The 72,089-nt window shown below is 34.0% G+C and overlaps 3 protein-coding genes across 23 annotated transcripts; 1 reads left to right on the top strand and 2 right to left on the bottom strand.

The window, feature by feature from the left end:
* Nucleotides 1-4,423: 4,423 nt before the first annotated feature.
* On the bottom strand, nucleotides 4,424-15,863 carry LOC132610832 (TMV resistance protein N-like). Of its 10 annotated transcripts, none has more exons than XR_009571323.1 (7): nucleotides 9,344-9,640; nucleotides 8,150-9,205; nucleotides 7,494-7,773; nucleotides 6,998-7,231; nucleotides 5,731-6,217; nucleotides 5,407-5,568; nucleotides 4,424-5,046 (listed from the first exon to the last, which is right to left on the bottom strand). XR_009571323.1 is itself a non-coding variant. In XM_060325241.1 (6 exons), exons 1-4 carry the CDS (start codon nucleotides 9,400-9,402, stop codon nucleotides 6,053-6,055), a joined length of 738 nt encoding a protein of 245 aa, XP_060181224.1. In that variant the 5' UTR covers nucleotides 9,403-9,640; the 3' UTR covers nucleotides 4,424-5,046; nucleotides 5,407-5,568; nucleotides 5,731-6,052. The 10 variants fall into 10 exon arrangements, 5 of the variants coding, with proteins under 5 accessions (XP_060181224.1, XP_060181223.1, XP_060181221.1 ...); XR_009571324.1 differs by having other exon boundaries at nucleotides 8,706-9,205; XR_009571325.1 differs by having other exon boundaries at nucleotides 8,150-9,195.
* Nucleotides 15,864-28,986: 13,123 nt separating this feature from the next.
* On the bottom strand, nucleotides 28,987-47,361 carry LOC132608895 (uncharacterized). 2 transcript variants are annotated; one of them, XM_060322676.1, is made up of 31 exons: nucleotides 47,145-47,360; nucleotides 45,631-45,753; nucleotides 44,689-44,846; nucleotides 43,974-44,018; nucleotides 43,312-43,390; nucleotides 43,147-43,220; nucleotides 42,869-42,975; nucleotides 42,456-42,638; nucleotides 41,713-41,916; nucleotides 41,418-41,634; nucleotides 41,262-41,336; nucleotides 40,783-41,114; nucleotides 40,272-40,470; nucleotides 39,935-40,184; nucleotides 39,516-39,855; nucleotides 39,149-39,329; nucleotides 38,905-39,045; nucleotides 38,507-38,768; nucleotides 37,941-38,366; nucleotides 36,908-37,371; nucleotides 35,624-35,760; nucleotides 35,344-35,525; nucleotides 34,904-35,260; nucleotides 34,549-34,674; nucleotides 34,214-34,279; nucleotides 32,318-34,125; nucleotides 31,949-32,228; nucleotides 31,426-31,659; nucleotides 30,126-30,629; nucleotides 29,827-29,989; nucleotides 28,987-29,608 (listed from the first exon to the last, which is right to left on the bottom strand). In XM_060322676.1, the coding sequence occupies exons 1-31, from the start codon at nucleotides 47,211-47,213 to the stop codon at nucleotides 29,355-29,357; spliced, it is 8,040 nt and encodes a 2,679-aa protein (XP_060178659.1). In that variant the 5' UTR covers nucleotides 47,214-47,360; the 3' UTR covers nucleotides 28,987-29,354. The 2 variants fall into 2 exon arrangements, with proteins under 2 accessions (XP_060178659.1, XP_060178660.1); XM_060322677.1 differs by lacking the exon at nucleotides 31,426-31,659 and having other exon boundaries at nucleotides 47,145-47,361.
* A 13,919-nt stretch (nucleotides 47,362-61,280) lies between these two features.
* On the top strand, nucleotides 61,281-69,331 carry LOC132610190 (uncharacterized). 11 transcript variants are annotated; one of them, XR_009571055.1, is made up of 7 exons: nucleotides 61,281-61,987; nucleotides 64,046-64,480; nucleotides 64,792-65,302; nucleotides 66,001-67,578; nucleotides 67,953-68,022; nucleotides 68,304-68,408; nucleotides 68,999-69,331. XR_009571055.1 is itself a non-coding variant. In XM_060324474.1 (4 exons), the coding sequence occupies exons 1-4, from the start codon at nucleotides 61,420-61,422 to the stop codon at nucleotides 67,208-67,210; spliced, it is 2,724 nt and encodes a 907-aa protein (XP_060180457.1). In that variant the 5' UTR covers nucleotides 61,281-61,419; the 3' UTR covers nucleotides 67,211-67,820. The 11 variants fall into 11 exon arrangements, 1 of the variants encoding a protein (XP_060180457.1); XR_009571053.1 differs by having other exon boundaries at nucleotides 68,278-68,408; XR_009571054.1 differs by having other exon boundaries at nucleotides 68,274-68,408.
* The last annotated feature ends 2,758 nt before the right edge of the window (nucleotides 69,332-72,089 follow it).

Below are 72,089 nucleotides of genomic sequence, written 5' to 3'. Positions count from 1 at the left end.
CATTTGAGTAAATTGAGTACTATAAAGGCAGTACTATAATTATATTATTTTATGAAAGAGATTGATGAGAACGGAAAATAAAGGAATATTGGATGATTTGTAGAAAACTTGTTATTGGAAAATAAGAGCTGGTTGGAAACCTTTTTTTTTTTTTTTTTTTTTTTTTTGGTGTCAAGTCATTCATAGTCCCTGGAAAAGGGTTAACCGAAATAAAAAGGAAGTTTCCTAAGACATCTTAGGCAATTTCTCTTTTCCATAAACCTAGTATTCCGAAATAAGATAAAGAAGTTCAAAATTTTTAGGCCACTACAAATTCATAAATTTAATTTATCGAATAAGATTAAATAAGAGCTTCCTGAAGCAATAGTATAAAGGCAGTACATTTCATGATAGTGATCAGTGTTTTAAAAGGAAAGTGTGTAAGGCGGGACATTTTACATATGGCTAGACGAGGTGTAAGTCCCGAGGCATGGGGTATAAGCCTCATGGGTATTTAATTTTTAGTTTTTCACAAAATAATATAATTATAATAAATATTTTAAAATAGGTAAAATTACATAAAAATAAAAATAAAAGAAAACTATAAATAAATGAAATATATATATATGGGTGTGTGTGCGCGCACGATCCTCACAAAAAAACTAATCAAAGCAATTCATTATACGCTATACAACTTGTAATTGTATATAACATAATTTTACAAGTATAAACAATACTGAAATAAAATATATTATAAAATGCAAATCAACTCTAACATCTTAACTTTCAAACAATGAAAAAATCACAATTTCTTAAAACAATATACTATCATACTATTCATTGTATCTCTCTATAAGCAAATAATCAATAAACTTTATCAGTATTATAATTAAAACGTAACTCCTTCACGAATAAAAATAAAATTACTTTCAAATAGCGAATAAAATATGACAATTTTGATACATAGGATAAAAAACCAGTTGACAAGTGAGTGCACAATTCCACTATGTATTTTTAAAAGAAATATTAAGTGATATTCAATCTCACGATGTTCTAAAATTGTAAAAATGCAATACTACAACTTGTTATTTGAGTCACCCCAATCTTCTTGTTTCTATAGATGATAAACTATAAAGTATCATTTATTTGTTAAAGAATTATGACGGTTAACGATTTTAATTAAGGAATTTAACATATAATTTGTGTAAGAACTGTAAGATGAGCCCCGAGCATTGGGCATTGAGCATGTTAGGGCTTACAGTAGGGCGCTTAGGACATAAGCCTCACAAAAACTAAGCCCCGCAAGAGAGCCCTGTCGCATTGTACCAATGCCCCGTCTCGAGATGAGTCCTAAAACTTCCTTTTTAAAACACTGATAGTGATTCCTTCTAGGAAATTACTTATAGGTTTCTTGTTAGGTCAGTTTGTCATTCAATCGTATTGTAGGGGAAAGTTGATATATAGTATAAAATTATTTTTATTTTATTACATAGTTTGTTTAGTGAAAGGCATTGAATATACAAGTAGCTTTGTCACTGCTCATCTATGACTTGGAATGAAACATACATTAGACAGAAAGCAACAAAATTGGTTGAAGAGTTTACTGGTTGAAGTCTTGTTGGACCGATTGATATATCAATAATCTAAGTTTTCAGTCAACTGGTGGAATACGTTGCATCAACCTAAGAGCATAAGCTGATCTGTTACATCATTACATGTTCCTATGCTCATTTCAATCTTGTCTAACTTTGCTAACTCCCCCTTCTCAACCCATATCTTGTTCGTTCATCATCATCATCGTCGTTGTCATCATCATTTAATAGAAATGTCAACTTGTTGAATTTTCCATGCATAATTATCGCATAAGGAGTTAGATACTAGCCAAGATTTGTGTAGTCCCTTAGTGGACGTATAACATTTTAATGTGGTTAGTAATTGAGATTTGAGAAGAGTTAGTGTTGAGGAGAAATGTTGGTGAATACAAGATATTTAACAATTATAAATTTAAAATATTATTTTAAAGAAAAAAAATACATGTGAGATTTTTTTTTACTAGTTTTCGGACACGTGTGTTGCACGTGTATCTCTTATTATTATTTTTACTCCCCATTTTGGAGGTATTAGTTATTAATGAGATTCGAAAACTATGTATTTTATAAACATATTCCGTAAGAAAAGTCTCCAGTATGAGATGCTAGAAAGCGTTTCAATGTTTTGACATAATCGTGAGAGTAAGTTTCCAAGCGATATATATTTAAGGTAAAGCAATTCGGCTTATACTACTTCCGGAGAAAAGGTGCAACATATTTTAACCCAAGCACATAAGACTCCCAAAGTGAAAAGAAGTACGCTATATTCCAAATTCTAAGAAATGTACTTCATAAAATAAAATAGTACCAGTTGTTTATGCTAAATCAAATGATTTAATTATAATAGCTAAAATTAAAGTGAGAATATATGTCACCTTAACCGATGAAATGTGTCTAAAAAATAAGCATATCAAATATTCATGGTTTGATATAATCACTCTATTGCAAGTAAATAATTCATCAATCTGAGACTATTGATAACATTTTGATCTAACAGTGATGCTAATTTTCCAAGAGACATATTCAAGCTGATATAACTTATATTATGTTTAATTTTCTTTTATAACTTTTCAACAAGATTGTTGAAACTTTTTACAGATGAATAATACTCAATTCATCAAAGCATTTTGTTGACAAGCATGGCTTGCAAAATCTGTATCGTTTAAATAGACCTTTCGCAATTGAAAGTCAAATAAAACAAAAACAGCACACATAAAGGAAGTTCAAAAAATTAAAAGGCAAATTACATCAAATATATAAGTGGAAGAAGAAGAATGACAAATTTGGTAACGTATTTACTGTTCCAAAAGCCAACAATAATGGCTGAAATTTCACAACCACACTGAGTTGATCAAAATTGCAAATGAATGAAATTACAAAGCATAAAATAAAATCTTGTGTAATGGAGAAAGAAAGCAAGCACGCGTCAGCATATTAGCGTAAGACTGACTACTATATACATTGTTCTTCTGCACCTGTACTCAATTTACTCATGTTCCTTTTCTTGCTTCGCTGTTTTTTCTTCTTTAGCAGCTTCGAAGAGTTCTTTGTTATCCCTTATTTGCAGCTTTTAACTTTCTTTCTTCTCATGTTGAATTGCAATTTCTTTCATTTTCCAGTGAGTAGTATCCATAGTTGTAAATTTGTCTTAAATAGCAGTAAAGAATGACAGCTCAAATTCAAATTTTAATTCTGAAACTGTTTCTTACATAATACTCACTCCATTTAATAATAAAAAAAAAACTTATTCTACGAAGCAGTCCCAACCCAACAATCACAACCTTTCGGATAGCCCACATAAGGTGTTCACACTACATTCTGGTGTACTGTGAGACTAGAAAAAAAAAAACACGTCTGAATTGAAACCAACAGTCACAACAATTCACTTACCCAAATGCCAATAATCACATAAGTACATTATTCAGCGGACAGACATTGACAAACTCCTCAATACCCTTTTTATTAATTTTAATTTAAATATCTTATTTAATTGAAAAAGATAACCCTACAAAGAGATGACAACGCTTGAGACCAGTTATGAAGAAAACTATTTCTAACTTGCTAGGTAAAAAGTTGTTCTCGATCGGTAGTCGGCAATGAGTTGCACCATTTCATTGTCTAGATTTGCAGACACACACACACACACACCCAACCAAACAACGGTCTGATGGATTTACTTTTGTAAGAATGTGTTTTCACTATATGTTCAAATTTGAATATAGTCTTTGATAGTCCGTATATCCTCCATCGTCCTATCCCAATTAATTTTTAGGAGTTGTAATAGATATTGTGAGAGGGTTACCTTCGATTAGTAAAATAATATTCATGTACCCAATGTCATGACATGGTTTTACAGTTATCTTCTTTTTTCACCTTTCTTGTCAATTAAAACAATAATTTTCCCCCCTAATTTTCTCCCTTTTTCTACATGATCATTAGAATTTCGGTGTTATTACAATTTGGTCCAACTAATTTTTCGACTAAATTCTCAGCGATATTTCTGTGTTATTTTGAGAGGAGCAGATCTGGATTAGTCTCCCCTGGTTTTGTAATTCTCACAGGTAATTAATAAAATCTTTTAATTGCCAAAAAACAAAAAATTAAATGTTTTCAGATTTTATTGTTTTGGAATAGTGGGTCTTTTGCTACTGATGTAATAATTGTTTCTGAATTTGCTAGTCTGTTGTCATGTAACCTTTGCCAAATACCATTTCATGACAGTTCTAACACTAAAAAGATAAGATCTTTAATTCCAATTGCATTATTTCCATTCAGTGAGTGTGAAATAAACCAAGTAAACCCACATGTTTAACCTTTGTTTCTTCCTTTGCATTACAAAAATAGGAAGAACACTCTTCTCCAAGACTATTCCCAATTACCTAAATTCCTTGAATTACACTGTTCAATCACTTACAATGTTCTCTTGCATTGTAGGTTAATGAAAGGGCCACTATATAGTGAATACTAGTTGTAGCTTAGTGCAACTAGTAGCACTATACAAAGAAAAAGTTGATCAAACAAATTAAACAAAATTTTCTATAGAAGCCTACTTAGGGGAGGCCTGCCTCGGGCTGCAGAGGGTTCTGGGCGAAATCAGCCCCAAAAACAACTTTGTGATCTGATGACAAGGCGTGAGATTGACACCAACTCTCACTCCCGGATGGAATCCGCCCTTCTTCGTGTTGAAGATGCTCAATTTTTCACACCTAGCACAGTATAACTAACTACATCCATCTTCCCATCTTCATTGCCATCATTTTCCTTTTCTTGTATGCTTTCTGCTTTTCTGTAGTCCTCAGCTTCCTCTTGGCATTTCTCATTGGATTAATCACAGCAATGACCTTCTCTTCTTGTTTCCTCTTATCCCTCTTGGATTTGAGATTCTTCCTTATATGACTATAGAATTGGACAAAACTCTGCACTCCCATTACTTTGCTTATGCTCCTGCGCACTTCTTCAGCCATTTGTTTCACGTCATCTGCAGATACGATGCAAATGTAATCATTATATATACGTTTAATTACTCGGAAACCAAGAAGCAGGTGAAGAGCATTTTGTAAATGGTGGGAAAATTGGCTTGACGGAAACTTAGACTGCTCGAAGTTCCTGACAGAGCATGGACCCGTCACCTTTTCTTCAAAACAAGTGTATCCCTTTGTCCACATTTTTTTTTTCACTAGAAGTGCTTTCAAGCCAACAAATCTTGGATTATGATTGAACGAAATGACTAAAAGGTAACATCATAAACTTGTGTAACAACCACTTTGCATCAAAGATAGTATGGACCTCAAAACAATAAGCTTGCAACAGATTGAATGAATCGACATGAGAGACATACCTGATATAACTTTTCCGGCAAATCCTTCACAAAATTTGTACAGCGGCAACAGCATATGATATGCAAAGCTTTGGCAATCAACCTCACCGTCAGGGGAAACAATCTATTCTGATCTATCAGCTTTGGTGAAATTGATTTAAAACAATTGAAGATAATTTTCATCTGCAAAGGAAGACACACATTCCACAGCATGAGACGGTCACTCCTCGCACGACATATGGGAGAGTAAGGCCAAAAATTTATATTTTGAAAAATCGAGAAAGTGAATTCCATAGCAATGACTAGGCTAAGAAATTTTTAGAGTGAGCAAACAGAGCCATCCACCTGCATATCCTCCACATAAAGGGAAATCTTCCCCGTTGTCTTAAGCAAATAGGAGATGACCAAGTAGCGCTGGCTTTCATCTTCTTGACCGCTAAGGTCAGAGACCAAAGATAAATAGATGTTTTTCCCTTTCCTTGAATCAAGCTGTTGAAAAGCCTTAAGTAGAAGACCCTAATCATGGTGCTCAAAGGTGGACCAGAACTTGTCTCGATCTTTACATTCATTTTTTCCTAAGAATGAATGCAGGGAGCAAATTGAAAAGACAAGATTTCGAGTAATGAGATCACTGGCAGCACCTTCAGCTGAGAACAAAGAGAAGTAGCTATGAAGAAAAGTATAATAGGCCCATCAAATAGTAAGTTCCTTTAAGGTTTTCTTTACAAGCCTCGGTCACAGTGGCAAAGTAGCAAGCCACAAGACGGTTTAATAAGTTGCGCAACCACGGATCCGGATGCAAAAGCAACTTGCAGATTGCTTCCCACAGATCCTATGAAGTGCAAGTGAAATATTAGTCACAAACCAAATATGAGACAAAATAAGTTTATCTACAAAACAGGACAAGTTATCGGCAATCTGGAGATGAGAGTATGGTAGCTGCGGGAACGTACTTTCCCCAGTATATTTTGCTTTAATTGATAGACTTTCCCCAGTATATACTTACAAACTTTAAGCACTTAATTCTCAAATGCTTCTTAACCTTACACCTAGTTTGTAGTTGCAAACTATCTTTTGGCATGCTGCCTAAGTTTAAGGCCCAAAGCAATTTCACCAATGTGCTTTTAGCCACACGCAATGGAAGTACTAATTACTTAAATCTGTCACAAACCAAAATGAGGCCCAGTGGTTTACACATAAGTCCTCGTACATACACTAAGTCGGACATATTTTATGTCCGACTTGGGATTACACTGGGTATGTTGTTGTTCTTGTTGTTGTGGCTAAAATAATGAAATACAGCAGCACTAATGCAATCTGATATCCATCTACTACAGCAGCACTAATGAAATAAAGGATAGAAACAGAAAATACAGTTATTATTTGTCATTCTACAGAGACAAACGTTCAATGTGTTCTATGAAGTATCAAAAGAATGTCTCAAAAAGCACTCAAACAGTTGGTACCAATAGAGTAAGTCCGGATGGAAGCCGAAAAATGCTCATATTTACTGAAGTAATCAGTTGGTACCTAGAAGCATAGTAACTTTAATTTCTAACAGCTTCTAGTAACTTTAATTTCTAACAAAAGATTAAAATAAAGGGATAAATACCTCGAGATCCTTTCTGAAGCACAACTTAGGAAGTTGATTTAATATCTTCTCAAACAGAACCAGTGAATAATATGCTTCTTTCCAAGATGAAATTGTTGCATCATTGGGTATATCCACTTGCTTATTTGTAATAACATTAACAGCAGATTGCAAGATGTTTCTCAAAACAGCCAAGAGGCTATCAATATACTTTTGGAAACCATCTTTAAGTACTTCAATGAGTAACCCCAAAACCTGTAAAAGAAATTACGAAGCCTTGAAAGAATGTTTTCTATTGTTGATAAGGAAGAAGTTGTATTTATGAAAAAAGGTTGAGGTCAACTTGTCCATCTTCCTGTTACTTAATTCAAAAAAAAAAAAAAAGGTGAATAAGATATGGAACTTATAATCCTTCTTCATTTTCCAAACTTGCTCCTCTATCCACACCCCGATCAAGCTAATTGCACATAATGTGATTGGGAAAAAAAAAAGCAGTATGGAATTTTCATTCCTTTACCTGTGCTGCAACACTACATAAATGTGGTTTATCTCCCAGATACCAGGACCGACTAAACTCAAGAATTAATTGGAGCGAACGTGGGCTGACTCGTCCAATAAGTAACTTTATGACTGTGCCAGTCATTGAACGGACTTTGTTGTCACGATCATCCGCCAGACAAACCACCAAATGCAGAAAAAACGTCTGAGATTGTTCATCTATGATGCTAACTGGAAATTTCATTATAATATCGTGAAGCATTTCAAGGATGGCCTCTCTCCCCGTTGAATGCTCATATCTGCAAAAAATAAAAACCATTGTTACAGAGGTGTCGCCATCTATAAAATTTACCAAATGAAAGAATTGATTGTGCCCTTATGTCCTTGCCTTAAGTTTGAAAGTAAGAATAATCAAGATGCTGTTTCAGACGTTTATCAGATATATGGTAGTCCAGTAAAAAACTGCAGCAAAATTTGGCTGCTTTTCTTACGAATTGATTCAACTTGACTAGTGAGAGAGCCACAAAAGAGGGATTTCTTTCAAGATCAACAAAAAGAGGAAACCGGATTAATATATGCAGTTGATCCGTAGAAAGTGTGATCTTAGTGCTACGCAAAAGCACTGTTAGCAACTTAACGAAGACTCCAATAATGGATTACTGGAAGTTACTGAACCTTGAGCAATATTCAGTAATGAATTCTTTATCTTCTCAGCCTGACATTCAAGTGATGCCAAAGGGAGCCTCACCAGAGGATATAAGCACCTAAGTGTGGCAGACATGAAATTCTCATATTTTGAGTTCAAGCATTCACCCAATAATCTTACAAATGGATCTAGCATTGATAAGAACTGCTCATCTTTCTTATCAAATTTCATGTTCTTCATGTAATTCTGAAGCTCTCCAAGGTTTTAAGGAAATTTAGTTGGCATATGCTGCTCGGAAGTTCCGTAAGCCTTTTGCACCCAGACGAATATAGAACAATTAGTCTGACCAAATTTCCTATTGATGGATCGATCTCTGCCAGACTTGAGCAACCTTGAAGCCACAAAGTCTCAAGAGTTCGTGCACCATTGAACTTTGGAGTTTTCTGAGGTGCTCGCAATCAGAGAGATTCAGCTCCTTCAACCTTGGGCAACAGTAAATGTAAACCAAATACAACTTCAAGTAAGATTTTCTTTCACTTGGTTGCAACAAAAGTACACATGATATTGTAGAATTGAGTAACAAACCGACAAATTCAAATCAACTTTGCTCTTTTATGCCCTGCTGAACATTCTCCTGGAAACGGAGAATAAGAATGATCCACCTCTCCCGGCAAAGATGTAACATTACCATGTTGGTCTAAGTATAACAGATGTATTCCTATCTTCTTTATATCTGTGTCGCCCCCCTGGTGGACTGCTATCTTTTCCCCGCCTTTGATCATCTGGCCATCAAAAGGTCTATTTAAGTGAGATATGTAATGTACACATGATAGTTCTCCATGGTCGTGGGGTATTAAAATATTGTAAGACAACGGCATAGATTCTCTCTCTCTATGGGATATAGAAACAACAAAGCTTCCAGTTTCGTATGAATCCCAAAAGTCGCAAACAAACCAGAGAACCATTCCTAAGAACTTATACTCCTTATCATGTCTGGGGACAGTCAAACAGATAGATGGAGCTGTAACTTGATTGCTGAACCAACCTGGAATCTCATTGCATTGGAGATAAATTGCTAACATCCGCTTCATCAGACAAATACACAAGACCATTAATAATATGATTGGATATATATATATATATATATATATAGGAAGAGGGAGAGGGAGAGGGAGAGGGAGAGAGAGAGAGGGAGAGGGGGAGAGAGAGAGAGAGAGACTAACCTTATGTGGATGTTTTCTAGATGGAATTGATAGAGCGGGTCCACTAAAGAAGCCTTCATTGACAGGATTCGGCAGAGAACTACAACCGATCATGTCAATCCGCTTTATAGAAGGGAGGTTGTCCAACCCTCTAATGTCGACCAACTTCATGCAATTCCTAAGTTGGAGACCTTTAAGATTCTCTAAATTTGATAATGACGGGAGTGATTGAAGATTCTGACAGTCATTCAAACGCAGGTCCTTCAAGAATCGTAACTTAGAAAAATCAAAGGGTAGATGATGAAAACCGTTGCCACTCATATCTAAAGATATCAAGGAGGATAACTCCCAGTATCCACATGAATATCAGCCTCGGACAAACCATAATTTATGGCTCTTCTTTGAGGAAAAATCCTTCCGCCATTCAAAAATCCCACTGCCAAAGTTTCAAGATTTTTTAGCTTTTCAACAGATTCAGGTAATTGTTTTATACCCGTATAATATGCACGAAGAGATCTTAGACTTTGCACATCTCCAAGGTCAACTGGCAGTGTTTGTATCTCATAGCAACAATTAATGTCCAAGACTTGAAGGGATTTCAGCTGGCATATTGATTGATCGATCTCCGTCAGACTTATGCAAGCTTGAAGCAGCAAAGTCTCAAGACTTTGTGCACCATTGAACTTTGGAGTTTTTCTGAGGTGCTGGCATGAAGAGAGATTCAGCTCCTTCAACATTGGGCAACACTGAATGTAAACCAAATACAGTTTCAATTAAGATTTTCTTTCACTCGGTAATTGCAACAAGAGTACACATGAAATTATAGAATTGGGTAACAAACCTGCAAATTCAGATCAAACTCTCTGATAGCACTGAGCTGCATATCTAGAAATACAAGATTTGCAGCTGGAAAATTTGATGGTATACGTTCTAAAGGACAATCTTGCCAAGACAACCATTTGAGCTGCTTGGGGAACAGCCCAAAATCTCCACTCACACATAAACCATTGATTCTAAGAACCCTAAGATTTTTCATTTTCTGAAATGCCTCAGTGCTCAAGGGCACACCCTCTAAGGCCCTAACTCGATAAGTATGACACATCAGTACTTCTACCTTCTTGGTACCCTGTAGTTCAGTAAAAATAAAAGTATCTGAATGTCAGGTTAAGTCCCAGAATTAAGAGAGAGAAAATGGTTTACTCACCGATTTATGTAATATTTTTTATTTTTTTAGAGTTAAATTAATTAAACTTTGAAGCTAAATTCTATTAGATTAATTTAATCTTAGATTAAAATTTATATATTTGAAATACATGAAAAGTAGTACTATAAGATACAACTTTTCTTATGTCATGATGAAAAAATATATTTTAAAATGATAGTCAAAGTTATCTAGAGAAGTGAAAACATCACTTAAATTGAGACAAAAAAAGTATATATACAAATTGGTGGATAAACAAAGAGAATACACGAATGAAATTACACATCATAGGACATAGGATGTTAGAAGCGAATGTAAAATTACTCAAAAATCTAAGGTGAGAGTCTTCCAAAAACTACCTGATAATAAGTTCACATGATAATATCAAAGGAAAGAAAAAAGATGAATAAAGAGAACAAATTGCATCTACCAACCTGATAATGGCACCAATTAAAGATAGAATATATATCAGATTATATTTATAAGAATATTTTGTATATATAGATCTAGAAATAATAACGGAAGTGTTCCACATATGTACCTATTTATAACACATTTCAAAAGTTCACATGCCTGACTTCTTCGAGCAAACGTAATTTCCACAATTAGATAAGCATAGAAAGTCAGAAAGAATATAATTTTACAATAAAGTATACAAAACATAAAATAATGAATTGAAAAAAAAAAAGTCAAACATCTTTAAATATTATGGTCTATGCCATAAGTATGTTGTTTCTACTCCCTCCGTCTCAAATTGTCTTAAATTATTTATTGCTTTAAAAGTTTAAGGTAAAATTAATTGTTTTTTTGCCATTTATCTTAGTAGTAATTATTCTTTAAAACTACAAAATAGAGATAGACACATAAATGAAGTAAGTATTCAATGAAGACAGATTATATTTTAAGAAAAAATAACAGTAAACTAGTCATAAATCCTTCCTAATTAATGCTTCTTAATGGCTGTATAAAAGAGAATTACGACAAATAATTTGAGACGGAAAGATTAAAATTTAATTTGATAAGAAATATGCATCAGCAGACCAATTTGGATATATGATTGTGACGCAAAAGAGTCAAATATACCCATGTCCTATCAAAAAGGTTTAAATATGCCCCTCATTATACTCTGGGTTCGAACAACTCTTGTCGTTATACTTTAGCTCCAAATATACTCCTCTCATTATAGTTTGACACAAATTTGCCCTGAATTTTAACGGAGGAATGCGTGTCAAGCTCAAAATCAAATGACCACTCATAATTTTAAATGTCTGATACCTTCATAAACTCACCCATATAACCCGACCCAACCCATTTTCATATCTCTTTTCAGAACTGCAATTATCACAATCTTTTAGGAGGATATACTGGGCTTAATCCACTTTACATTCACATCTGGGTGATCAAAGGCCATAGCACCTTAAAACAATCTAATTAGCTTCCTCTTTCTTTACAATCTATTACTCATATCTGTTTTGCAAGTTCTGTCCGATTGACAAGTGTCAAAAATAGCCAAAAGACTATTAACCTATAATTGGACGTATATCTATTCAATTCTGAAGCAATTTGATCAGATTTGCAAAGGCACTTGACGATTAAACCCTGTAAAATAGAATTCAAGAGAACTGTTTTACTGGATGAAACATTTGTTAAAATTAAACATTTGAAAGTCATAAAATCATGCACCAAGCAGTACAAGGTGTAGATGCAACCATTAAACTACGACTCTAATCTTAAAGATGATGAAAATGGGTCGGGTCGGGTTAAACGGGTGAGTTTCTAAAGGAATCGGACATTTAAAATTAGGGATGGTCATTTGATTCTGAGCTTGACACGTGTCCCTCCGTTAAAATTAATGACAACTTTGTGTCAAACTATAATGGAAGGGGTATATTTGGATAGAAAGTATAACGGCACGGGCATTGGACTGAAAGTATAACGAGGATATATTTAAATCTTTTTTGATAGTACAGGGGTATATTTGACCCTCTTCCGTTGTTAAAGAGGTGAATATTTTTTGGCCTTTGGTGTGAGTGTTGACATTTCTAGTTTACAATGTTGACATTTGCCAAACAACTAGAAAACACTTATTAGCCAGAGACCAAGCGCAAATGGATTTAATTAGTATGATGACAATAGAAGTTAAAAGCAATAAGCAGACAAATTGAAAAGAAAAGTACAACCAAGATAAAGAAAAGGGATTTACTGACTTTATTTCCTCGTAGAACATCACAAACTTCTTTAGGGTTGAGCAATCTACTCCGTTTTCCAGGCTCTGGAAGTGATTCTTTGCGAACGATTTCTCTTCCCATATCTCGCACTAGGAGCCCGTTTGGATTGGCTTACAGCTTAAAGCTGTTTGCAGCTTATAAGCTGAAAAAAATAAGTTGGGGTAGTCCAACTTATTTTTTTTGGCTTATAAGCTGTTTTCAGCTTATAAGCTGCTTTAGATAAACTAAGTCAAATGGGTCCAATTATTTTTTTGAGCTTATTTTAAGCATAAAATGACTTTAAGCTGGCCAGCCAAACACTCAAAAAAGCTGAAAACAGCTTATAAGCCAACTTATAAGCCAATCCAAACGGGCTCTAGATGATGCATCACCAAATTAAGCTGGTTCTTCCCAAAGTAAAATCCTATCTCTTCCCTTTGGAGCAAGTGTTTTTGGACTAAAGTTGCAATTTCACTTTGAGTATGAAAATCACACGCATCTAGTATTTTGGTAACTTCATCCTCATCAACCCAAGGGAAGGCACATATATCAAGGAAAACACGCTGAGTATCACCATCAAGTCCATCAAAGCTAACCTTGAGAATATCTTGAATATTTCTATGAGGAATTGCTCTTAGTTTCTTGAATTCAAATTTCCATTCTTCTATTGATCTTCCATGCAAATGTGACCCCAATGTCACAAGAGCTAATGGTAGCCCACCTGCATATTTGATTATGTCTTGTGCCAAATTCACATAATCTTGTGGCAGAGAAGGATTGTTAAAAGCATGCTCACAAAAAAGTAACCTAGCTTCATCATCATTTAATAGTTTGGCCTTATATCTCTCTTTTTCTCCAAGCTCATGTAGCACTCGCTCGTTTCAGGTTGTAATGATTATTAAACTACCCGAACCAAACCAATTTCTTTTTGTTAAGGATTTCAATTGTTTTTCAGTGTCCACGTCATCAAGAACAATTAGAACTTTCTTTGACCTAAGTCTTCTTTCCATAAGATTGATGCCTTCATCAACAAAATTAACACTATCCTCGCTTTTTAGCAGTATATTGAGAAGTTTCTGTTGTAGCCTGTGTAGACCAATGTTTTCATCTTGTGATCTAACATCTGAAAGAAAGCAACTACCATCGAAGTGTCCATGTTGAAGTGATTGATTGTACAATTGTTTTGCCAGAGTTGTTTTTCCGATTCCACCAACTCCATGTATACCAACCATGCTAACTTCATGTTCACGTCCATTTTGCAATAACGACTCTATTATATCTTTGGCACGAGAATCTACTCCAACTGGGCAAGAAGCCATATGTAGAGGTATAGGGTTGACCTCTTTTTTGACATCTTGTATAATAATTTCAATAAATTCCGATTCATCCCTACCGATTTTTAGCAACACCAAAAGTTAAAAGAGAAAACAAGTAGATAAAAGTTTGATATTTGAAATATATGATGGACAAATCAAATTCAATAGCTAAGGTATAACACAATGGGATGAAGCTAAGCTGCATCACGATTGAAACCCGATAGGTACATGATGGGAAAATCCAATTCGGATGAGTAAAATAGATAACTTACCTCTTCGTGTAGGAAATTTTAAGAAATAACTTAAGTTGTATATACCAATAGTATGACAATTCGAAGGAGTAAAATAGATAACTTACCTCTTCATATAGGAATTTTTAAGAAATAATTTAAGTTGCATATACTGATAGTATAAAGATCTTTTTATACCGTTCAGTGAATGCACATTAATTACCAATTTTACCTGATTATTAATTACGACTAATTAATACCGATAGGTACATGCATGCACTTTTTTTATATTTTTTTGTCTTTTAACATATTTTTTTCAAACTCGGACCTAGAATTTGGATTGTCAATAAGTTTATAGCCATAGATTAGTAACTCAAAAGGAAAGTGCGTCACATGAATATAATTGAGACAGAGGGAGCAGTAATTAGATAATAATAAGTGATCCTGCTTGTGTAAACAATAAGGACAAATGACAAATAAACTTAAATACTCCTTCCGTTCAATTTTACTTGTCACTTATCGTTTCTTAAGAGTCAATTTAACTAATTTTTGAAGTTAAATTGAATAAGATTAATTCAACATTTTTAAAATTAAAATTTAGATGTTAAAAACTATATGAAAATTATTATTAAATTTTAATTTTTCACATATTAATATAATGACATCTTAAAATGTTTGGTCAAAAGCCTATACAGTTTAACTCTCCGGAGGGAGAAACATGATAAGTAAAAGTGAAGTAATTGAATAAAGAAACAGTACCTGTTAGCAAGTTCTCGCAATTCGCTTCCAGATAAATTTGCTACTTCAGTAAGTGCAGCTTTCCACTCTTCCATTCTTTGAGCCCCACATTTTTTCTTGAGTTTAGCAAATTCTGTACCGAATTTCCCAGTTTGCTTTCGCACTTCAGTAGGAAGAACATCATAGAAGATAGGCATAACTCTCTGGTTTAACTTCTCTTTGCATTCAAGAATTTTAACTAATTCATCAAGACACCAACGAGACGAAGCATAATTTGTTGACAAAACAACAATGGAAATCCTTGACTTTTCAATTCCTTCCTCTAGTGCGGGTGAAATCACATCACCCTTTCTTAAACTCTTATCATCTTTGAAGATTTGAAATCCATATTGACGCAATCTGTGATCGAGATGGCTTACGAATGTTTTTCGGGTGTCTTCACCACTAAAACTCAGGAATACTTCATAAAAGAACTTGGAGGACGTAGATGATTCTCCTTGAGTAATTCGAGTATTGGAGGATATAGACGATTCTGCTTGAGCAAAATTATTATCCATGGATGAATTAGACTCTTTAATTCCTTTCTCTAGTCCATCTTGACGTAATCTGTCATAGTGATGGTCTCTGAAACACAGTAATAAATCACAAAAGAATTTGAAGAATGTATATGATTCTCCTCGAGTATTGGAGGGTGTAGATGATTCTCCTTGAGTAGAATGAGTATCCATGGATGAACTAACGTTTGATAAGATGCAAGAATGAAGGGAGGATTTTTTAGTAAAGAGAAACAGATCTCTGTATATACCCACAGCTCTAATGGTTTCTTCCAGGAGACTTAATTCTTGGGTCAACTTTATTAAAAGGATGCAGTGTAGTTCACTTTCTAGGAAATTACTTTTGGGTATTTTCGAACAACTTGCGTTGATAGAAATTAGGGAAAATGATCAAAAATATCCTTTTACTTTGAAAAAAGAGCTAAAAATATTCTCCGAACTTATTTTAGATCAAAAATACCCCTCTCATCTTTAAAGTTTTCAAATGTACCCTGTCTTGACGGAATTATCCCCCAAAATAACCCAATTTTTTTTTAAATCCGTTTCATCATTTAAACCCGACACAACTAAATAATAACTCATAAGATTCTCTTATTCCCCCAATTCCCTCAAACTTCAAACCTACATATTGGGGGTATTTTTGATCCAAAATAAGTTCAGAGGATATTTTTAGCTCTTTTTCCAAAGTAGAGGGATATTTTTGACCCAAAATAAGTTCGAAAGATATTTTTAACCCTTTTTTCAAAGTAAAGATGTATTTTTGACCCTTTTCCCTAGAAATTACTATAAAAAAATTGCACGGTTTTGCCCTTCAAATGGGCTGGTCTTTAATTTTTGCCCTTCAAAAAATTGTATAAGTTGTTTAAGGAATCTGGTGCCTTGTTAAAGAACTTATCCCTTAGAAGGCTCCATTTGAGTTGAGGAATAAAAATTAACACCAGTACAAAAATAGGGCCAAAACTGCAAATGAAACATAAAACTAGTTGTTTGTGGGTTCTATTCTTTTGCATCTTAATTTTTTTTTTCTTTGAATCTCTTTCACATTTTCACCAAATGTGAGTAAAAAGAATTGGTCAAGATTCACTAAATCCATCGTTCTCTTCATTTGATTATATTTTTGCAGTTGGGTATTATTTTATAAATTAATATAACGTAGGTCATACATAAACTTATAAGAAATTGACGAAATATCATTTTGACAAATACCTAATGTTTGAATTTTGAAAAAAGACAAAATAATGAAATATGGAAAAATTGTGCCACTACTAAACATCCTTAAATTTTATCGGCTTAATACCTAGATAGACCCTTAAACTTGGCATGTTTTGTAAGATAGGCATATAAACTTACAAGGTGACCAGATAGACACTTAAACTTGCTCAAAGTGTATTTTTTAAACACATTTCTCCATCTGGAAACTAGCGTGGATTCAATTTTATCCTAAGCGCGTGAAGGTTTTTAAAATTGTTGAGTCAGAATACCAGGCAATAAAAAAAATAATTTTATATAACTTATACCCATCTTCTTCTTGCTAACCACACCATTAAAGCCAAAAAAATTCAGAGATCATCCCATGTGCTTTCTTCAACCTCTCTCTCACATTAGTGTAAAAAACTCTAATTTAACTCTCTTTCTTGATATCCAAATAAGTTGACGATGAGACTAGGTAATATGATATTTTCTGTAATTGTGGAAAAAAGTAGTATCACAAGCTTCTTGGTCTCCAAATAACCCTGGTCGAATATTTTATGGCCGCGAATATGGACAAGTAAGTATTGTTTTATGGATCTTTGTTTTCCTTAATTTAATTTCAGATTTTCTTTTTGCTCTTATTCTGGGCACTAATCTTCTATGGCTTTGTGACTAGGCTGGATGCAAGTTTTTTTACGTGGTATGATAATCTTCTATGGCTTTTTGCTCCCACTCCCTCTCCCTCTCCCTCTCCCTTTCTCTCTCCCTCCAGATGCACCTGATTTGGATTGACTTTTTTGAACTCTAGATGTATCTTCACAAATAGAAGATGGATTACTGGCCATAGGAACAATAGGAGTAGTTGCACTTGCTTGTGTACCATTATGTTGTGCAGAACTAGTGGAAGAGTGTCCCATATCTCTTGAAACACCACTCTGATTCTTTTACTGCTATTTATCAATGAAAGGATGAAATCAACCGAAATCTCTAAAAATATTCATCAAAATCCTTGATTATGAATGCTGCAATGAACCCTTCAATCCCCGATCAAAAGATGAAATTTCCACCTTTTCATGATTTTTGTAGAAGTTTAGATGAGTTTTGACTTTAGAATTAGAGGGATGTTGTTTCAAGCTCAAGGAATTTGATAAGGATTGGGAGAGGAATGCAGTAGTTCTCAAGTTGTACCAAAAAAAAAGTGTGGTTGAACAAATGAGGGGTAGTATATCTTCAGACGCTTATTTGCTTACATGGAAATAAAATTACACGTGATTGGACTATATTTTCTTACATGAAAAATTATTTATTTATTTGCTACATAATTGGCGTTTGGACCTCACGCACAGGTCTTCACTACAAATGTGTTTGACAAATACACTTTGAGCAAGTTTAAGTGTCTATCTAGTCACCTTGTAAGTTTATATGCCTATGTTACAAAACATGTCAAGTTTAAGGATCTATCTAGATATTAAGCCAATTTAATCAAATGAAGATGACGAGAGCTTACCAGGAAATTACTTGTGAGTTGTTGTTGATAAGACAACCTGCTATTCATTGCACTGAAGGGGCACTTATGGGGAAATTCGATAGAAGTTAGATTCTTCTTTAAAAAATCATACTCCTATTATTAGAAAAAGGTGCATATATAGTCCTTAACTTTACAAATTAAAGCAAATATATATTTATATTATTACAAAATAATATAAATATACCCTTATTATTATATAAATTGTGCAAATTCTATCAGCAGAAAGGATACATTTATATTATTTATACAACAGTAAAAATATATTTATATCATTTTGTAATAGCTGAGATATATATACTTAGAGGTAAGGAGGAAGTAGAGTCAAAAGAGGACTAGACCTTACCTCCTAAATCCTGATAAAGATTGAACTAAGAAGGAAGTAGAGTCACTACTAACCATACGAGATACAACTACGATAAGAGGGGACCTCTCATTTACATTTGATCGTATCAAAATACGCAAGGGAGTAGGGAGACTCTCCCTTTATAAAAATATATACGTATTGCTGAAGGTACATATATTGAAAAGAGAAATTTTCTAAGTAAGCTGCACAAAATACATGATTGATGTTTTTCAACAAAAATTTAAGGAATAATTTCCGAGGCCTCCTTTCATGTTTGATTTTATCACACTCACCGCCCTTGTGGTTTACAATATTACACCTACCTTTCTTATTTTGATTTCTTTGTAACAATTCTTTTAACCTACTAATTTTTTATGTAAAAAGATTATGATTTGACTAATATGCCCTTTCTAATATACTCTATTCGTTTATTTAATTTTGAATTTTGTGAGCATAAAATCTGAATTTAACAAACGATGGCACATACAAAATTTATTAGCCAAATCACTTTGCAAAGATTAACTCAAAAGGTTCAACGCAATATATATTCCAAAAACCAGGAAACTATTAGGTATATCCATTGAGAACCCATCGATAAATATATGGTGAAATTTCAATAATGTATGTTGACACCCAATTTTGTCCCGTCTCTCTTTCAAAATACCTATTTATGTTTCTAACATTTTATGGAAAATTAAAATATATATATATATATATATATATATATATATATATATATATATATATATATTATATTTTACTATAATTATTAGCCTTTTATCAAAGCTGGTGTTTCATTATTATATTACAGTTGCTAATTATTATTATTATTATTATTATTATTATTATTATTATTATTATTATTATTATTATTATCATTACAGTTTACAATTTTTATCATTTCAGTATTTTACCAGCTTACGCACACGCATCGCATTTATCTTTGCATAATTAAATAATAGTATTTATCTTACTGCGGATTTTCGAAATATTATTGCACGGCTATTACAACGCCATTTTTTACCCGAGCATTGATGATTGCATATTTTGTATTGAGCAATATTTAACACAAGTTATTTAAACAGGTCTTTTATTTAAATTTAGAAGTCAAACTATTTCTTGCACTCAGTCCGTATTTTGATTTATCGGATCCCAAATCAAAGCCCCAATCAACTCATAAATATTTCCTGACTAACCCATATTTTGATCTCAATTTTTTGGAATAGTCCGTGTTTTAATTCGCTAGCTCATTCTTTTAATACCGGGTCCAGCCCATTTTCGTTCAGGATAAGGGAAACCCTTCCTTATCATTTTCGCCCCTCCGCCGTCTCTCTCTTCCTCTCCCTCACTCTCTCTTCCGCCGCTCCTCACTCTCCTCTCCTCACTCTCTCCATCATCACTCCGACACCGCGCACCCATACCCTCACGCCCTCTGTTCCACCACATCTTGTCCCCTCTCTTCCATCGACATTCCACTCACCTCCGACACCTCTGTCACACCCATCACTCCACCCACCCGACACCGCGCACCCATACCCCCACATGTGTCTGACACCCGCACCACACCTTCACACCTGTTCCCCACGCGTCTTTTATTTTTCATTATTCAGCACCATAAAGGGAGGGTGTTCGGGAGTGGTGGAGAGGGTCGAAAATATTAAGTTGGCAGCCGCATAAAAATCCTTTTTTTCTAAAATCAGACCAAAAAAAGAGAAGGGGAAGAAAAGGAGAGGATCGGAAAGGAACAGAACCTTTTTTTGGATTCGAAAAACCCCCTAAAAATCAAAGCTTTCAGTCGAAAACCCCAAAATACGAGTTCTTCTCGCCAATCTTTAATCTTGTTTATTATCAAGAAAGAATATCAAATTATTTTTTTTCATCTGCCTTGGTATCGTCGCAAATCCCAAGCATCGCAAATTCGGATCCGACAGTATTCGAGGTAGATACCGAGACTTCGCGCCTCATTTCGCTGCACCCCCAAAAGGTCAGTGATCCTCATTCTCCCTTTGCTTCGGTTCTGTTGTATGTAAACCTGTGTAGTCTGATTAGTTTAGTTTCGTATTGATTTCCGATTTAGCATGAGGATTAGTTATTTTGCTAAGTATGTTTACTGATTCAGTTTGCCCTAGATATAAGAATCATATCATGTGTAGTTTAATTTGCCTTAATAAAGTTATATGTGTTAGCTTATTTGATTATTGAGCATAATCAGATAAATAATGCTCTCTACCTTATCTAATAGTTAAACCTGTACGGTATTCCTGGATTAGCTTAAGATCAGTAGGTCCTATATGATCATTCCACTCCGCTAAGCATGATTATGCATTAGTTATCCTAGTCTTCTTTGTTTGGAATGCTTAGGTATGGGTCTGCTTAGTATGATTATCTGATAGCTTGGATTAATTATGTTCCAGCCAACATGTTCATGTTGGTTTAGTTTATTTTACACAGTCGAGATGATGTGACTTGAGAGACATCAATTTCCAGACCCTATTGCTAGCATATATTTAACTAAATTTCGTGTCTTGATTATCTGAAGTATATTCTACAAGATCTGGGTATGTTGTTAATTCATTCCTGTGGCAAATATTGGTCCTTATCATGTGTCAGAAGTATAATGAGGTTGTATGTATGAAGTCGAATTGGGGTTTAGATATGCATATAGGAGTTTGAATCAAAATTCTTACTTGGCCTTCCAACATGTTTAGCTCATTGTTTGACTCCATCATCAGATTAGTATTGCGTTACTTTCCAATTTCACTTCAGCCTTGCTCTACAAACTTGCTGTTTTGTGTCTATATAATTTCCCATTTTGGCATGGCTTGGTTCAATTTAAAACTTGTCCATGACTGCCTATGTTGCTTGTTTATAAGTTCGTATTTAGCTTGTTTGAATATGGCTGAATATTCATTATGGTTCATGTGCTAATATTTCGCATATGGTGTTATTTGGCTTTAGCCCATGTTGAAACACTATTTGGTTGATAATTATAGGTGTCACTCTTATCTAATATAGACAAGTGATATTGGACATCGACATGTTTGTCTCTATTACTTAAGATAATCCTGTGGTATGAATGGTAATCTTGATACACATACACTTTGTCCAGATTTGTCAAATAAGATTATAATTGATCTCTGCTTCACTGCTTAGGACAGTGTCTGTTTTAAACTTTAATATATCGACTGGTTGTGTAATTAATTGGTCATCATTTTGTGTTTGCTGAATGTTGAAGCTGATCATTTGTTTCTCTGGTAGTCATCAGTTGGTATGAATGAGAGTAAAGAGTAAATGGGTTTGTCTATCTGAATATGCAACATTACAAGATGAATACTTTCGGGTGTTCATTACTCATATGCTCCCCTCATCTCAAAATACCCAGAATTGACTGATCTGTTCTTTTAGGATATTGATTTGCTTAGGCTGTCCAAATGTTTAGTCCTCTTTATTGAGAAAGACGAAAGGATATGTTTGTCGGTCCTAATCGAAAACTATGAGATATACGTACAACCTGTTGGTTCTACCATTTGTGAATACCTTTTATTTCACCTCTGTTTTGGGTCATTATCTGGCAGAGGGATTCAGAATCCTGCCCTGCTCATTGTGGTGATATGTTCATGTGTGATATTAGATGATTCGTAAATCATTCATGATTTGAAAATCCTCCGTTACTGCTACCGCGATGCAGATTCTTCGTCTTCGCGCATTTGTAGTTAGTTTTGCAGTGGTCATTGGCTGTTGTATGATTGATTGGAATATACCTATAAGTGTCTTTTTTTTTTATATATTCATTTTGTTAAGGCAGTGAGGTGGTATATCCATGTTTATGTGAAGTATATTCCAAATATATGTACAATATACCTGCATGGCTAACTTGTTTGGGTATATCTAATGTGTTTGACCTCGTTTATTCGATTATATCCTAATCCTTTTCCTTTTATTTTTGCATGACTATCGCGTATGAGTCCAAGCGACTCGTCATCTCCCGCATTCAGCGTCGGGCCAAGGCCCAACAAACTCTCCTTCTGCGTCAGCCCAAATCTGCAGCCTGCAGGAATAAAAATGCATTGGGCCGAGGCCCAAACGACAGAATATATAGCAGCATATATTCAAAAGAAATAAATGAATTTTGGGCCAAAGCCCAATAGCGTGAACGGATCACAACAGCCTGTCTTAAAAATGGGTTGAGCCCCATTTAAATTATCTCTTCTTCTATTTTTCTTGTGCACTTAATTTATATCATGTAACTAACTCTTTTTTTTATTAGTTTGGATAAATCGTGATTAATTAGTAGGTTTAGTTTTAGTCGCGGGTAGTTAATTTAAGTGAGATATTAACATTAGTTTCATAAGTACCACTCCTTCCTTTTCGTGTTAAAATCCCTTACAATGTCTAATATTTATTATGTTTAAAAAATCAAATTTACAAAATAGGATGGTTATATATATATATATATATATATATATATATATATATATATATATATATATATATATATATCAAGTAAAGAGAATCATTTTATTCTTATTACTTAAACATTTCAAAACGTCGTCAATATGCAAATATAATTTCAAGTATATTTATAAACAACTCTTCAAATTTGGAGTCAATCATGCATACTTTTAACTAGGCATAATTAGTGAGAAAATTCACTTCCTTTTGAATCCTATTATAAGTTCAGATTTTTTTTTACATTGCTACATTCACGTTATATTTTCTACAAGTCTTATTTTAAATAGCAGTTACTATATTTCATATGAAATCTTAGCGACATTTTGAGCTTTATTTAAATAGCATCTAAAATCCTCAGTGTGCAAAATATCTTTTACAGGTTTTATTTCTAAATAGCAACTTAAATGTATCATATAAACTTTGTTCAAGATTCTCCTAACCACACATGTTTTAAATCAAATGTAGTCAAATAGAATTAAGAAAACTCACTTCCTTTTGCTTTCCATTAAGGAATAGTCTAAATTCTCTATATATTCATATTCATATCACATTATTCAAAGATTCAATTTTTTGCGAAATCTTCTATTACTCATATGCAAATTACCTTTTACAGGTTTTATTTTAACAGTATTCAAAATTATATCAACATATTTCTAAGTGTTATTTAGCATTTCAAATCTTCTCTATTAAACGACATTTGAAATTTCCTTTCTATATAAATTAACATATTTTCTATTTGTCTCATTCGTCTCATTTAAAACCTTAGTAATATCTATAAGCATCATTTTAAAATAGCATTATCATATTTTTATCCTTTCTAAACATTAGTAATAATTTACGAAAACTATTTTCTTAAGTATTATATCCGCATTTAATCCCAATTAATTAACCTAAGTTGGTCGGATAACCGTAAGTTAACGGATTCTAAAGAATGCCTAACCTCTTCTCTTTAGGATAATATAGAGCCCTTACCTAGAATCACACTGGTTAAGCAGACTATTAATTGAGGTTTAGCTTTAACTTTCCCTTAATTAATATTTAGGTGTCCTAATTCACCATTAAAATAATTAGGTAGCGACTCCTTACAACAAACAAATAGGGATCACCAATACGTCGTACTCCTAAATCAACCCGGTTAAATGGGGTGTGACAATGTATAATCTAGCATATAAAATTACATTTGCATAGTCATATTTTAAAATTACACAGCATAACCATTTTTCACAATATATAACATTATACAATAATATACAACTTTATACATCTGGAGTAGACAATGTATTAACCTTGTATAAAAGTGTATAATAATGTATATAAGAGATATTTATATCCAAGAAAATTCAATTGTATACAACATTTTTTCAATTGCAGAGAGGGTAGGAATATACATTAGGATTTTGAAGTGAGGGTATAAATTGGGCCATTTCAGGTAATTTTACAAACATGGGTTATTTCGGCTAATTTTTTTTCCTATGTAGTCATAAAGGGTTATTTTTGCTAAATTAACCGAAACCTTCACTATCTTAATGATTACTTGAATTATTTGTGTACATGGATAAGAAATTTTATACTTACACCCCTTACGAAATATATTTGTAACTAAGTATATTAAATTATAGTTATTAAAAGGTAAATTAAAATTATAAATAAGAAATTGTATGCATTTAGTATTATGAAATTTATTAGAGAAGATAAATATTTTTGTTGGTTATTTTTGAAATACATTATTATCAATCTTTCACACTGCAAGAATTTCAACAAAACAATTATCAATATGCTAATAGTACTAATTATATTGTTAATACTCATAAATGTCATCAAAAGTAGGGGTCATTTGATAGGTAGTCAAAATTATTCCGAGATTATAATTTCGGGACTAATTTATTTCATCTATTGGGATTATTTTATATCATTTAAAAGATGGTATAAAATAATCTCAGTATAAGTGGGATAAGAAGGGATATCATCTCTTGGGATGAGATGCATTTTATACCTTGTTTGATACAAGATATAAATTTATCGCAGAATAAATTTATACCTTCTACCAAACATGATACAAAAATTAGTGTTGGAATATCCCAGCTTATACCATGCACCAAACGACCCCTACCAGTCTACTACTATTATATATTACTTGCAGCTTTGTGAAATTAAATTTGCAGCTTCTTCCATTTTAGGTGTTCTGTGGATGTTGATGATTACCTTATATGAAGCACTCTTTTTTATAACGTCTTTTTTATGATTATTTGCCGTTTTCTTATCGTTCAAAATTTGAAGAAAATTTATGAATCAATCACTAGCTCAAGATTTCACCTATTAATTTAGATAATAAATCAAAATGATAAATCTCAATATTGACAACATAAGAATTTAATCAAAAAATATTTACTTGTGTGGATTTATTTAATCTCAATATTTTCTACTCAAGGAATTTAATCTCAATAATTTTGAATCCTCCGTAAGAAAATTCAGAGAGATTAGGAGGAATAAAGTGGGTGGGAGATGGTGGCAGGGTCAGAGAAAATGAAGGAAAAGAAGAAAGAGGAAACAAAATTATTCGATAAAAAGGAAATGTTCGCGCATGGGAAAAAACAAAGAAATGAATCAGTATAAATTAAGCAAAATGTTCAATACACCAGATACGTGTGTTTGGTTAATTATTTTGAATCACGCATAATTAATAAAAAAGGAGTGAGATTTTAAGTAGGTATGAAACTCATGAAAAATGTGATAGTTTAGGTGTGTTTTGAACTATTAACTCTTTAAAAAATAATTTAACCTTAAAATTTTTATTTTTACGCCTAGATGATTTATAATTACGCATATGTCTAAGACTTGTTTTAGAGTACATATTTCAAAATCTTTCTTGTTTTTTTAAATTTCGTGACCAATCAAGCAGTGTCACATAAATTGAGATGATAGTAAATTAGTAATTATTCTTGAGCCAAGAGTATCAAAACAACTTCTCTATCTTCACAAACATCGAATAAATTGAGGCGATAGCATAATAATTTCTTGAGCCAAGAGTCTACCGAAACAGCCTTTTACTGACACAGGTAGGAATAAAGTATGCATACACTCCAGCTTCTTAGACTCTACTTGTGGGGATATACCGGGTATGTTAATTGTTGTTTGTAGTAAATTAGTAAATTAGCTTCTTAGACTCTACTTGTGGGGATATACCGGGTATGTTAATTATTGTTTGTAGTAAATTAGTAAATTTTGGCCACTACGAATTGAATCAATATCCACAAATTCAATCGAATAAAATAAAACAATAACTTACTGAAAACTGTAGTATAAATGTATGTAGTACAGTTCACGGTTTGTGAGTCGTCAAGAAATTACTTTTGGCTTTCTTCATACAACTTGCCTTATATAAATTAAGTGGAAACCTGAACAAGTTGTTTATGGAGTTCTCTTCTTTTAATTTAGTAGTTTCTTTAGCCAAAAATCTATCGAAACAACCTCTTACCCTCATAAAGGTAGGGATAAGATCTGTGTACACCCCACTTTTTCATATTACAATTGTGGAATTTACTAGATATGTTGTTGTTGTAGTAAATTAGATTCTTTTTATTATTATTATTTGAAATATAATGAAGTTTATAAATTTTAGGCAATTACAAACTGAAACAAGATCCACAAATTCAATCGAATAAAATTAAACAAGAGCTTACGCAAAAGGTTGTATAAATGCATGCAGTATAGTTCACGGTTTATGAGTAGTTCCAGGAAATTACTTTTGGTCTTCGTACAATTTGTCTTGATAGAAATTAAGTGGAAACATCAACAAGTTGTTTGTGGGATTCTCTTCTTTCACATCTTAAAGTCTTTCTAGTGGAAAATAAGAGCTGGCTGGAAACCAAAATTTTAGGTCAAGTCATTTACAACCCCTGCAGAAAAAAGAAAAGAAAAAAAAAGGGAAGTTTCCTAAGCTATTTCTTAGGTAATTTCTCTTTTGCATAACCATAGTATTCCAAAATAAAATACTAAAGAAGTTCAGAAATTATAGGCCACTACAAATCCATAAATATAATTAATCCAATAAAATTAAACAAGAGTTTCCTGAAATATTAGTTATAAATACAGTACACTTCATGATAGTGATTCCTTATAGGAAATTACTTGTGGGGTTCTTGTTAGGCCAGTTTGTCATTTATCGTTGATATATATAAATTATTTTTATTCTATTACATAGTGTAGTTAATGAAATGGACATAGTGTATTTAATGAAATGGATTCATCAAGTGGCTTTGTCATTGCTCATCTATGACTTGGAATGAAATAGACATTGGACAGAAAACAACAAAGTTGGTTGAAGAGTTTGTTGGTTGAAGTTTGACGGAACAAAATGAAACCAGTATAGAAATGTCGTCATCGTCATCGTCATCATTTAATAGAAATGTCGACTTGCTGAATTCGTCATCATTTAATAGAAATGTCGACTTGCTGAATTTTTATTGCATAAGGATTTAGATACTTTGCCAAGATTTGTGTCGTCCCCTTCGTGGATGTATAACATGTTAATGTTGTTAGTAATTGAGAAATTGAGATTCGAGAAGAATTAGTGTTGAGGAGAGAAGATAAGTTGTCTCTAGTTGGTGACCACGAGATACTTAACCGTTATAAATTCAAAATGTTGTTTAAAAGAAAAGGCCACATTATTTTTTCTTTTCACTTTTCTTGTGCTTCCAAGCAGGGGTGAAACTACTCTTTCCGCCACATGGCACGATAAGGTTATAATAAGCCATAAAAAAGGAATTCAATAAGTAATCCAAACACACCACAATTTAGATGTACAAATTACAATTGAGTAAAACTTAGGGACTTTTTATGCACTTCCGTATTAATCTATATAGCCAAAAAAAAAAAAGACAATTATATGTAGAAGATCAACACCCAAATTTACTCCAAATGAGCTTAAATTTGAGTAAGTTCAAAATATCATAAAGAACAAATTTCAATCATTATTTTTTCAAAATAATAATAAACATAACAAACTCGTTTTGCAATAATAGTAAATTGCCAAAAATTTCAAAATTTCCCAACAACACTCAGTTAATTTAAATTCAATTTTCATATTAGAAATTTAGAATCTACTTTTCAAAGCATGCTAAGTCAATTGCTACAAATTCGAAATGCACAACGGAAATGGAGCCCACTGAAGCAACTATGGATATACCCACATGTGATGGTCTCTTCCTACAAAAGTAAAAGTTATCTAATAATGTTACATTTTCCGTGTTTGTACTCACTTTTTCTTTTTCATTCATAGATTTATTTATCTCTTATGCTTGACTATATAAATTATTATATTGCAGTTCATACATAAATCTTGACCTTATTTTCTTGTAGCCTGATGAAATATGATTTTACCAAATTCCTAAAACTAAATTTTGAAATAAAATAACAAAGTTTATAAACCTTAGGCCATTAGATATTGAAGCATCCATAAGGTTAATCAAATAAAATTAAACAAGAGCTTCTTCAAGTGGTACTGACGATGCAGTACAATTCATGATTTGTAATTCTTTCTAGGAAATTACTTGATGTCTCAGCTCATTTTCAAATTGTTGGTCTCAAATCTAGATAAAGCAGGAAGATTACAATACTCGCAACCAGCATAAAACTAATTAATATTGAATCATTACAATACAGAGTAGTCGAGCTTAAATGGAGCAATTTAATTCATAAAACCAACCCCAATTTGCTTGGAATTGAGAATATCGGATGCAAGTTGAAGGAAATCTTTGCCAAATATCATTTGATGACAATTTTAACACTAAAAGACGAGATCTTTAATTCCAATTCTTAGGCATCATTTCCATTCAGTGTGACATACACCAAGTAAAACCACATGATTACCCTTTGTTTGCATTCCAAAAATAGGAAGAACACTCATCAACAAGACTGTTCCCATTACCAAAAAGCCTTAAATTACACTGTTCAATGACTTACAAGGTTCTCTGTCATTGTAGGTTAATCAAAAAGAGCCACTATATTCACTATACAGATTCAACTCTTTAACTAAGCTTAGTGCAACTACTAGCACTATACAATGAAAAAGTTGATCAAATAAATTAAACACAATTTTCTATAGGACCTACTTAGGGGAGGGCTGTGCCGGGCAGTGGAGGGTTCTGGGCGAAATCTACTTTGTTATCTGATGACAAGGCGTGAGAATGATGCCAACTCTAACTCCCAGATGGAACCCACCCTTCATCGTGTTAAAGATGATCAATTGTTCACACCTAACACAGTATAACTAACTACATCCATCTTCCCATCTTCATTGCCATCATTTTCCTTTTCTTGTGTGCTTTATGCTTTTCTGCATTCCTCAGCTTCCTCTTGGCATTTCTCATTGGATTAACCACAGCAATCACCTTCTCTTCTTGTTTCCTCTTATCCCTCTTGGATTTGAGATTCTTCCTTATATGACTGTAGATTTGGACAAAACTCTGCACTCCTATAACTTTGCTTATGCTCCCGCGCACTTCTTCAGCCATTTGTTTCACGTCATCTGTAGATACGGTGCGAACGTAATCATTATATATACATTTAATTACTCGGAACCAAGAAGAAGGTGAAGAGCATTTTGTAAATGGTGGGGAAATTGACTTGACGGGAACTTGGACTGCTTAAAGTTCCTGACAGACAGAATGCATGGATCCCTCGCCTTTTTTTCAAAATCAAGTGTATCCCTTTGTCCATTTTTTTTTTTAACTAGAAGTGACATACCTGATATAACTTTTCCGGCAAATCCTTCACAAACTTTGTACAGCGGCAACAGCATATGATATGCAAAGCTTTGGCAATCAACCTCACCTTCAGGGGTCAACAATCTCTTCTGATCTATAAGCTTTGGTGAAACTGATTTAAAACAATTGAAGATAATTTTCATCTGCAAAAGAAGACACACATTCCACAGCATGAGACAGTCGCTCCTCGCACAACATATGGGAGAGTAAGGCCAAAAATATTATATAGCAATGACTAGGCTAAGAAATTTTTAGGGTCGAGCAAACAGAGCCACCCACCTGCATATCCTCCACATGAAGGGAAATCTTCCCCATGGTCTTAAGCAAGTAGGAAATGACCAAGTAGCGCTGGTTTTCATCTTCTTGACCGCTAAGGTCCGAGACAAGAGATAAATAGATGTTTTTCCCTATCCTTGAATCAAGCTGTTGAAAAGCCTTAAGTAGAAGACCCTGCTCATCATGTTCAAAGGTGGACCAGAACTTGTCTCGATCTTTACATTCATTTCTTCCTAAGAATGAATGCAGGGAGCAAATTGAAAAGACAAGATTTTGAGTAATGAGATCACTGGCAGCAGCATCGGTCTGCAGCACCTTCAGCTGACAACAAAGAGAAGTAGCTATGAAGAAAAGTCTACTTGGCCTCATCAAATAGTAAGTTCCTTTAAGGTTTTCTTTACAAGCCTCGGTTACAGTGGCAAAGTAGCCAGCCACAAGACGGTTTGATATGTTGCGCAACCACAGATGCGGATGCAAAAGCAACTCACAGATTGCTTCCCACAGATCCTGTGAGATGTCAGTAAAAATATTAGTCAGAAACCAAATTTGAGACAAAATAAGATTATCCACAAAACAGGACAAGTTATCGGCAATCTGGAGATGAGAGTGTGGTAGCTGCGGGAACGCTTGCTTTAATTGATAGACTTTCCCCGGTATATACTTCAAACTTAAAGCACTTGATTCTCAAATGCTTCTTAACTTTACACCTAGTTTGTAGTTGCAAACTATCTTTTGGCATGCTGCTAAGTTTGAGGCCTGAAGCAATTTCCCCAAGGTGCTTTTTTTTTAATAAGGTAAGATTTCCCAAAGTGCTTTTAGCCACACAAAAGAAGTACTAGTTACTTAAATCTATCACAAACCAAAATGAGGCCCAGTGGTTTAGACATAAGTCCCCTCGTACATATACGAAGTTGGACATATTACGGATGACTTGGGATTACACTGGGTATGTTGTTGTTCTTGTTGTTGTATCTAAAATAATGAAATACAGCAGCACTAACGCACTCTGATATCCAATTACTACATAAGCACTAATGGAATAAAGGATAGAAACAGAAAATATTGTTATTTTGTCATTCTACAGAGACAAACATTCAATGTGATGCTATGAAGTAACAAAACAATGTCTCAAAAAGCACTCAACCAGTTATGAATATCCATTAGCTCCATGTAATTCCAATAGAATAAGTCCGGATGGAAGGCAGATTTTATAAATGCTCATATTTACAGAAGTAATCAGTTAGTACCTAGTAGGATAGTAACTTTAATTTCTGACAAAAAATTAAAAGAAAGGGATAAATACCTCAAGATCCTTTCTGAAGCACAACTTAGGAAATTGATTTAATATCTTCTCAAACAGAACCAGTGAATAATATGCTTCTTTCCAAGATGAAATTGTCGCATCATTTGGTAGATCCACTTGCTTATTTGTAAGAACATTAACAGCAGATTGCAAGATATTTCTCAAAACAGGCAAGAGGCTATCAATATACTTTTGGAAACCATCTTTAAGTACTTCAATGAGTAACCCCAAAACCTGTACAAGAAATGACGAAGCCTTGAAACATTTTTTTCTATTTTTGATGAGGAAGAAGTTATATCTCAGATTCATGAAAAAAACGTTGAGGTCAACTCGTCCATCTTCCTGTTATTTAATTCATGGTTCATACATAAGCAAAAAAGTAAAAAAGCGAATGACATGTGGAACTTGTAATCCTTCTTTAGTATTTCCAAACTTGCTCCTCGATAGTAACACAACCTGATCAAGCTAATCGGGCATAATGTAGTTGAAATAAAAGAACAGTTTGGGATTTTCATTCCTTTACCTGTGCTGCAGCACTCCATAAATGTGGTTTATCTCCCAGATACCAGGACCGACTAAACTCAAGAATTGACTGGAGCGAACGTGGGCTGACTCGTCCAATAAGTAACTTTATGACTGTACCAGTCATTGAACGGACTTTGTTGTCACGATCATTCGCCAGACAAACCACCAAATGCAGAAAAAACGTCTGAGATTGTTCATCTATGATGCTAACTGGGAATTTCATTATAATAGCGTGAAGCATTTCAAGGATGGCCTCTCTCCCCGTTGAATGCTCATATCTGCAAAAAATAAAAACCATTGTTACAGAGATGTCGCCATCTATAAAATTTACCAAATGAAAGAATTGATTGAGCCCTTATGCCCTTGCCTTAAGTTTGAAAGTAAGAAATCAAGATGTTGTTGCAGACGTTTCTCAGATATATGGTAGTCCAGTAAAAACTGCAGCAAAATTTGGCTGCTCTTCTTACGAATTGATTCAACTTGACTAGTCACCATCAACTCTGCAACACGTTGAACTATATCATAGATTTCTGCAACTACCAACTTCCTACTCACTATTGCTTTCAACAGTGAGAGAGCCACAAAAGAGGGATTTCTTTCAAGATCAACAAAAAGAGGAAACTGGATTAGCATATGCAGTTGATCCGTAGAAAGTGTGATCTTAGTGCTACGCAAAAGCACTGTAAGCAACTTAATGCAAGACTCCAATAATGGATTACTGGAAGTTACTGAACCTTGAGCAATATTCAGTAATGAATTCTTTATCTTCTCAGCCTGAGATTCAAGTGATAGCAAAGGGAGCCTCACCAGAGAAGATAAGCACCTAAGTGAGGCAGACATGACATTCTCATATTTTGAGTTCAAGCATTCAGTCAATAATCTCACAAATGGATCTAGCATTGATAATAACTGCTCATCTTTCTTGTCAAACTTCATGTCCTTCATGTAATTCTGAAGCACTCCAAGAGCAAATTCAGTGATAAGATGGGAATATCGTGGATCAATACTGACCAACTTATCTGATTTAGCAATCTGGCTGCTTACTCCATCTTTCTTTTGCTTACTTTCCATTGAAGTTGATGTCTCTGCATGCCCAGGAGATTCATCTCTTATGCCATCTTTAATTAGACCATAACCAAAGATAAAGAGTTCCATCTGGTTTACAGAGGGATTACACTGTATTCCAGCAGCTATATGAGCCAACATGTTCTCTAATTTTGATTTTACTTTTGAAGTCAGCTGCTTTTGTAGATTCTTAAGAATTGGCGCAAGCAGCTTCAGAGCATGTGTTTTGAATGTGATGCTTTGGGCAATCAATTTAAGGGTATCATATGACTTTTGCTTCCTAGTCTCTTTCATCTTTGAAGCAATCTTCTCAACCTCTTTCTCCTCCGAAACATCACTAAGTATATCATTTACTGCGACCGAGAGAAGATCCTCTAAACAATAATCCAACTTCCCACTACTGGGATTTAGAAGAAATTTTGATAATAGAAAATTCAGAGTGAATCCCAAAACATGCAATTCAAATCCTCTCTTCAGAGTGCCTCTCAAGACTTTGACAACAAATTGCAAGAACTCTAGCCCTAGTTCTTTTAAACAAGCAGCCAAAGCACCTCTGGCTTCATCACGAACACTTTCCAAACGATTCTTAAGGAAATTTGCTATGCGATGCATTATAGATGGAAGGTGCACGTCCATGATGTCTCCAGGAAGTAGCTTGAGCAATTTAAGCAGAATTAGACTGATGTTTACATTGAGATTATCAGTATCAGCAGTCAACATTTTGTGTACCCTGGGAAGCAAATCCTTTTGGAGGCACATTTGTATTTCCGCAAGTTCAGAAGAGCCGATGACTTTGCCTGACTCTATCAAACAAGTATTTTGAATATCTTGCACAGAATCCTTGGTGTCATGATCAGAATGAGTCTGAGAGAAATGGAACTGGTCCAAAATGGAGCTTATTAACCGCAACAACACCTTTTGTTTATCTGGTTTCAGTGTCATCTCCCGGAAGCATCTATTGAGTAATGCATAATACAGTCTCCACTCCATGAATTTAGAAATTGATCCAACAGCTTCCAAACATGCACTTCTAATATTTTCACCCTTCCCAACTTGTCCATCAAGCAACATTTTGAAAAGAAGAGGGATAAAGACTTTATTTATGAGAACCTGCACCAGAATTATTCCCAACTATTAGTACCGCAAAGCAACACAGAGCACAAATTGTGGTGCTTAAAAGAAAAAAGCAAGTAACCACCTTGGACAAATTTCCAGAACTGATGGCATTCTTAAAGCGTAACAAAGCCCTTGCTCTCCTGTGTCTCTGAATAAACAAACGTAATGGCATAAGGTCAAAAAGCACGGATACAAACTACTTTTTGCACCATTTATTTTTTCAACAAAGAGAGTAAATAGAGCATCGTGAGAACGTCCAAGGGAGTTAAGAATCTTCCCGTTAAAGAATAAACTAAGACTACTAATGGAGAAGCATAAATAAAATGGAGCAGTAAGTTTACGCCAACTTAAAAGAGTAACTTGCAGAGAAGATATAGTATATACCAAAGATTCTATGGCAATATGGGAATAACTTACTTGCAAATGCACAATATTGTTGAAGAAGTCCTGCTCTGGATCTTCACTGTAAAGAACTGCAAATGATTTGAAGTCTTCCACCGTTGGAAGCTTCAGGACCATATCTCGAAGTAGATCGATCCATACCTAAAATCAGAAAACCAGCATTAGCGGAACTTCCGATCCTTGTGGAAATACAGCGGGAGAGAGGAACCTCGAGACATATGGATCAAAAAAATATGTTGTGTAAATAACCACTAGCAATTCAAATAACTGACTCAAGTGTTGATGGTTGGAAAACACAAAAGGAAATCAAAGTCGAGAAAGGAAAGTAACCAGATAAGTAAAGCTTTCTTTCAGCTCTTGTATTTCATACCTTCTGAATTGTATCTTCTTTGTTCATTGCAGTACCCATGTGCTTCAAAAAGAAGTTGCTTAGGATATGCCTAACCCAGGTTCCAGAAGATTCTTCTTCAGATTTCAACTCTTTATCGAGCATTTGACTAGAAAACTCCACAAATGAAACCAACAATCTATATGCACTCTGTCTCAGAATAAGATCCTCAGATGACATATCATGTATAGCATGTGACAGAATAATCAATGCATGCTCTTCTGGGACAGTGTGGAAAAAATCTGCACTTATCTTTTCATAAGCAGCAATTACGGTATCATAATCTAGATCTCCCAACTCCACTGTAGACGTAGCATTCAATTCACGAAGAAGATTTGCCTGTATGAGATTAACAGGTGTATTTACGTCAACAAACACCTAAAGCAACAAAATTAAGAGAAAACTAGAGGGGCTAGAACTACCGTAGGATGTACAGAAGAATCATTCGCTGCGACAGCATCAAGAACATCACAAATAGAAGTGCGGACGTCCAAGCCAGCAGAAATTACGAGGGGAGAAACAGATTTGACGATCTTTTTACTGCTTTCACTACCCAATGGTTCTACAATATCCTTAATAATCTGTAAAGTGCCTACACAAATATCTACAAGCAGAAAGAAAGGTATTCTTAGAAAAAGCGCAAGGACTTGAGACCAAACAGGTCCACCTAAACTTTGAGATAAAACAGAGAGAGACTCTGACCAGGGTCATTGGATCTCTTTGACAGAAGCGGAAGCAAGATATCAAGAAACTTCCTTGCAGCCAACGGTCCCTTTATGTGCTTTGATAAAAGCTTGAAAACCTTGAGCTCTTTTTCCCCAGGATATTTGACAATCTTCCTGGAAAAGGTGAACAGATCTGTTGAAAAGAGAACTGATGCTAGCACATCTCATACAACACTTTAGTTACATAAACAGCATGCTAAGTCCACTTAGCCATATAGGGTGGATGACTCTCTCTCTCTCTCTCTCTCTCTCTCTCTCTCTCTCTCTCTCTCTCTCTCTCTCTCTCGTGGTTATGGGGTGAGGGACATAAACAGGGAGCATGTAACCCAGATAAGCTTATCTCTCCATGTTGGCACATAAGTAAGAACAGGACCTTATCATATATATGAACAAACAATCAAAATCTCAATCTCACTTTCCCTACGTCCCTCCATCCCCTCGCTTGCTCTCCCGCCCATACATAAGCCTAGTTATAGTATAAGTAAGGAACTAAGGAGCCTGGTCTTGGGGAGAGAAACAATTCACTAACCCAACAATTTAAGAAAAGATTAATAAAATAAAAGAACAAGCCGATACAAGCAATCCAGCTGGTAGCTCCAAATAGCAGCGAAGAAAATCGACAGTAAAAAGGGACAGGAAGCTGAGGAAGGATTAAGAAGGTGCAAGTAAGATAAATTCATAAAACTCGGAATGTTCCAACACAAAACTGAGAAACTTTTAAAATGAATTTTCCTTCAGTGACCTGGATAGTTTTAAGAGTGCCACTACATACTTTAAGATGATATTTGAGTCCTATGTGAATATTCATAGTTACCAATTACCAATGCAAGTAAAACTGTGGTCAAAAGAGATAATGGAACACTTTAGAGGAGAACATAACTTCCATACATCAACTGTATCGAGTCTACAGACAATACTTTAGCATTACGTACACTATTCTCCATCCACATTTGATGTGAACATAACACGTTTTGATAGGCTCTCAAATGTTTAAAACGTCATAAGTCATCATATTCTTAGGTGACTGTCAAAATTTGTAATATCAGCTAATGAACAGTTTTGAGGCCGGTACGTCGCAAACTTTTAGAATATACAATTTACATGGATTAATTGTTTAAAGGTTATTGCACACCAATAAGTTGCGCAATAAATCTATAACAAGCAAGTAGGAAGCAGTCCCCATGGTGAAGTCTATAAGTTGACACAATCTCAAAAGAAGGAAAAAAATAAAGCAATGAAGCTTAATTTCATATCGCCATACCTCTTTGTTGCACCATCATGTACAAAAAGACGATGCAAACTGCATACTAGTACATCAACATGAGGAAGCAATAAGCTCCTAAGCGGGTTGTCTTCATCACCCAGCTCAACATCAAGATCCAATAGATTCTCGACAAACTTAAGAACCGAGGAAACTATGGCATCCGATGCTGTTGAGACTGCTAGCATCTCAAAAATATCAGGTACAAGATTCTTTTCTCGGGACAACAGAGGCACAAGCTTGGAACTTCTACTCATAGCCAGAAAACAAGAAAATAAAGAGCTCGGCTTCTCACTACTAGCGCCTTCCTGTTTGAAACCAGCAACTAAAGGTTTTACTGACATAAAGAACAAATCCCAAAATTCAGGACTGAAATCATGATCCTCGTATTTGCTAAGGATAAAAGAGATGATTTTCAGGCATAAAGATCTCAAATCCTTGGACTGCTTTGCAGCCATGTTTGTCTGCACAAAAACGAAGACATTGGTTGATAAGCATTTCTTTGATATAGTATTTTCAATTGTTTAATAAGTAGTACTTCATTCAATTTGCAACTTCACCACAAACGCAGAGCCTCCTTTAGTTTTCTCGAAATTATATAGAGAAAACCTACTACTTCAGCAGCTAAAAGTTCTTGAATTCCTCTCGAGGCCAAATTGTGAATACATAAAAAAAGAAAATGGTGAAGGAAATGGTGCCTATTAAAACCAAAAGGACAACTACTCTAACTGGAAAAATGAGCAAAGTACTACCTCCCATCCCTTCCCCATTCTAAGCCTTATATTTTATGAATAATTTGACCGAACCACCCTCCGAAAAGGACCTCTTTTAGTTTATTGCTCAAGGGTGATTTGGTCAAGAAAAAGAGTACTAACACTGTCAACCACCAAAAACTGAATCAAGGGATATACGGGATATCCAAAATCCTTTACTATTCAGTGTCAAACTTAATACAATATTATGGGGCAACAGCATCAGCCTTTTTTTTTTCTAAACTTAAGCCTGCTAGACTTACAGCAGATGATGAGATTACCATGATTTTATCCTCTACTTGGTGACCATGATCAGCTGGCCCCCCACCATTTCTTGTGCCTTCAAGAGTTGATGTACAGCTTTCCAGGAGGCGCACAATACACCCCATTAACAGATCAAGAAAAGGGCTAATGTGCACTTCATCAAAAACAGCTACAATATCCTCAATTACATGCAGAAAACCGTATCGCTTCTTCCACGAAATGTCATTGATGCAATCTCTGGAAAAATGCTCCAAGACACTAAATGAGTCAAACGCATGCTTTAGAATTTCAGGTGTGGTCCGGGGCCATGCACTCTTTGCTGCAGCACCTTGTGAAGCAGATACAAGGGGTTTTATCAGCAAGGCAAATAAAAGAGGAAGCTCTTCAACATCTAGCTGAGCTAAGAAGCCAAGAATCGCCTTTCGGTGCTGGACACTTGCATGCTAAGAGAAATAATGCATCGAGTTACTGTATTGTACTGGGGATGATAAATAAAGAAGAAACAAAAAGAATGGGAAACAAAAAGGAAACACAAAGCTATGATACTAGAGGCCAGAGGAAGTTGAATAAATTTGATGAATACCTTACGAGAAGCGAGCGCCTTTAACTTTCTGACTTTTGGAGCCAGTATTCTGATAACAACAGGCACAAGGAAAACTCTATGCCTTGTATCAACAAAATTTGATTCCCTAGATAAGCTCCATGTCGTGAGCTCCTCCCTCAGACTTTTCGAATTGATCAGATTTTTTAGATGCTGATCATACGGAAGTAAAAAGTCATCTTTCCAATTTAACAGGCAATCAAGGACCTTATTTTGCAATTCAGCATCATCTTCCTCAAGAAGTCTGAACACACCCCCCACACACACACAAAAACCCCAAAACAAAAAGGAAGAAGAAGAATACAACAAATAAGTAACCTCAAATAAGATTTAATAGAGTATACTAATTTTGACTATTGAGAATAATTTAAAATGCAAACCTGTACAGCAAAACCTCCTTGAAGAATTGATTGAGATAAAAAGACCTAGAGTTGCGCATCAGTCTGAATAAGGACAACCATTCTTGAAGAATGCCTTTCCACTCTTTCCCCTTACAACCCTCCTGATTGTATAATTCCACACTGCATTTTCCAGAACAAGCAGATAAGCACGGGTCAATTGGAGAAGATAGAAGCAAACACACTTTCCCCAAACCTAAAAACTATAGTTGAAAAATAAATGCACCTCTTAAGATCTTCAACATTATAGCCTAAGAACTTCAAGAACAGAGGTATGATTTGTCGTGAACGTGATTCGGCAACAGATGGAATTTTCTGCAAACACTGAATCAACAAAGAAAAAATTGTTGCACACGACGCACCATCAGACACCGGAAAGACATAAGACCTGAAGCTTCCAGTCAAATCTGCAGATATATATCACAGTAATTAACACTAAAGTGAAACCATTTGGATAAAAAAGAACAGACGTTCAGCAAAATAGCAAGTTCGGACTATATGGACCAAAAGAAGAGCTAGCAAACAGGTCTCGAATTTATCAAACAGGTCTCGAATTTATCTTTGAGGTTTGGGATAAAATAGATGGAACATACTATTAGCTGTCTCTATCGATCCCCGCTCGCTTTCGGCAGCTTCATCATGAGAACCCAGAAAAACAGACAGATAATGATCAAGGTACCCAATATATCTGTCCCACAGCAGCCCAAAGTATTGACTGAGGAGGACAGCTATGCAGTCCAATGTTGGGTTCCACAAATAGCTAAAACGGTTATGAAAGATTCCAATAATTCCACTAAGAACAACAGGCATATACTCTTCAGCTACCCTTCCAGCAGATAAACTCATCTGTATTTTGGATATCTGTAGAATGACTTTTCTACTGGTTGCAATAGAAAGAGGCGTTTCTTCAATTAAAAGTAGGAGATGAACCACCTGAAAATAACCAGGAAATGTTTAGTGACGGAAGAAATTATATAACAAAGTTACAAAGGATAAGGTATCACATTTGTACATTATTGCCATGGTAGTCCACCAGAGTAGCCTGAGGATTATCCATTCTCATTTTCTTAAGTGGTTGTTCATTAGTAGAGCTGGCATCAGTCAAAGGTTCGTAGTGGCACAATATTCTCAAGGTCGAAAGACGCAATTTCTTGTCGTGGTGGCTCAAATTTGCAGCAAACATGCCCAACGCATCCACCATCTTACTCACTACAAGCTCTGGGTGATACTTTTTAGTGCTTGCATCAGCTTGGATTATGGACCTTCAAGCATAATTTTAAAGGGTTACCAACTGAAAGGAGGAGCAAAAAGTGTTACCAAGCCTGATTTTCAAACATATACCAACATACCCACAAACTGAATCTAAAATATCAGCTACAGGAGACAACACTTGAGAACATGTCTTGTGCTTTCTTGCCAGATCTAAGAACCTGCTTACAACAGAATCATCACATCTGGAATTTTGATTGGCCAGTAACTTACAATAAGAACCCAATGCAGCACCAACCAAGCTCTGCCAGGTAGTTCTGGGATGCCCAGCAATGTCAGCTAGCACACAAAGGAGAGTCAGAAAGAGAGACATGTAATAAGTTAGTGACAAAAAATTCACTATACATGGTGAGGAAAGGGTCACAACAAACAAGATCATCGAGATTCATTTCTTTTAGAAACAGAGGTCACCTATTCTAGCATATAGGCACTAAGATCCATATCGTGGAACAAAATTCCCCAACTAAATTTTAGCATTTGGTGTGTGAAATATTTGTAATTTCTGGTCCTACAAATGCCAAAGGTGGTATAGAACTTTGAATAGCTAAGTTCTCCCTAAGGAATCTAACTCATCTCAATAACAAGTCTTACCAGATTCAGTACTCAAAAGCTCATCTAGAGCATTAACCAAGTTCATTAGCAATGACTCATTCGCTGAACCACCTACTACATAAGGATAGCAGCCAATGATTCCCCACAGTATGGCTAACTCATTTTCTTCAATTTTGGTAGAGAATGGTTCCTTTTGTATACGCCGAATCCAACGGCCAATGGCTTCTCGGAGAAAATTGTGAATTCTTGAAAGCTTCTCCTTTGGAACTTCATCCAAGAAGCTATGTCCTTGTACTGGCAGCCTTTTAAAAAGGATCTGCAGCAGATATATAACCTCTTCTTCTGAAATCTCTATCATATCATTTAATGCACTGAAATGCCATTCGAAAGTTAAGATTGGTTAGCAAACTATTAACTTTCACAAAGAGAGAAATATTACAAAACCAGTAAGCAACCAGAATTCATCCATGAAGTGTGCTTTCTTGTGCAAAAACAAAGTCAGGAACAAGGGACATTACCTTATAATGCTAGCTCTGAAGAAATGGACAATGCCAGGGTCCTTCAATAGGAGATCTTCGACAAAAGACAACAAACTACAACAATAGGCAATTGTTAGGGAACAAGCAAAAATGTCACCTGGAAGACAAGCTCACACTTGCAAAAGAAAGCAATACCTCTTATTCCTCAAATCAAACACAGGAGCCCATTGCATTGAAACAGAAGAGAGAGTAGAAATATTATTAGCTCTATATAGACCCTCAAGAATGCAAAGCATTGACTGCATAACTTTGTCAACAATGTTTGATGTTTGATCAATTGCCTTCACAGAAGGATAGGGCAGAATGTAAGTCTGTACAAGTAACTGGATCAATTGAAGCACCCCTTTGTAATCTGGAATAAGCAAAATATCTTAGAAAACCATTTCATGCTGTACTGAGGCAACGCACATGGACAACACTAATAACCTACCAGAAATTTTCTGCATGTAACTAACTTGCAGGGTAGAAACAAGAAGGGATAAAAGGCGACCAAGGTGCAATAGATGGCCTTGAGATATACACTCAGTTATCTCCTCATATAAGCAAACCCACATCAACTCCAACTCTGTAGCTTCCAATTCCTCACATAATCTCTGCAGTGCTAGAACAAGAACTTCAAGAATGGTCTCAGCACCTACACTTTGCAAAGAACACACGTCAAACGGAAAAGTTAAGACCCGACAATATGACAGATTGTATTAACATGTTCATTTCTTATAAGGTTTGTATTAACAATTTCATTGCTCCAAACAATATTTAAAACCATAAGCTAGCAAGAACGCATTAATATGAACTGAGCACGCATGATTAAAGTCATGATGAATTATACGTTATATAATAAATTTTTAGACATTTTTCCCTCCGGCTCATAGGTAAATCACAGTACAACAACAACAACAACAACCCAGTGAAATCCCACATCGTGGGGTCTGGGGAGGGTAGAGTGTACGCAGACCTGACTCCTACCAAGGTAGGACGGCTGTTTCCGAAAGACCCTCGGCTCAATAAAAGCATAAAAAGAAGTCAGATAAGGTTAAATCACAGTACATTTTGTATATCCTACCACCCTGAAAATATAGAAGACGGGAAGATCTAACCGCAATTTTATATGGAGCTAGCACTTCCAATTTTCTGCAACAAAATAGAAAGTACCGCAATGGTAGATGAGCTTACCTTCTGTGAACTGATCACCTATAGTAAACAGAGACTTGTCCATCAGTAGGCGTAACACTTGTTCAGCCCTTGAGTGTAACCTTGAGGAGCTTCCTCTCACAACATACCACAATAGTGAACTGACAGCAGACTTTCTTATTTCCAATGGCTTCTTCGCAACTTCAAACATAAGCTTCCTCACTCCTGTTGATTTCATGAAGTTAACGGCAAAGATAATTGTTTAGCTGAAAATAGCTGAATGTCAAAGAAGGATCATAAAGGAGTGATACAAGAAGCTAAGACATAGAAACAGCTGATTATTACATTTTGAAACTGATAGCTAAAAACAGGTCAAATATTCTTTTGCCGAACTAAATCTCTATGGATAGAAACTTCTCCAAGAACACAAATTGACAGGCACACAGGTAGAATACCTTTTATAAGCTGCTTAACAGGAGCATTCCTCAATATGAATGATACTGAGTCAGCCATAAATTCATGGACGTACTCCTTGGGACAGTATCTTAATTTTACTGTTACCCTGTGGAGAGAGAAAGAGAGAGGGGGATAAGCTACTTACCAACACCCAAAACAAGTGGAACCTCCAATTATTTATGTTTACAGGGAACAACTTATAAGTATGATTTGCTGAATGGCAGAGGAATCGCAGTCACATCTGCCAATTGAAGCTTTGATAGTAGGGTAAACTTACTTTAGAACATCAACAACATCTTTAACAAGATATTTTTGCAGGTACATCATAATAAAAGACCATGACTTGAAAATCTGCAAAACAACAAAGAATTGAACTCAGATCTGATATGAAGATAATGTTGAAGCCGGTATGCTAAAGATTACTTTGAGGAAAACCCAGTACCTGCTCAATTATATCTGGTTCTCTATCAGCACCACTACTGACAAGGCACGCCAAAGAGTCGGCAACCCTCTGGAGAAAGCTGGCAACAAAAATATGAGCAGAATTTTTAAAGGAACTAACAGCTGTTCTGCATGCACAAACTTAATGAAGTACTAGAACATAGTGGAATAAGCTGGCATAAAGATATGGGTAAAACTGTTGAAAGATGTTCTTTACGCCCAAACTTGTAGAAGTACTAGGACAGAGTTGATCGGCACACACCCACAGATACTTAACCTCTTCAAGCTCATATAGAACAATTTTTATCATTCCCGACATCATCGAATTAGACAGATGAAGCACAGGGGAACATATAAAACAAGGATAATGAAACACAAATAACTGAAAAGAACATAGTAACGAACAGAAGCCAATGAAATGTATCAATTTACAACAGAAGAAAATCACCCGCAAAATGAGAAGGATAAAATCAAAAAGACAACCAAACAAGATAAGAAAGAAAAGTTGACAGCAGCGGCAACAATATTAGGGAATTCTTCCCAGAAATGACGATACTATTTCCAAATTTTACTGCTGGGAAACTATAAGCAAGGTGCTAAACAATCCCCCACAATGTTCATCGACGTGAAGGAAGAAGGAAACCAGACACAAGCAGCACTCACGGTAAGAAGTCCTCCAGGAGATCTCTAGATAGGGCTGCAATCAACCTACAGAAAAGTATAGCTCATCAATAACGGAACTTGATGATAAAGAGGAAAAAGAAACAGTTAAGCACTTTATCTCGGGTGCTCTATGAAAATAATGGTTGGAACAATAACATATAGCAAAGAAATAGCAAAAATCATAAGAGGAAACCTTTTTCAATTCTAAAGTTAGAAAAAATCCAATACTCCTAGACTGCCACAGAAGATCATGTTTAGCAGTTAGCTTCTGGAGATTGATGAACAATCAAAGGAGTAATATTTTTCTTCTTTCTTTTTTATTTTTTTATAACCGAGAAATCTCCGAGGCCAGTGGCACATAGTTCGAAACTTGGTAGATAACGCACCCCCCCCCCCTTTACACCACTTAAATACTAGGTTTTTGTTTGTGGCAGGGTTCGAACCCGTGACCTGAGCCTAACCCACACATCATGCTCCGCGCTCTTACCACTAGCAAAGGGTTTATATTTAAATTGGAATAAATCAAGGAACCTGAATAAATTTCCCTGTTCATAAAAGTTCTTAATTTGGTCAATAAGAATCTACTTTTAGTATTTTGTAATAGAGGTGCTCAACTTCCAAAACTAGAGGGGGAAAAGGTACTGCTCATAAGAAAAACAAAAGGCAAAAACCAAGGGAATCGTCCTTAAAAGAACCCAGTAAGTTCGCAAAATACCCGAGTATTGGCGCAAGGGATAGTCTCCCTTTCATGTCCAATCTTGAAAGAAGTTTTGCGACTATCAGTTCCTTCTGCAGTATAATTTGCGGTAGTGTCTGTACCAAGGGAAATATCTCCTCGTAAAATGAAATAAAATCCTCTGCAGTGTTTAATTCCTGTTATTTTGTCCAAAAATGAAAAAAAGAATTAGTGGAAATCCAAAAAAGAAAGAAAAAGCATCCTTAAGAAGTACGAAAAGCACAATAAGTAGTAGTGAAACCCAACTTCAAAATCAAATGGCAAAGCAGTCAGAAGCTATATTGCATGAACTCTTCATTTGCCTAGACATATCTGTGTAGAACGTGGTGTGATGCCTATGTGTACTTCTTGCATGTCCTTCGAACTACATTAAAACTTGTCTAACAGTTGAATGTGCTTGAACTGGTGCTTATAAGCACTGAAACTATAACCAAATCCACGTGCACAGGTCCAAAACTATTAGGACACTGGAGAAACTTATAAAACTCTGAACCAACCATTTCCGTGCTTTGTTTTACAGGCTCATGGGGAAAAGAAATCGTGCATGAACCCTTATGAACTGTTTGAATCTTCTTCAATACAAAAGATGTAAACACTATCTAAAAACATAATTTTCTAGGTAAACTTTGTGAAACGGGAGCTTCTTTTCACTTCTCAAGACATCATTAACAGAATTGTTTTGCTGGCATTTTTTCACAAACATAAAATTCAAGCCCATATAAAAAATCTCCAAACAAAAGACTTGTAACTGTCACTCTAACAAAACCAAAAAGTTTGACACTTCGCAGTTGAAATATAAAGTTAATGCATTATTCAACAAGAAAAATAAAACAGTTGTAACAAAAAAATTCTCCAAAATATTCGACATCTTTTACATATAAGGTTAAGGAAATTGTCAAATAAAAATATGAAAATACGTACTCTCCATTCCGTAAGGCAATCCCGGAAGAAAGAGGAACCTTCAGACGGCTCGGCTTTTAAAGGGTCAAGATTTCTGTACACATCAATGTCAACATCCTCAATCCGCTCCGAAAATGTCTTGAACTGCACCATTCATAAAACTCATCAAATTCAATCCCCACAAAAGAAAAACAACAATTGACAATCATAGGCGCAACAACAATGAGTATAAAGGGCTCATGTACAAATTTTAGTCGTAGAAATGGCTTAATGTTATTCATACTTTTTGCATCATAGACTAGCAAAAGGCTATCAGTAATTGCACATTTAATATGCTCGACTGTAAGTCAAAAGTGTTTGATATAACTAGCCTTGACATAGAAACTGAATCTTACGATTGAAGAAGAACAAGCAACTGCAAATAAGTTGAGATATTCAGGCCGCTTCAAGACAGTAAGGGGTCATTTGGTAAAGTTTATAAGACTAGTACTAGATAAGGTGTTTTAGTAATGCGGGGATTAGTTATGCGAGGATTAGTTCTTATCCGCTGTTTGGTTTGTTGTATTAAGGGCAGTTTTGTCTGTCTTTAATCATGCTTATCCATGTATTCAGGGCGGATCTAGGAGGGGGTGACCCGAACCCCCTCAGCAAAAAATTACACCATCCATATAACGTAATTTTATCATTTATTTTTTATGTACATATATAGATTTTGAATCCCCTGAACACAAGACTAGAGGATGGCTCAGTAGTTAAGGGGGTTCAAAATTCACCTTGAGGTTCCAAGTTCAAATCCTAGACACTACAAATATTTTTCGAACCCCCTTAGTGAAAATCCTGGATCCGCCACAACACCACCAAACAAGGGATTAAGAATGCCAAAGCTAATACATGTATTATTTTCTCTAATACATCCTACCAAACAACCCCTAATTGAGCGTAGAAACAAAGAGTGTTTTCACTGGTTGATTCACAAACATCAATAAAGGGCTAAAAATTGAACTAGTTGACTAGGAATATTTAACTACTGGAGCTCTTCGCTACTATGAGTTAAATGGTTTAACATACATGCCAATAGCCTGAAGTTTATTTTTGCTAGTAATTTCAAAAGCAACATGCTTCTTAGAAGCAACACGCACAATTTACGAAAATCTAAAAAATACCAAACATATACTCCCTCTGTCCCAATTTAAATGTCTTACTTTTCTTTTTGTTATGTCCCAAAAAAATAGTGTCTCGTCAATTCCAATATTCTACACAAGATTTAAAGGACTAAACACATCTTTAATTTAAGAACACAAGATTCAAAAGTCTCCCTTTTGTTCCTTAAACTCCGTGCCCACGGAGGGAGTACAAATTTGGTAGTATAATAATGAAATTAAAATTAATACAACGAACCCAATTCTACAAGTCATAGTTTGAAGTTCACACTTTTCCTAAAGCACAAAAGCCATGTCTTTTTTCACTAACACTGATTTTTACTGTAGTAGCAACCCCAGAAACTAAAGTTCCCAAAGAAGAGAAAGAGAACTTACAGTAAAACGGCGGCGACCAGGAGATTTGTTAAGAGATTTAACAGCGTAAGCATCTGAATGTGTTGCCATAATCTCCAAAACCTTACAATTTATGTTTTGGGGGAAAACAAAGAAGCTGCAGCAGAGGAAGAAAGAGAGGTTTAAGGTTGTCTGTGAAAGGGTTTAACGAGGATGCAGTCGGTCTCTTTTCCCTAGTCAAACCTATAATCGTAATTTCACAATGCTTAGTGGACGTTTTTGTACATAAAAAAAAAAAAGAAATAGAGGTTTCAGGTTGTCTAAAAGGGTTTAACGAAGATCTCTTTTCTCTAGTCAAACCTATAAGCGAATTTCACAATGCTTAGTGGGCGTTTTTGTACATAAAAAAAAAAGTGATTTTATTTTAAAAAATAAAGTGACTGAAAACGAGTTTTTTTATTTATATTTATTTTTATATTTATACTATATATTTATTTATTTATTTATATTTATTTATATTTATTTTTATTTCTACTATTAAGAAAAGTGAGTCCAACTCACTTTCGTCGTCCGTTTTCACTTTAGTTTTAAAAAAAAAAAATGTGAGCCCCACCCATATATATTAAAAAGCCTCACCCATATATATTAAACAAAACAACTAATATAAAAAAAAATTGTGGACCCCATAATTCTATAGTATATATATATCTGTTTCAATTTTTTTTTTAAAAGTTGTGGGCTCCATATATATTAAACAACAACTAATATTAAAAAAATATTGCAAATTAATAATGTCAAAAAAAAAAGTGCACCCCATATTAAAAAATCAAACAATATTCATGTAATTTTCAAAGTATCTCATTAAGTCAATAATGATGGATTCATTGCCACGTGCGTATTCGTAGCAAACACTAATATAATAAAGTTTTAAATACGGAGCACAAACTACAATAAGAAAAGTGAGTCCAACTCATTTTCGTCGTCCGTTTCCAATTTTTTTTTTTTTTTAATTGTGGGCCCCATAATTCTATGGTATATATATATCCGTTCCAAATTTTTTTTAAAAGTTGTGGGCCCCATATATATTAAACAACAACTAATATTAAAAAATAATGCAAATTAATAATGTAAAAAAAAAGTGCACCCCATATTAAAAAATCAAACAATATTCATGTAATTTTCAAAGTATCTCATTAAGTCAATAATGATGGATTCATTGCCACGTGCGTATTCGTAGCAAACACTAATATAATAAAGTTTTAAATACGGAGCACAAACTACAATGTCATATTAATCGTGTTTTGAACAAAAAAAAATTGTGGACCCCATAATTCTATGGTATATATATATCCGTTCCAATTTAAAAAAAAAGTTGTGGGCCCCATATATATTAAACAACAATTTATATTAAAAAAATAGTGCAAATTAATAATGTCCAAAAAAAAAAAGTGCACCCCATATTAAAAAATCAAACAATATTCATGTAATTTCCAAAGTATCTCATTAAGTCAATAATGATGGATTCATTGCCACGTGCGTATTCGTAGCAAACACTAATATAATAAAGTTTTAAATACAGAGCACAAACTACAATGTTATATTAATCGTGTTTCATGTAATTTCCAAAGTATCTCATTAAGTCAATAATGATGGATTCATTGTCACGTGCGTATTCGTAACAAACACTAATATAATAAAATTTTAAATACGAAGCACAAACTACAATGTTATATTAATCGTGTTTTGAACATAGTAACCCATGTGTGTGTGTGTGTGTATGTATATATATATATATATATATATATATATATATATATATATATATATATATATATATATATATATATATATATATGCATAAAAATAGTGCAAACTAATAATGTCCAAAAGGGTGGGTCCCATCCTAAACAACACCAAGCAATATAAAAAATAAAAATAAAAAAAGAAGAAACTATATAAAGCATGGGTTTAGACCCATGCTTCGTCGTCCGTTGTCCCTTAAAAAAAAGGGTGGGCCCCATACTAAATAACACCGAGCAATAAAAAAAAAATGGAACTCACCATCTCCAAACTCATGGAAAAAAAAAAGTGGACCCTATATTATCATAATCAAGCAATATAAAAAAAATAAAAAATAAAGGTGAACCCCATATTAAAAAAAATATAATGTTAGAAAAAAAGTGTTGACTTTGTATTTTGTAGCAAACACTAATATAATAAAGTTTTAGATACGGAACACAAACTGCAATGTTATATTAATCGTGTTTTGAACATAATATATGTATATATATTATATGCATAAAAATAGTACAAACTAATAATGTCCAAAAAAAAAAGTGCATTCCATAAAGGGTGGACATCATACTAAACAACATCAAGCAATATAAAAAAATAAAAAAATTGGAACCCACCATCTCCAAACTCACTGTAAAAAAAAAAAAAAAAAAAAAAAAAAAGTGGATCCCATATTAACAAAATCAAACAATATAAAAAAAAAAAAAAAAAAAAAGGTGAACCCCATATTAAAAAAATAATAATGTAAAAAAAAGTGTAGACTTTGTATTCGTAGTAAACACTAATATACTAAAGTTTTAGATACAAAGTACAAACTACAATGTTATATTAATCGTATTTTGAACATAGTGTGTATATACTAATATACTAAAGTTTTAGATACAAAGTACAAACTACAATGTTATATTAATCGTGTTTTGAACATAGTGTGTGTGTGTGTGTGTATATATATATAAATAGTGCAAATTAATAATGTAAAAAAAAAAAAGTGCACTCCATATTAAAAAATCAAACAATATTCATGCAATTTCCAAAGTATCTCATTAAGTCAATAATGATGGATTCATTGCCACGTGCGTATCAATCCATTAGTGGGAGTAAATAAAATTGTTTTTCTTCAAAAAGTTAAGTAGTCAAACCATACAGTTTTCTTTCTTTTTTTATATTATCCTGAGATCTAATCTAGATATTAAACTGTTGTATTTGCTATTCCGCCATGTCATTTATTTATTATGTTCACTAAAATAAATATACTTAAAATTTTTATATTTTAAAATAACATAGAATTTAATTACTTTTTTATTTTGATCAAATAATGAATAAGGTAAATTAGTCAAATTATAATTCTAATCGACATTTTCTTAAAAAACCATGCAAAAGACAACATGACAAGTAAAATGAGCTAAACCGAGAATTTGAATTAGAATTATCCAAATCAAAATTTGATAAAAAATAATAAGTATTTTACACCTTTAAATTAATCGAATTAAAATTAAAAGTATCAACTGATGCTTAAATATTGCTATTGTTTTTCCTCTTTTAACATACATGCCAATAGCCTGAAGTTTATTTTTGCTAGTAATTTCAAAAGCAACATGCTTCTTAGAAGCAACACGCACAATTTACGAAAATCTAAAAAATACCAAACATATACTCCCTCTGTCCCAATTTAAATGTCTTACTTTTCTTTTTGTTATGTCCCAAAAAAATAGTGTCTCGTCAATTCCAATATTCTACACAAGATTTAAAGGACTAAACACATCTTTAATTTAAGAACACAAGATTCAAAAGTCTCCCTTTTGTTCCTTAAACTCCGTGCCCACGGAGGGAGTACAAATTTGGTAGTATAATAATGAAATTAAAATTAATACAACGAACCCAATTCTACAAGTCATAGTTTGAAGTTCACACTTTTCCTAAAGCACAAAAGCCATGTCTTTTTTCACTAACACTGATTTTTACTGTAGTAGCAACCCCAGAAACTAAAGTTCCCAAAGAAGAGAAAGAGAACTTACAGTAAAACGGCGGCGACCAGGAGATTTGTTAAGAGATTTAACAGCGTAAGCATCTGAATGTGTTGCCATAATCTCCAAAACCTTACAATTTATGTTTTGGGGGAAAACAAAGAAGCTGCAGCAGAGGAAGAAAGAGAGGTTTAAGGTTGTCTGTGAAAGGGTTTAACGAGGATGCAGTCGGTCTCTTTTCCCTAGTCAAACCTATAATCGTAATTTCACAATGCTTAGTGGACGTTTTTGTACATAAAAAAAAAAAAGAAATAGAGGTTTCAGGTTGTCTAAAAGGGTTTAACGAAGATCTCTTTTCTCTAGTCAAACCTATAAGCGAATTTCACAATGCTTAGTGGGCGTTTTTGTACATAAAAAAAAAAGTGATTTTATTTTAAAAAATAAAGTGACTGAAAACGAGTTTTTTTATTTATATTTATTTTTATATTTATACTATATATTTATTTATTTATTTATATTTATTTATATTTATTTTTATTTCTACTATTAAGAAAAGTGAGTCCAACTCACTTTCGTCGTCCGTTTTCACTTTAGTTTTAAAAAAAAAAAATGTGAGCCCCACCCATATATATTAAAAAGCCTCACCCATATATATTAAACAAAACAACTAATATAAAAAAAAATTGTGGACCCCATAATTCTATAGTATATATATATCTGTTTCAATTTTTTTTTTAAAAGTTGTGGGCTCCATATATATTAAACAACAACTAATATTAAAAAAATATTGCAAATTAATAATGTCAAAAAAAAAAGTGCACCCCATATTAAAAAATCAAACAATATTCATGTAATTTTCAAAGTATCTCATTAAGTCAATAATGATGGATTCATTGCCACGTGCGTATTCGTAGCAAACACTAATATAATAAAGTTTTAAATACGGAGCACAAACTACAATAAGAAAAGTGAGTCCAACTCATTTTCGTCGTCCGTTTCCAATTTTTTTTTTTTTTTAATTGTGGGCCCCATAATTCTATGGTATATATATATCCGTTCCAAATTTTTTTTAAAAGTTGTGGGCCCCATATATATTAAACAACAACTAATATTAAAAAATAATGCAAATTAATAATGTAAAAAAAAAAGTGCACCCCATATTAAAAAATCAAACAATATTCATGTAATTTTCAAAGTATCTCATTAAGTCAATAATGATGGATTCATTGCCACGTGCGTATTCGTAGCAAACACTAATATAATAAAGTTTTAAATACGGAGCACAAACTACAATGTCATATTAATCGTGTTTTGAACAAAAAAAAATTGTGGACCCCATAATTCTATGGTATATATATATCCGTTCCAATTTAAAAAAAAAGTTGTGGGCCCCATATATATTAAACAACAATTTATATTAAAAAAATAGTGCAAATTAATAATGTCCAAAAAAAAAAGTGCACCCCATATTAAAAAATCAAACAATATTCATGTAATTTCCAAAGTATCTCATTAAGTCAATAATGATGGATTCATTGCCACGTGCGTATTCGTAGCAAACACTAATATAATAAAGTTTTAAATACAGAGCACAAACTACAATGTTATATTAATCGTGTTTCATGTAATTTCCAAAGTATCTCATTAAGTCAATAATGATGGATTCATTGTCACGTGCGTATTCGTAACAAACACTAATATAATAAAATTTTAAATACGAAGCACAAACTACAATGTTATATTAATCGTGTTTTGAACATAGTAACCCATGTGTGTGTGTGTGTGTATGTATATATATATATATATATATATATATATATATATATATATATATATATATATATATATATATATATATATATATATATATATATGCATAAAAATAGTGCAAACTAATAATGTCCAAAAGGGTGGGTCCCATCCTAAAGAACACCAAGCAATATAAAAAATAAAAATAAAAAAAGAAGAAACTATATAAAGCATGGGTTTAGACCCATGCTTCGTCGTCCGTTGTCCCTTAAAAAAAAGGGTGGGCCCCATACTAAATAACACCGAGCAATAAAAAAAAAATGGAACTCACCATCTCCAAACTCATGGAAAAAAAAAAGTGGACCCTATATTATCATAATCAAGCAATATAAAAAAAATAAAAAATAAAGGTGAACCCCATATTAAAAAAAATATAATGTTAGAAAAAAAGTGTTGACTTTGTATTTTGTAGCAAACACTAATATAATAAAGTTTTAGATACGGAACACAAACTGCAATGTTATATTAATCGTGTTTTGAACATAATATATGTATATATATTATATGCATAAAAATAGTACAAACTAATAATGTCCAAAAAAAAAAGTGCATTCCATAAAGGGTGGACATCATACTAAACAACATCAAGCAATATAAAAAAATAAAAAAATTGGAACCCACCATCTCCAAACTCACTGTAAAAAAAAAAAAAAAAAAAAAAAAAAAAGTGGATCCCATATTAACAAAATCAAACAATATAAAAAAAAAAAAAAAAAAAAAGGTGAACCCCATATTAAAAAAATAATAATGTAAAAAAAAGTGTAGACTTTGTATTCGTAGTAAACACTAATATACTAAAGTTTTAGATACAAAGTACAAACTACAATGTTATATTAATCGTATTTTGAACATAGTGTGTATATACTAATATACTAAAGTTTTAGATACAAAGTACAAACTACAATGTTATATTAATCGTGTTTTGAACATAGTGTGTGTGTGTGTGTGTATATATATATAAATAGTGCAAATTAATAATGTAAAAAAAAAAAAGTGCACTCCATATTAAAAAATCAAACAATATTCATGCAATTTCCAAAGTATCTCATTAAGTCAATAATGATGGATTCATTGCCACGTGCGTATCAATCCATTAGTGGGAGTAAATAAAATTGTTTTTCTTCAAAAAGTTAAGTAGTCAAACCATACAGTTTTCTTTCTTTTTTTATATTATCCTGAGATCTAATCTAGATATTAAACTGTTGTATTTGCTATTCCGCCATGTCATTTATTTATTATGTTCACTAAAATAAATATACTTAAAATTTTTATATTTTAAAATAACATAGAATTTAATTACTTTTTTATTTTGATCAAATAATGAATAAGGTAAATTAGTCAAATTATAATTCTAATCGACATTTTCTTAAAAAACCATGCAAAAGACAACATGACAAGTAAAATGAGCTAAACCGAGAATTTGAATTAGAATTATCCAAATCAAAATTTGATAAAAAATAATAAGTATTTTACACCTTTAAATTAATCGAATTAAAATTAAAAGTATCAACTGATGCTTAAATATTGCTATTGTTTTATCTCAAAGAGAGGAAAATAGTTTCCTTTTAAACAAGTCTTCTCTTTTAAAAAATATTAATAAATTTGCCAATTTTGTATTCGTAACAAACATTAATATATTAAAATTTTAGATACGGAGCACAAACTACAATGTTATATTAATCGTGTTTTAAACATAATATATATATATATATATATATATATTATAATCTAAAGTGTTGGACCCATGCGCAGCACGGGTATAGAGGGGTCCTCCTTCGTCGTCTCAGTTAATGCAAGGGTAAAAGAGTAAATTTTAGCAAATATTTCCCTTCCCTTCTGGATCCTTCCCTTTGTCTTTCTCTTTCCTCTCACTTCCAGATCAAGAGAGGAGATGACTCAAGAATTGCTAAGGCCTGAGAGGGAGAGGAATAGGCCAAGTACTCGATCATCTTTCTCATACCTCTTCTTCTCCTTTGTGCTCAAACTGGGTATAGGCAAAACTGTGCAAACGTTTTTAATTATACATGAATGAATTTTTATTTTGATTTGTAGCGAGATTTATTGGAGTATGCATATGTGGGTTTTTAATTGAAAGATTTCTAACGTTCGCCAGGTGTTTGAAGCAGGAGTTGGGGTCCTCCTTCGTCGTCCGTTGATGGGCCTCATAAAAAATAAAAATAAAAATTGAGTCCATATTAAACAAATATGGGTTTGCACCCCCATGCTTTGTCGTCCGTTTTCCAACCAAAAAAAATGTGTGAATCTCAACTAAACATCAATCAATATTAAAAAAAAAAGTGTGGGCCTCAACTAAGCATCAATCAATATTAAGAAAAAAAAAAGTGGACTCCATATTAACAAAATCAAGCAATATAAAAAAAATGCATCCCATATTAAAAAATCAAACAATATTTATGTAATTTCTAAAGTATCTCATATAATGATGGATTCATTGCCACATGCGTATCAATCCATTAGTGGGAGCAAATGAAATTATTGTACAACAACATACTTAAAATACTTATATATTAAAATAAGATAGAATTTAATTACTTTTTCATTTTTTCCTTACTCTAATAAATGTGAAAAGAGATTAATGTCATAAAACAAAAAATAATATTAAATGGAGATCAAATAATTAATAAGGTAAATTAGTGAAATTATAATTCTAATTGGCGTTTTCTTAAAAAATCGTGCAAAAGAAAACATGACAAGTAAAATGAGTTAAACAAAAAAAAAAAAAAAAAAGTGGAACCCACCATCTCCAAACTCACGGGAAAAAGAAAAGTGAACCTCATATTAACAAAATCAAGCAATATAAAAAGAAAGTGAATTCCATATTAAAAAAATAAACAATGTAAAAAAAAAAGTGCAGATTTTGTATTCGTAGCAACACTAATATAATAAAGTTTTAGATACAGAGCACAAACTACAATGTTATATTAATCGTGTTTTGAACATAGTATCCCATATTGATAAAATCAAGTAATATATAAAAAAAAAAAAATCCCATATTAAAAAAAACATGTCAAAAAAAAAAGTGCAGACTTTGTATTCGTAGCAAACACTAATATAATAAAGTTTTAGATACGGAACACAAACTACAATGTTATATTAATCGTGTTTTGAACATATATATATATATATATATATATATATTATATGCATAAAAATAGTGCAAACCCATGCTTTTTATATAGTACTAATATATGCATAAAAATAGTGCAAACTAATAATGTCCAAAAAGAAAATTGCACACCATATAAAAAATCAAACAATATTCATGTAATTTTCAAAGTATCTCATTAAGTCAATAATGATGGATTCATTGCCGCGTGCGTATCAATCCATTAGTGGGAGCAAATGAAATTACTTTTCTTCAAAAGATTAAGTAGTCAAACCATATAATTTTCCTTTTTTTTTTTTATATTAGCCTGAGATCTAATGTATATATTAAACTGTTATATTTGTTATTCTGCCATGTCATTTATTTGTTATGTTTACTAAAATAAATATACTTAAAATATTTATATTTTAAAATAAGATAGAATTTAATTACTTTTTTATTTTTATTCTTACTCTAATAAATGTGAAAAGAGATTAATGTCGTAAAAAAAATATATCAAATGGAGATCAAATAATGAATAAGGTAAATTAGTCAAATTATAATTCTAATCAACGTTTTCTTAAAAAACCATCTAAAAGACAACATGACAAGTAAAATGAGCTAAATCAAGAATATTTACCAAAAATTTAAAAATAGTATCTCTTCGTTTAAATAGAAAATTAATTTCTACTTTGTTTCGTTTTAAACATGTAAAATTAATTTAATAATTTGAATTATAATTATCCAAATCAAAATTTGATAAAAATTAATAAGTATTTTACACCTTTAAATTAATCGAATTAAAATTGAAAGTATCAACTGATACTTAAATATTGCTATTGTTTTATCTCAAAGAGAGGAAAATAGTTTCCTTTTAAACAAGTCTTCTCTTTTAAAATATATTAATAAATTTGCCGATTTTGTATTCGTAGCAAACATTAATATAATAAAGTTTTAGATACGGAGCACAAACTACAATGTTATATTAATCGTCTGAAATCCGCCTAGCTACTTACTACTCTACTTAACAACAAATCAAAAATGAAATATATATATATATATTATCACTATTCAAAGACAACTACATACACATAGATGCACTATAATCTAAAGTGTTGGCGCACGGGCATAGGCCGTCTAGTGTGTGAACATGTACTTAAGTTGGAAAATATACCTATCTGACCACCTTTTATGATTTTCATTAAGCCGAGAGTTTTTCGGAAACAGCCGTCCTACCTTGGTAGGAGTAAGGTCTGCGTACACTCTACCCTCCCCAGACCCCACGGTGTGGAATTTCACTGGGTTGTTGTTGTTATTGTTATTGTACTTGAGTTGGAAAATATTGGCATTTTGTTTATACAAAAAAAAAAAAAAATTACTTAAAAGTCGGATAAATTACTTTTTAAAATTTAAAAGCTCATCTTTGAAAAAAGTTCAAAAAATCAATTCAATATATAATCAAATACTATTATTTTTTTTAAATTAAAAAAAAATGAATTTTATATGGACAAACTGGAGCTTAAAACAAGCCAGCATCTTTTTTGTTTTACCTTCTTTTTTTTTCATACTAGTGAACATGTCCGCGCTTCGCGCGATATAAAGAAATTAAATAATCCTTTTCTAATACGTGAATATTAAAATATTAGCCTTCAAATAGTTTAGTTTCAGGTTTTACTCTATTTTATTATTAATATTTAATTTATATATTTTAGCTAATTTTTCATCACTTGACTATTGTTAGGCTTTATAAATTAAAGAAATTTGATCTCTGTATGTGTGTAATAAATTTAAACACATTTTGTTATGTTCTTAGTGTGTGTTGTGTGAGTGTCTATACATATATATATATATATAGTAATAAATTTAAACACATTCTGTTATGTTAGTGTGTGTGGTGTGTGTGTATATCCTGATTTAAAATTCAAATAAGGGGATAATGCAAACATACGCCTATAACATGATGTACCCAAATCTAAATTACACACCTAATTATATATTACTATACACTTGTAAAATGTATATCTTTTGTTGCCATACGACGCCCACATGACATAGAGTGTATTTATTTCTCTAGCTCTCGAGATGGAAAAACACATAAATAATTACAGTGTTTTGTTTATAATTTCTTTTTCACAGTTAATATTTTATTTTAATTTTTTTTCGTCTTCTTGTTTTTTCCTCTTCCTTCCTTTTCATCTTCCTCTATACATCACTATTCTCTTACTTTTCCCTTAATTTTTATCTATCCCTTTCGTTTACATTCTCTCTATTTTGTTTTTATTTTATTTGCTATCTTACTTTTCACACTTTCATTTCCCACAAAAAGAAAATAAATAAAAAGTGAAGTTTACTTTTACTTTCTATTGTGATATATCGTATTTTTGAGATAATTTATAAATATGAAAATTCTATTTCAAAGAACTTAAAATGTTTGTCTGAACTAGCATAGAAAATTAAGTGGTTTGACCCTCATACTCCGAATCATATTATACAAAGTGAAACAGAAAATAATGTGTATGTCTTGCTTTCGAAAATATAAACAAACTATCAAATTGTAAATTCAATTTTCATTGAACCTCCTTGTGGAAACGGTCTTCCTAATATCAAATCTAAACTAACAAAACCAACTCAAACAGACATCATACTTGTGATTGTCATGTAAGTAGCGGCGAATGTTGTAGCCGAGGGCTTTAAGGCAGGAAGCAATAGGTTTGGCAAAAATTTGGTGTCATTTCTTCCTTCTAGTTGCAACTTTTTACCTTCTTTGCGATAACTGTGCAAGTTATACGATGATTGAACAAATTTATATTAAAAACCGACTATCAAAAACCACTCACCCATGAAATACAGAAGGATATTATAAATACATAATGGTACCATTTCTTCTCAATGTGCTCACGGCATAGAAGCAAAATCCATGGATATAGCACTTCAGATAGAGGCAAGCGGAAAGAATCAACTGCCTCCTTCTTTAGTATTTTTTGAATTAGCGTAGCTTAAAGAATGTAATAAAGGAAGGTAACTAAGGGGGTTAATTTTTTTTGAATTATTGGACTGATTAGTTTTTAAATGTAAATAAAGAAAAAGAGGCAAAATTTTGAGCAAAGAAAAGAAAAATATGAATAAAGGTGATACATCACCATTCTTATGACCTGAACTCCTACTTTATTCCGTATCAATTTTTTCACATTTTGCTAAGTCATAATAAAATGTAGGCATATCCAAAACTGTACTTGTTTAGTTGTGTATATTTTAGAAGTGTGTATTGTGACATACGTAAAGCACAAAATTAACCTTCAGAATCACCTAATATACATGTAATTGATATGAGTTCATATCAATAAATATTATTTCATGTTAAACCGACATTTCATATCTACGATTTAATTATCTTGTATATTAATTTTCTTTCACTTTGATCCTAAAATATTCACAATTTTTCTTGAAGTTAGTCTTAAGGTTAATATACTGAAGGACTAAAGGATTATAATAATAAGAACAACAACAATGTTAACTCTTAAAGTGGAAAAAAGTTAATTAAAATGGCTAAAAACCATAAAGCGGAAAATAAATTTCAAGAATATATAAAAGAAAATTCTATATATAATATGGATTATCTACCTCAAGTATTATAAAATAATAGAGTATTAAGCGAGCGGTTCTTTCACGTCTCGAATCACTTGTACGCTTTTCTACTAAAAAAAGCCCAAACAAAATAATATATAATGCTTATTTTATTTTTATTAAGGAATAGAAGCAACAAACTTTTCTTATCAAACTTACTGATCAAAAATAGCATTGAACACAAAATGATTTTTGAATGACTTGACTCCATTCTTACACTCACTGTTTCATGAACTTCCCCATATATTGATTATAATCCATGAACCTCTCTATTTATATATAGTTGTTAACTATTACGTTAGAAAATGGAAATAAGTATCATCAAACAAATCAAGAATTAATGGATATTAATTGTTTGCAATAGAATACGGAAGGATGGAGGAATAATAATCAAGGTTATTTATGCTCTGCTACGTGGGTTGAATCAGACAAAATGAGTTTGAGCTTTATTGCAAGATGTACGTGGCTGACTTAGTCAAACGGTTAATGAGCTTTTATTACAAACGAATAATTACTTCATGAAGATTTTGTTAATACATTTAGTTAGTATATTTATGTAGAGAATGGAAGAAAAAAAATGCAAAAAAACCATAAAAAAGATAAATAGTAAGGACCGGGATACTTTCTCGGGAAAAGGCTCGTTGAAATAGACACGAGTATGAAACTTAGATGGAAGATGAAGAAGGGAGTCTGGAGCCAAAATGACCAAAAAAAAAAAAAAAAAAATGCTTTGAACCAAAATATCCCAGGAAAAAATAGAGTTACCATAGCACCCTCTAAGTAAGATATCTCTCCAAATTTGTAAGGATTCTACCTTTGCCATACTACCAAAGGAGGAACACTCGAATTTTTTTCAGGCCCGAACCAACCCCAAATTAATTTTCAAACTTTATCGGAAAGAAGATGCTCATAATTGCTAAGAACCTCATACATCGAAGCAATCGTGAAGCAACCACTAGCACTATTTCTCCAGAAAAATTCATCATCTCCAAGATGTTTGCCAAGCAATTTCACTAGTTGTTGTGGAACATAGCGATAAAGAGCTGCAAATTCTAGTCTCCATTATGTCCAACAACATCCACTAACCTCCAATGTAAAATATGATCAGGAATAAATTATCAACAACCTCAATTAAAGGTAATTTATCCATCAACCAAATGTCTACCAAAAGGAACAATTCTTACCATTAGCAATTGACTAACAAAGATTATGACGGACGAAAAAACATATGCACACCCAATTCCAAAAGGTTATACCTGAGAAGAAGGAAAAGTCAAAGGCAGAGACTTATTTCTCATCCAATATTTTCCTTCTAACATGGAGACCCATAAGGCCCAGGTTCTGAGTAAATCTCCAACAAATCTTGGCAATAAAAACATCATTAAATTTTCTAAGACCTCCGATCCTTTCTCATTTTTCAGGTGAAGTTGGTCCAGTTTACAAGATGCACTTTGCGAGAATCTGCATTACTTCCCCAAACAAATTCCTATAGCTGTAGGAACAATAAAAGATTGCATGACATAAGAAGGTATTGACATAAGAAACAAATTAACAAGTGTGATACGACACCCCATCAAAGTGAAAGAGTCAGTCTTTCAAGCACTAAAACTACTTTTAACTTTATGCACCAAATAATTAAAGTACGTACAACTCAGCCGTGAGGAATTTTATTTGCCTATTCAAGTATAAGTAAATAGTCAGGGATGAGCTTGCGTTCAGTTATGAGTTTGGCGAAAACTAATATTATAATATTAAATGAGTCACATAATTTTATATAGCTATAAATCATTATGTAAACGTAAATTATTATTATAGATATTAAAAATAATTAATTTAGAATCCAATAACTCTCACACTACAACATGCCTTTGCTGTACTTCTAATTTCTTTAATCCTATACGGGTCCTAATAACTTTGAGGTTTCTATACATTGACACCTCTTCTTTCATTCTATTCCTCTTCGGCCTTTCCCCCAAAACCAAAAATCCTAGGGTTAGTACACAATCGAAGCTGACCGTACATGGCTGACCGGAACAACAATTCATCGGCGATCACAGTAACACCGGCAATAAAACCAATATGGGCAAAACAAGCCGAAGAAGCAAAGCTCAAAAGCGAAGCCGAAAAAGACGCCGCCGCTAAAGCCGCATTCGAAGCCACTTTCAAAAACATCGATTCCTCTTCAACCGCCGCCAACAACGCCGCCGCCGCAACATCCGACACTGACGATGAGGAATACGAGGAGAAACGGCTCGCATCTAAGCCGGTCGGTCCAGTGGACCCTACAAAATGTACGGCGGCTGGAGCTGGTATAGCTGGTGGTACGGCTTGTGTTACGTCGACGTTTACTGTAGTTACGAAGGATTGTGATGGGAGGAAAGTTGGTGTTGGTGGGGCTGAGGTTAGGGTTAGGGTTTCACCCGGTGTTGGTGTTGGTGGATCTGATTTGGAAGGGATAGTGAAGGATATGGGTGATGGGAGTTATACTGTCAGTTATATTGTGCAGAAAAGAGGGAATTATATGGTTAATGTGGAGTGTAATGGCAAGAGTATTATGGGTAGTCCTTTCCCTGTTTTCTTCAGTACAGGTTCGGCTTTTTTTAATGAATTTCATACTGCGTTACACTATGTTTCAGTACTGTATTATTTTGATGGATATACTGTCGTTACATAATGTCACACAACAGCAATATGAAGGAATAAACCTATAAGAAAAGTAGGGTACGGGGTAGAGCTACTATAAAATGGTAGGGTAAAAAAATAAAAATATAATTAGGGTAATAAGTAAAGACAGAATGAGGTAGCTGATGGTACAGCGTTTGTTTGGATGGTTGTTACATATTGTTTCATAATATATTGTATTATACTGTATTGTGTTGTAGTGTATTATGGTTGTATTGTATTGTGTCGTACTGTATTGTTTTGATGGATACAACCTTTGGATGAATTGTATTCTTTCCCGTCGTTACCTACAGGGTGTATGGATCGGTTTAAAAATAGCTTATAAAGCTAAAAGGAAAAAACTTTAGGCTTTTAGCTTATGGGTGCGTTCAGAAGAGAGGCAATTATATGATGAATGTGGAATGTAATGGGAAGAGCATTATGGGTAGTCCTTTCCTTGTTTTCTTCAACACGGGTTTGTCTTTTTTTTTCCCCCTCTGATTCGTGAATTTCATACTGCTTTATACGTGCTTCGTCAGGTTGCTTAGCTTAGTGAAGAATAGAAAACAGTGGGAAGCAAAAGATGCTAAAATTAGTTGGGATGAAGGTTTCGTCACAATGGTAGGCTTACATTAGGTTTAGTATTTGCCAAGTATTTTTGGTTTGTCTAGAAAATTGTAGCAACAGCATGAACAACATCATACCCACTGTAATCTCACAAGTGGGGTCTGGTTTGGTAGACTGTACGCAGACTTTACCTCTACCTTTGTGGGGGTAGAGAGGTTGTTTTCGATAGACCCCGGGCTCAAAAGAAGTGTAACCAAAGCAGGATAGACAGGAATTAACGACAGCAGATTATCAAGAGAAACAAAGTAACAGGTAATAGTAAAATTGAAAAATAGGATACTATACAAATACTAGGTAAGACTACTAAATAAGGAGACAAGAAGGGGAGTCTAGAGGGTCAGTAAAAGTTGTGGAGATACTCCAGTATTAAAGAAATATGAATTATTTGGTGGACAATGTAGAAAATAGTATGCACAAAATCAAGCTGACTTGTATTATGTTTCTGGTGTAATCAGGTCTATTCCAATGATACAGTCTCCATCATTGATGTATTAGATTCAATGTAGGAGTAGGATCTCAGAAAATAGGAATACCTTTGTAAAGTTTTGATCAGGATGAAATATATATACAGTTACCAATTTCAAAAAATAAAATAAAATGCTGGAATCAAATGCGTTGCAGTGGAGCAAAACGGATTATAGTTGTTGTTGTTGCACCCCTTCTTCATCTAGAGGGCCTAAAATTTTCAAAAAACTGTGTAAATTTATCTAAAGATACTTTTTATTTAGAATAAATTGGATTTAACAACTAAAGATACTTTTTTTCTTAGAATGGTAATTAGATACTTTTTTTCTTAGAATGGTAACAATTATCTAAAGATACTTTTCACCTGAGTCTGCTTTGACTTCTAAAATTTGGATCAAACTTATTTTCTGTCTCTTTTCTTGAATAAGTCGCACCATGTTGTAGTCTTTCTAACGAGCCTTTCTCTATCTGTTTCTGAACTTATTATATATAATGTGTGGTACTATTTTCCTCTTGTGCGTACCCTTATTTTCTAGTTTCGTGATGTTCTCGTTTTTATTGTAAAGTAGTTTGAATGAGAGATATGGTCGACTTATAACAAGGAACTGTAACGAGATGTAATATATTTGCGTTTTCAGTACATAGGCATGAGGGAGCTGTAGTCATGACCTACTATAGTATTCTCTTACAAACTAATCAGAACATGGCCCAAAAAATGTTGTAGATGCACTGCGTTTTGATAAGAGTGAATACTTGAGCAAATATTCTCAAGTTGAAGCATAAGCTTCTGTTTAGTGAGAGTGGTCTGGAAGGGATGATGGGGGAAGTGGTTTGTGATTTTATCCTTATGTTCTACATGTTGAAGAATTTAATTTTGTATTTGTATCATGCAGGCAGTACTACTGGCGGGTTATTGGGTGTATCAACGTCAACCACATTTCCAAATATGGTCAACCAGAACATGCCTAATATGCCAAACTATTCTGGTTCGGTATCTGGGGCAGTCCCAGGATTGCTTGGGATGATACCAGGTATTGTTCCTGGAGCTGGCGGAGGAGTAGTTTTACCTGGAATTGGGGCATCTCTCGGGGAAGTTTGCCGAGAATACCTTTACGGACGGTGTGCAAAAACTGATTGCAAATTCAGTCACCCCCCTCACAATCTTCTAATGACTGCTCTAGCTGCGACCACCAGTATGGGTACTCTTAGTCAAGTGCCCATGGCACCTTCTGCGGCTGCTATGGCTGCTGCTCAGGCAATTGTTGCTGCACAAGCTCTTCAAGCGCATGCTGCTCAGGCACAAGCACAGTCTGGAAAAGATTCCTCTGGTATTTCTAGCTCTCATTATTGTTAATAAACTCCTCGCATTTTTTTTTTTGGGTAAAGTAATAAAATGTCATTAGAAAAGCATCAAGAAGATGCAAGGTTACAGATGAGCAAAAAGTTGGCTGGGATGTTCTTTGCTCTTTCCAGATAGTCTCTTACTACTTTCTCTCTGCTTCTTCTCCCAACCCACTCATCATAACAGATGATGTGTGGAATAATTATGCATATAGTACATTTCTGCTACATTTCTGCTAGGTATCCATAAAAAAGTGGACCTAATTCTCTTGTTTGTGCTGTTTGTGTTCCTTTTCAGGATCAGGTGACAAAGATGGAAAGGCCGATTCCCTGCAAAGAACTTTGCAAGTCAGCAATCTCAGCCCACTTTTGACAGTGGATCAGTTGAAGCAGCTGTTTGGTTTCTGTGGTGCAATCGTTGATTGTAGCATTACTGAATCCAAACATTTTGCTTACATCGAATACTCAAAGCCCGAAGAAGCAACTGCCGCTTTGGCGTTGAACAATATAGAAGTTGGTGGTCGCCCCTTAAATGTTGAAATGGCAAAACAACTTCCTCCAAAGGCAGCTGTAAATTCAGGTTCTTCCTCTTTGCCCTTGATGATGCAACAAGCAGTAGCAATGCAACAGATGCAGTTCCAGCAGGCCCTATTAATGCAGCAAGCTATGACTGCACAACAAGCAGCTAATCGAGCTGCAACCATGAAAACTGCTACTGATTTGGCTGCAGCAAGAGCTGCAGAAATAAGCAGGATGTTGAAAGCTAATGGTCTGGTCTCTGAAGACAAGGAAACTGATGACAAGGCCAAGTATGTCACATGAACTATTTTTCTTATTTGTTTATAATCTATCTTATGTGTTTGCTGATTCATCTAACTATTATGATGAGTATCTGGTTTAATTATTAATAGTTGGACTTTTGCACCTGTAGACCATCATCATGGCTTGTGTTTGTGAAACAACATGAAGCTAGTGTAAGCTTTGTATATCCATACTTGTAGATACCAAGAATGATGACATATAGCTAGCTTTGTTCGATCCTTTGATGAAAATTGACAACATAATATACTTCTTTTTGAGAGCATAACAGACTTAATTGCGAGTCTTCCAACTCTTTAAGATTCTCTATGGCTGGCTTTAAACTTGAGGGATAAAGAGGTCACTAGAAACCTCTAATCAAGAAAGGACTAGGCTTGCCTAGTGAATCTTCCGAGCATCTTATGGTTTACATTAACAAAATTGCTTGATTAATTGTTGCAGAATCTACTTCAGTTCTGCAGGAGATCCTTTAATATAAGCATGTAGTGCTTGTTCCTTATTATGGGGAAAAAAGGTAAGGAATGTTAATCTGGATCAATTTCTAGGAAGGTGACAATTTTTTTTTCTAGAATTGAATTTTCTCCGCGATGTCCGAGTGTGTATATAGTTTCTCTTCATCTGCTATTTATTTGCTTGTTTTAACTGTAATACTGTATTGGTCTTCTACTAATGAGCTGTCCTGCCATAGGTCAGCATCTCCCAGTCGTGCTAGGTCAAGATCCAGGTCGCCATCCAAATCACGATCCAGATCAAGATCTAAGTCCAGATCTCCAATAAGTTATAGGCGAAGGCGGAGATCCCGTTCTTTCTCTCCTCTGCCGCGGAGATCAAGAGATTATAGATCCAGATCACCTGTGAGACCCCGGCGTTATTCAGGCTATGAAGATGAAAGGCGGTCATATAGGGATATTAGACATACTAGTGACAGAAGTAGAAAACGGGATTTTGTTAGATTCTATGATCGTCGTTCTCCTGTTTCAAGGAGAAATAGAAGTAGGAGCACAAGTCCACGAACTAGAAAATCTTACCGTGGTGATTCAGGCTCACCGAAATGCCGCCGAGAAAGTCCAGCACACAAGACAAGTAGAGCTTCTCGACGTGAGTCACTGTCGCCTGAACATGGACGAAGAAGTAGGTCATCCCCAAAAGATGGTGAGAGAAAATCAAAATATAGCAGGCGATCGAGATCAAAGTCTGCTGAAGTTAGGGACCAGTCTGATGATAAGCTAGAAGGAAGCAGGGGTGAGAAAGCCAAGCAGAAGGATCAGGGAAGGTCAGCATCACCACAGGTTGTTGAGGATGCTCAGAAGAAAATGTCACCAGAAGTCGTGGAAGAAAGCAAGTCAAAGCACAGAAGAACTTCCAGGTCCAGATCCCCAGAAGAGAAGCATCATTTTAGCAGAAGCAGAGAAGAGAAAAGAAAGCATCATGCTAGAAGGCGCTCCAAGTCAAGGTCCAAATCTCCTGAAGAGAAAGATCACTCAAGTGATAAATTAGACAGAAATAAAGGAGATAAACCAAAGCATCGAAGTAGAAGGCACTCAAAGTCAAGGTCCAGATCTCCTGAAGAAAAACATCGTTCAAGTGATAAATTGGAAAGGAGCAGAAAAGAGAAATCAAAAAATCGAAGTAAAAAGCGGTCCAGGTCAAGATCTGTCGATGATAAGCAGCACGGAAGTAAACCGTCTGCAAACCGTTCGGATAATCGACGATCAAAGCACAGGGGACGGTCTAGATCAAAATCTTCTGAAAGTAGGCATGGATCAGGTGAAGATGAAACCATAAAGGATGAAGTGAGAGGTCATAGGGGTCATCAGAGAAGCTCCAGGCAGTATGACAGTAATCGTGGAATGGCTGAGGCTAGCTTGATGGAAGAAGATCCTGCTAAGGGAATGTGAACCAGTGACTGATAGCTTCCAATTCAAAGAGTTCTGAATCTATGGGTTATGGCTTGTGATACTTGATTGTGCGAACATTTTATTTTACCATTGCAGAAAATATGGAAAGTTTTGAGGAAGCATGGTGCCCTGGAGGAACGTGATCCCAAGACATAGATTGACTTGATGATCGAGATTTGTTAAGAGTGAATTAATTGCAGTTTGTATGACAAAAACGCCTATTTTTGCTTCTTTTGCAGGTCCTCCATGGAACATAAGCGGAAAGTGAAGTAGCATTAGTTGAAAGATCGAATATCAAGTTTGCTTCTGCCCATCTTGGATCAACTGGTGCTGAGTTTCTTGTGAACTACTTTTTGAGCTCATTTATGGTGAACTTTTACCTCTATCAGTAGGTAGTAATTTCTTTATTGTATGTCTGTTTGAAGATTTGAATTGCCCCTTAACTTTTAGTAATCTCTGTACTGTGAAAGAAGGTATATCAGACTCCCTTTATTTTGAGGGAGTCGTGCCTTCCGCTGAAGAATTTGAATGTCTTTGAGCTTCATCCTGTACTCATTAACTTGTATGAACTATTGATAGGGTAGTATGAAAAGGCTTTTGTGCTCAAGTACCTTAGATGTCTTGTGAATTTATTATACTACCTTTGCATGATGAGTTATCAATGCTGGTAGTTCTGTACGAGGCTCCAATTTTATTTACATTTAGTGGCTTGGTGGGCCTGTTAAATTCCAAAAACATGCAGGTTATGGGACTGGTTCTTGTCGGCGCTTTATCAAATGAATGGGCAAAGTTATATCTGATTGTATTTGAAGGTATGCAATTGAAAATTTTGGTTGTTTAAATGGGAGAGCATTCACTGCTTTTTGGAACAATTATTTTAAGAATGCTGGCAGAAAATTGTTCGGATGAAGAAATGTATTAAAGCTTAAGGATGTTATTTTTCACATTTTTGCATTGCGTCTTTCCTCATCTTCTCTTCTCCCTTTTTTCGTTTTCTTCCTTTTTTCCCCCTCTTTTTTTTTTCTTCTTTCTTTTGTTTTTCTTCTTGAAAATGTTTGGTTAGGCAGGCTGATATTAAGATTAATGCAACCAGATGTTGCTGAGATGAGTAAAGCATGATGCTCCCTGAATCGAGCATGAACAGATATACTCATATCTGAACTTTAATTGGTGGAACTCAATTGTTGTTCCATAACAGGTAAAAATCTTGTTGAATTCATTAGCTTCTATAGTTTTTATCCTTGCAAACAGAGTAGTGATGGTCTTGATGGTTGTAGCTCAACGCTTCTAGGTAACACAGTATCTAAGTAGCCAAAGCTGTCTAAATGACTAACAGATGGTTTTTCTGGCCCCTCTTGCATTTTATTTGGCTAGTATGCTTCCCGGATTACACTAGTTAAAGTGATTGGATCCTCTTGCAGTTACTTCAAATATAAGAAAAAAATTGCCACTAATGAAAAAACAATAGAAGCTGTTAAGCCATTTATTTAGGGGAATGGTATCCATGTTTGCACTTGTTAGTACCATGATGACATATAGAAGCTACATACATTTTACGAAAAAACCTAATCTGAGGAATTCCTTGATGTGTATCATGTGTGTGATTGTGGAAATTCTCATACTACCCCTATACTTTATATTGACTCCTATGCTTTCGTGGTTGGTTACCTAATTGTCTTCTGAAGGTATTCTTTGTTAACTGTCTGAAGAATCTCTGCCCATCTTTGTCTTTCTTTCTTTCTTTTATTTTTTCCTTTTTTTTTGGGTTTTCCTTTTTGTTTTTTCTAGGTGGTGCTGGATGTATGGGACTGAGAGCTGTATCCTGTTGTCAAACTAGATGTGGTTGATGTCACACTTCTTATTTCCTTCCCTTCCCCTCCCCTCTCTCCCTTTGTCTCTTTACACTTTTACCCTTCCATCTTTCATCTCTGCTACTCTCCCTTTTCCTCTTTCTCTCTGGTGGTTAAGTTTTTTAAGAAATAGTATACTAGCAAAAAGGCACAAGCAGCAAGGCGAGGAAACATTAGTTTTGGTTGGTGATTCCACAATGTATTTTTGCTAGGATGCCTTTGTTTGGACAAAAATTATAACATAATGCTTATAACCTTCTTTCCTGACAAATTTCTTCGTGGGCTATTGTGGTTGTGTCTTGCCTTCGGTTAAAAATGGTATTTTATAGGGTAAAACCTGATTCTGACGCTGGAAATTTGCCTGATGTCACCATCCCTGGGATCATTAAGATATTTTTATCTTACGAACTGATTAAATTATCTCCAGAAGCAACTATGCTTTGTTTTGAGGTGTCTAATCCAGTGAATTTTGGTGTGGTTCAATGAGCGAACTAGTCAAGGTAGCTATTCAGTGGCTGGCCCTGTTTGACAAACATCTGAAATTTGATCAGCTTTGGTTTCATCCTCGTTAATTGGAAATTTGATCAGCTTTGGTTTCATCCTCGTTAATTGGATTTAGAGTGTAACTGTGTTTGCTGAACATCTATTTGCTATACGCGTCGTGCTAAATACACAAACCATAGACATATCTTGTGCGTATGTAATCCGTTATATTTATGGATGGCACATGCACATATCTTTTTCCTAGAACCAATTGCCCATTTTGGATTCGAGTCATTTTCAGCGAGGAAGCTGTTCGTTTTGGTTTAGTTTTTCTTGTAATTTGACATATGTTTCTTCGCGGATGAGTTTTGCACCTTATTGTCTGGATGTCTCAGTTTTTGGGTGCGTACGTTTTCGGGAGAGAGAAATTTGGAATCTGAATGATGTGTAAAAGATTTAGAAAGAATATTGTGTCGCCTAAAGTTTTGGTGTAATAGTGGCCAAGAAAAATTAACAGAACTGTAGGAGTAATCTTTTTCAATAAACCGTTAAGCTTCTGTTCCACTTATTAGTTAAAACATCAATATAAATGTGACAACTTGTCTAAAACACTATCGGCCCTCGTTTACTTAAACTGAAAAGCAGTTACCACTGGTGGCAAGTGAATTAGTCCAAGAAAGTTGATCGGTTGTGTTTTTGTTGATTAAGCATGGTAAATTACGGTGGGTACTCCTGTAATTTGAATCAATTGTCGATCCACTCTTTGTATTTTAGAGTTTAACACTTCATATCCCTTATAATTTTCAAATGCTTTGTGTCTGATTCAACTACGACATGCTCTTTTCTTCATTTTTGAAGTTTAATCAGAAGCTGGTAATTCTCCAAAATCTTGAATTGTCTTTTGTAGCTACGTACATGTTAGTCAAAAAAAAGCTAGCCTTTCATTGAAGGATAATTAAAAGAGTACTACGGTTGTTCAGTGGTGGGAGACGGTAGGTACTCCCTTCGTCCTTCCTTGTTACTTGTTCGCCATACTAACATATATGTTTATTTATATTTTATCCAATTTGAAAAATTAATAGATAATTTACCATGTTAGACCTATTTTACCTTTATTATTAAGTATTATAATTATAATTATAATTATTTTCAATTCATTTCTCAACATATAATAATTAGAGGGGATATAATAAGACTCATTTTATTTGTCAGTACTCTTTAAGGGGGTGTCAAGTCGAATAGGGACAAGTAAACATGAACGGAGGGAGTACTTGTTGGGTTATAAGAAAAATGCCTCAGTAAAATAATGCTCTTATCCAAAGCTAAGCTGCACACTGAAGAGTTCGTTATAGATTTTTTTTTTAAAAAAACCTCGGTTGAAATTAGGGTCTTATACTCTTATCCAAACTCAAGCTGCACACTGACAGGTGGTTGTCTGTGTCCAGCTTGTGTTTTGATTTAGATTTTGCAATTTGGAGTGAAATCTTATCCATCCACGTAGAAACGTCGGAGAGTGTTTGGCCATATTTAGTGTTTGGCCATATTTACTTTCATGTCAAAATCATAGTCCAGAAACAAAGGTGCAAATTGTTACCCTTGCTATGGCCATCATTATTGATCTACATTTCTAAAATGGCTAATAAAGTTTCACCCTAAACTTATCAATTGAATTTTGTAGCTTTAGAGGTAAAAATGCAATTAGAGGTAAAACCAAGCGATTTTAAATAAATTTAATTGACCATAAACTACTATAGGCTGGTTGAAATATGCGTAAAGGACAACCCGGTGCATTAAGCTTCCGCTACGTGCAGCAAGGTCCGGGAAAGGACCAGACCATAAGGGTTATAGTACCGAAAACACCGAAAACTTTTAAAGTATGTCCATAATTTCGCTTTGATAACTAATTACTCCACTTCAAAGTAGTATTAACATTAGTCCTTGTTAGGATAAAGTTTTAGGTAGGAGAAAAAGTTTGTTCCTTGTAGTTACTTCAACTCTAGTAAAAACTGAAACTAACAAGAATTAGAATTTTATTAGACTATTTGATTGACAACGATAACATAGCCATTGTAATTCCACAAGTGGGGTGGAGGGAGACTAAAGTTTACATAGACTTCACCCCTACCTCGTGGAGGTGGCGGGGTTGTTGGAAGACCCTCGGCTCGGGTGCAGCAAAGCAAACTAGTTATAAAAGAGGAATACAACAGAAAAAAATATGACAACCAATAAGAAAATCAATACAAAGTATTCAAAAAAGGTATAGTAACAGCAACGAACTAATGCGATAATTAAAACAATAAACAAAAGATATTAATAGATATCAAAAAGTAAGACACTACATGGAAAAAGGCTAATATTATGATAAGCACGGTGCTCCATATCAACACTCGACTACATACAAATCTTTTGCCCTAACTTGTGACTTTCGTACCTCTATCTAAGATCATGTCCTCAGTTGGATGATATTTGATAGTCTAGAAAATGTGATTATATTAAAGAAAAAAGAATAACGAAAAATGTGAATAGAGCCTAATTGTAGGACGAAT

This window comes from Lycium barbarum, chromosome 9 (assembly GCF_019175385.1).
Source record: "Lycium barbarum isolate Lr01 chromosome 9, ASM1917538v2, whole genome shotgun sequence".
Taxonomy (NCBI): Eukaryota; Viridiplantae; Streptophyta; class Magnoliopsida; order Solanales; family Solanaceae; genus Lycium; species Lycium barbarum.
Note: the sequence above shows the minus strand (reverse complement) of the source record. Positions and strands in the feature narration are given on the sequence as shown.

Excerpts from the sequence above, each read along its gene's own strand:
- LOC132610832 (XM_060325238.1), bottom strand. The coding sequence starts at position 15,742 with ATGGATACTCATTCTACTCAAGGAGAATCATCTACACCCTCCAATACT. Across the intron at positions 14,120-15,035 it reads TTGCGAGAACTTGCTAACAG|GGATGAATCGGAATTTATTG; the intron begins GTACTGTTTCTT and ends AAAAATCGGTAG.
- LOC132608895 (XM_060322676.1), bottom strand. The coding sequence starts at position 47,213 with ATGGCAACACATTCAGATGCTTACGCTGTTAAATCTCTTAACAAATCT. Across the intron at positions 43,391-43,973 it reads CTCCTGGAGGACTTCTTACC|CTTTCTCCAGAGGGTTGCCG; the intron begins GTGAGTGCTGCT and ends TTTTGTTGCCAG. Across the intron at positions 34,126-34,213 it reads GTTCTGGAAATTTGTCCAAG|GTTCTCATAAATAAAGTCTT; the intron begins GTGGTTACTTGC and ends ATTCTGGTGCAG.
- LOC132610190 (XM_060324474.1), top strand. The coding sequence starts at position 61,420 with ATGGCTGACCGGAACAACAATTCATCGGCGATCACAGTAACACCGGCA. Across the intron at positions 61,988-64,045 it reads CCCTGTTTTCTTCAGTACAG|GCAGTACTACTGGCGGGTTA; the intron begins GTTCGGCTTTTT and ends TGTATCATGCAG. Across the intron at positions 64,481-64,791 it reads GTCTGGAAAAGATTCCTCTG|GATCAGGTGACAAAGATGGA; the intron begins GTATTTCTAGCT and ends GTTCCTTTTCAG.